The sequence below is a fragment of the Paroedura picta genome, chromosome 1 (genome assembly GCF_049243985.1).
Source record: "Paroedura picta isolate Pp20150507F chromosome 1, Ppicta_v3.0, whole genome shotgun sequence".
Taxonomy (NCBI): domain Eukaryota; kingdom Metazoa; phylum Chordata; class Lepidosauria; order Squamata; family Gekkonidae; genus Paroedura; species Paroedura picta.
The window spans coordinates 137423959-137496047 of NC_135369.1; the positions used below are offsets into that span (position 1 = coordinate 137423959).

Below are 72089 nucleotides of genomic sequence, written 5' to 3' on the forward strand. Positions count from 1 at the left end.
TCTACCTCTGCGAGGTAGGTGGGGCTGAGAGAGGTCTGTGAGAACAGCTCTGAGAGAACTGCGACTATCCTAGGGTCACCCAGATGGCTGCAAGTGGATGAATGGGGAATCAAACCTGGTTCTTCAGATTACCGTTTGCTGCTCTTGCCAACTATACCACGCTGGGGGGGGGCGGGGGGGGTAGAGACCAACATGGCTAGATCTCCACAGTGAAGACTTCCAAGGAAAACTGCAGAGGATGATGCCCCCCCCCCGGCTCTGACGCTCCCTCGCCTTGGAAGCCCTGGCTGGGGCTGCGCTAAGTCAGTCACCACCGGCCATCTCTTTACACTCACGTTCTCTCAAGGGTCCGAAAGAATCCCCGAGTTTACAGTGAACTTGGAATTTCCCCCAACAGCCACCCCTGCAAGGCAGCTTCTGCCGAGGGAGGCCCTGGGAACTCTTTGGGGCTCCGGTTGAGTAGGAGCAAGCTCGGCGAGAACGGATCAGGTCAGGCTGGGCAGCAAAAGGCACATTGGATCCCCTAGCTGAGTTTCTGACAGCAGAATCTCAGCCGGGCTGAAAGGAATACCTTCGGGGCAGCCTCGGGAATAATCAACTCTTGTTACCATCAGAATAGATCAGACTACAGGACGCGCAAAGACAACGCTCTCAGGCGGCTTTCTACAAACAACTGGACTCGGACCCGCACAGGAATCCAAAAATGAACTAGATAAAATAATTCAGGAAGAAATCCTTTCAGACACACCAGGGGCACCTCGACTGGGTATCTTATATCTGCTCCCCCAATTCCAGAAACCCGGCAGCACATCGCCTCAGGCCTAGGCACTATCACGTGGGCTACTGGTTCTTCAACTCTGTTCTGGGGCTCTATGCCGGCTTTTCTCAAGTTTTTAACCACTGAGAACCCCCTAAAACATTCTTCAGGTTCTGAGAAACCTCAGTAGTGCTGCTATTGTGCAGAATAGGATTGGGAAGCAAAACTGTGTCTATGCCCACCCGGAGTCCCTCCTCTTCCAACCCCCTCCAGGCCCATCATTGGCCATTTTGGAAGGGGTGGGTGGGTTGACACAACCATATATGGTCATATCACCTGATAAATGTTTAAGAAATTTTGAAAATATATAGAAAATTAATTATCTTCCACCCATTCAGGAAACTGTTCCAGAGCCTTCAAGAATTGCGAAACTCTGGTTGAGAAAGCCTGCTCTATGCCATAAATGCTCCCAGTTAGGTTTGTGAGACCACAGACTTTCAGGGGAAAATACCATTTTTGGACAGCCTTCCAGAGAACACTATTTTGGCGACCAGGGATATGAAATCCCAACATCCCACACAAAGATGGATTACAAGCCATAAGGAGTATGATTTCTGACCACTACAACTGACTCTGTCACCAAATGGTGCCATTTTGTCCTTACTCACAAACACTTCAGATGTGGGGTCAATTTGTTCCTTCAGATCAATGGTATAGCCATGGGCACCCACATGGCCCCACACTATGCAGACGTCTTTATGGCTGATTTAGAGCAAAGCATCCAAAACCCTCACCCACTCACACCTCTCTTATACCTGCAATATCTTGAAGACATTTTTATTGTCTTCTGGACACATTCCACCAGGCATTTAATGACATTCACCCCACCATCAATGCACTAATCAATGCAAGAAATACATTTTCTGGACAAAACTGTAAAAATACACAATGGACGCATAGACACCACCTTATTCTGGAAACCTACTGATCAACAAACATGCCTACATATTTCCAGGTACCATCCTAAATGTACCAAATTATCCATTGTATACAGCCAGGCTCTGCATTACAACCACATCTGCCCCAACCCTACAGACAGTTATCCTCACCTGAGGAACCTACAACAAACCTTTTTGAAATGAAAGTATCCGCTTGAAGTCAAGAAACAGGTTAACAAAACCAGAATGGTACCCAGGGAAAGCCTGTTGCAAGACAGGCTCAAAAGAAACAATAGAAAAGCAGAAAGGGAGATAGTGATGAAAAAAAGACCATAACAGAACACCCCTGGTGGTTACATACAGCTCTCAGCTCAAAACAGTTCAGCATTTCATCAGTGACTTGAAGAAGAAGAAGTAGAAGTAGAAGTAGAAGAAGAAGAAGAAGAAGAAGAAGAAGAAGAAGAAGAAGAAGAAGAAGAAGAAGAAGAAGAAGAAGAGTTGGTTCTTATATGCAGCTTTCTCTATCCGAAGGAGTCTCAAAGTGGCTTACAGTTGCCTTCCCTTTCCTCTCCCCAATACAGACACCCTGTGAGGTGGGTGAGGCTGAGAGAGCCATGATACCACTGCTTGTCAGAACAGTTTTATCAGTGCCATGGCGAGCCCAAGGTCACCCAGCTGGCTGCATGTGGGGGGAGTGCAGAATCGAACCCGGCAAGCCAGATTAGAAGCCCGCACTCCTAACCACTACACCAAACTGGCTCTTACAACCTCTACTGGATAATGACAGTTCTCTTTCACAAGTATTGGGGACACATACTTTTTTCATGTTCAGATAGCTCCCCAATCTCAAACAACTCCTCACCCACAATATTATAACATCTAATTTGAATATGGACACTGGTACTGGAGCTTGCAATAAACCCATATTCCAACTTTGCTGTCACATACTCCCAGACAACACAATCGCTGGGCCTAACAATATCAGCTACTCTTATCTCAGACACATTCACATGCTCATCTAGCATTGCATATGCCATTAAATGCCAACCATGCCTTTCTGTTCTTTACATAGGGCAAATAGGTCAAATCACTGACAAAGAATAAATGGACACAAATGTGACATCAGGAATCAGAAGACTGAGAGACTTGTAAGAGAACACTTCAGCCTTGCAGGAAATTCAATGGGTGACCTCAAAGTAGCAATTTTATTGCAAAGGAACATCAGGAATAAATTGGAAAGGGAAATTACTGAGTTACAATTTATTACAGAACTCAAAACAATGGAATCCCCAGGACTTAACACGGACATTGGCTTCTTAGTACATATATGAATCTCATTCAGACCTTACACATGTATTCTCACCAATCCCTCAGAAGAGCCATATATCCTCCTTATTTTATTTCTTATTTGTAATAGTAGATTGTAATAGAATGCAATTTTGAATGATAGACTAGAACTTATCTCTCTGGTCCGAGGGCAGGGGACATAACTCTACACAGCCAATCACCACACTTCAGAGAAGATGATGCTGTAAAGCTACCACCCTGTTTGAGAGGAGCGGGATGGAGCATAATGGCGGGGTCTTATTCATTAATTACTCTCAGCATTCCACAATTAAGGATACATCTGCCCATCAGTGTCCAGTTTTGACACATTTATTTCCTTCACTGTGTTCTCCCCTGGAATTTAACCGAAACGAATAATAACCGCATATTTATTCATTTTATTTATGTATAATTTGATTTATATCCCACTACTCCTGGCTTAACTGGCTCCTGGCAAGTAGCAAAGTTAAAAACCCTACAATAAAATCCCACACCTGACAGCGGAATAATACCTCTCTGTCCCCGCTCGCTCGACTACTCTGTTCCCTTTGGTCCTTGAATCTGTTAAACATCTTCATTGTGATGGATACCCTTTCTCTCTATGTATGGATTGATAACTCCCATTTCATTGTGTCTGATGAAGCTGGCCTGCACACGAAAGCTAATATACCTTGAACAAATCTCTGTTGGTCTTAAAGGTGCCACTGAACTCTAAATTGGAAGGAAGGAAGGAAGGAAGGAAGGAAGGAAGGAAGGAAGGAAGGAAGGAAGGAAGGAAGGAAGGAAGGAAGGAAGAATAGTCTCCAGTGACTGTGTGCTGGATGCACATTGACTCCCCCACCCAACACCAGGAATTAATATGGGGATTGTCAGGGTTTTTTTGTTTGTTTGTTTGTTTTTGACAGTCTCTATTAGTGTTATGTGGCAGGGCTCATCTTGGGAGCTGGGCATGTGCAGGCTGTATACCTCTCCCTGTTCAATAAGCAATTTCTCTGCTTTTCCAATAAGTAGCAAGCTCTGTGGGCATGGATAGGGGTGGCTGTGTGCTGAGAAATTGGGGCAGTGGAGAGGCTCAATAGAAAAGGGCGCAGCATCTCTCTCTCTCTCTCCCTTCCTATGGCGATAATTAAGACAATTCGCATTCCAGTTCCTTTCATTTCCATAAGCGAAACCAACGCTTCACATCCTCCCTCATCCTAAGCGGCCTTTTCTGGCAGGAAATCCCCATGAGCAGACGCGAATTGGATGCCGAGAAGATCCACTCAGGACTGGCGTCTATCAGTTGTGGCCACACCGGCGGTGCCCCGGAGCCTAAAGCCTCGAGTTGCCCCCCAGAGCGTCCCTTGGGCATCCCTTGTTGCGAGCAAACGGCCCGTCCTTGTCTCCTGGGTCCTGGCATCAGGCCGCGGGCAGATCCGCATCTCTTAGGTTGACTCCCCTCCTCTGCGCTTCCTTCTCCCCTCCTCCTGCTCGAGTCTCCCTTCCTGAAAGACCCCCACGGTTTTGGTCTGGATTCGAGAGAGCCCTCTGAGGGCTCAACCCGCACGCCCCCAGCCACTGCCGGATCTCTGGAGGGCTTGAGATGCGAGAGGGACAGGCGCAAAATGGGTCTCCCGGCACCTGCCGTGGGAGGATGGGCGTCCAAAGCGCTTCCCTCTGGCGCGGGACACGGAGCGCCGCAGATCCCCCTGCAGGCGTCCCCTTCCGCATTCGGCGGCACGACGCCAGGGAAAAGGGGTCGTGAGAAGCGCTGAGCGCCTCCAGGGCTGCCGCATGCTTTGCAGCTCAGCAGCAAGGCTTCTCTGGGGCGCTCCGGAAGTCGAGTCGATGTGAGTGTGTGTGTGTGGGGGGGGGGGGGTCGCCACCCAGGGGTGTACGTGGAGACAATCTCGGCCAATGCCCTGCTTCTTCCGCGAGATCCTAAGCAGGCATCCCTCGGAAGAATGGCAAAAGCGCGCCACTGCTTTCCCATCCTCAAGGAGCCGAGGGTCCCCTGGGCTCCGGCGCTACTGCAATCCCTGTGCGATGGCCGGGCGGGCAAAGAACTGCCGCTGCAAGTTGATGTGCCCTAAGCCGATCGGGTCCAGGCAGCCGCGGAGACCGCTGAGCGGGCGTGACCCCCACCCTTCCCTGCCTCCCGCGGAGCCCGGCTCGCCTTCAACGGGGCCAGCCTCCGGCTGCCAGCCTCCCAGGGGAACCCTCGCCTGGCCAGTCCGTGGGCCAGGCGTGCAAAGCCCCGGGCGCCCCCGTCGAGTCCAGGCGGAGCCACGGATACCTCAGCGGCCCTTGGCGGCTCGGGCCCAGGGGGGGGCGTCGGGGCCTCCGGCAACGCTCGAGTCAGAGGCAGGAGGAGGCCTTCTCGGCGGAAAAGCTTGCCTGCTTGCCTTATGTATTATTGACATTCCCTTAGCGTCTGGTATATATATATATGTTAGATTTCTGAAACCTTTGATTTAATGAATAAACGAAAATCCTTTTAAAGAAATGTTCTCGAGCTTAATGTTGGGGTGGCGCTTCTTCGTGAGAGCAGCCGGAGCTGGCTCAGCGGTCCGGATGCTGACGGTCAACGGAAGGGACCGAGATGGAACCTCTGGCGGCGCTCTGAAGCGCATTCGGAATGGAAGTCTCCGGACTGGGGCCGATTCCCAGCCTGGGTCGCCAGAGGTCTGCAACAAAAGTGCACCCAGGACAGGAGTCCTGTTGGAGGAGGAGGAGGGACCCAGAGGGAACCCATTCCCCACCCACTTTCCCCTAGGCGCCGGCGGCGGCAGGGCGGCGGATCAAGGGCGGCGAAGCCACGGACACCGGCAGAGCGGCTGGGAGACTTTTTGCTCCTTTTTGGCCAGGCGACTGCCGAAGGGCGACGAACCATCTTTGGGGGGCTGCCCAGGAGGCAAGCTGATCTGTTCAGAAGCTGCAAGCCCGTGGACTGCCGCGGCCCGCCCCAACGCAGCCCCCGGGGCCAATGGCTGGGAAGGGGAGTCGTCACTCCGTATTCCGTCGCTCCTGCCCACACCTCCGGGGAATCCCGAGCAAATCACTTCCAAAAGGCGTGCGGAAGAAATAGCCCCTTAGTGCACCCTTTCTCAGTCGTGGGTTTCCTTGGGAGTAAATGTGGCTGATTTCAGAGTCGGCCGGGAGGCCCATGGACACGGAAGGGACCCGCCTTTCCCCTCCCCCCCCCTCCAGGGCGTCCCTGACAGCTGCAGGATGCTCACCTCGGGCAAAGATTGGGGAGGGGGGACACTCCTGCAGGCAGCGGCACGGACTCCTGAGGAAGCTTGGTCCACTGCGGGCCGCACCAGAAAGCAAGAAATGATGCCGGCGCCCGCCTCGCAGACGGGAGTCGAAGGGTCCTATCGCTTTCCCGGGAGACGAGGAGGGTTTTTCGGCCGAAGTCGTCCTTCCAGGGTGAAAGGCTCCCTCTCCCCAGCAGCCCCGCGACGGAGAAGCCTTTCTTTGATGAAAGAAGGGGGGGGGGAGGGGGGAGAGAAGTCGCGGGGAGCCCTGCCCAACAAGTCCATTATGGAACCCCCAGTTTTCTTGCAGGGAAAGGTTTTTAGAGGGGCCATCGGAAGATTCAACGCACCAAGCCTAAACTCCACGCTGCGCTCCTTGTGCCCCCTTTCTGGGTGGGATCCTGCGGGAGGGGGGACACCTTCAGGCTGCTTAGAAGGGGGATGGAGGGCGCAGGAGCAGCCAAGGAAGACTTCATGGGGGGGGGGGAGACGGGCTGAGGCAGAGAGTTCTTTCGCTCCTGTGCCCCGCCCGCTCCCCTTGCGAGGCGCGCTCTGATCTTCCTGAGTCGCCCACACGACCTTTGGGGAGTGCGCAGGTTTTGACAGCTGCGGGAGGCGGGAGCAGGACAGGCGCCGGGGAGAAGGAAAGGAGATCAGGGTTCTGCAAGATGCTTTCGGGAAGAGCCATAAAGCATCGCCTCCTTAGAGCAAGCGCTGCCTGTGCGCCTCGGGGCTTCTGAGAGCGAGCTGGCTGGGGCTAAGGCAGCCCCCTCCCCCCTCCCCAATCATTTCGACTGGGTGGAACTATTGAGCCCGGGGAACACAACAAAGACTTGGGATCTTGGCTCCTTTTGAAAAAGGGGGTATCTTTATTTTATCACTTGGGAGGAGATAAGCTCTGGTTTCAAGTAAATGGAATGCCCGTGGCATAGACACATTGGTTTGAAAGAGGGTCCCACTGAAATGAAGGAAGGCGGATAGAAAATCAGTATGCAACACAGATGGAGTTCGGTCAGATTCCGAAACTGTCTGCAAGCAAATGATATTTACTGTCAGCATAAGGTCGGTCCCGCCATATCCCAAACTCATTTATTTGGGAACCTTTCTTTGATCTAGGATGAACTTACTTCAATTGGACTTATTTACCATGGTCTTTAATTAGAGAACTGCGGTACAAATACATACATTCACGTGGCTGGCCCTGGATCTGAGGCAGCAGAAGAAAACCGGAACCCGGTGGCACCTTTAAGACCAACAAGCTATAAGCTGAATGACATGAAAGCCGTTAGTCTTAAAGCAGATAGACAGACATAGACAGGATATTCAGTGGTCTTTAGGATCACGATCAGATCGTATAAGGAAACTGTCGTCCACCAAGACCAAAGGGCGATCCTTCGGGTTCTGCGCTTCAAAGATTTAGTGGAAATCTCAGGAAATCCAGTCCTTCAGCTGAAATCCTTGTCTTCTTGAGGCTTTCGGTCCCCGAGATTTCCCGACTTCACTGGGTTGCCCTCCTTAGGAAAAGGGCGAGCATCAGGTCACCCTGTCTGAAATCTCTTCCGGTTCAACAAGTTTGATCTGCTTAACAGGCAGAATAGAGGCTGGAACTAACCAACCAAGTTCATGCAAATATCTCCTTTTTCTTTCCCTCTCTTGTCCAGCAGTTTCCCACATAACTTCGCAAGCGGTCTTTCTGGTTTCTGAACCCACCTATTCCTTGAGGATGCAGAACAGACCTACACGCTTCAAAATCCTGCCCCCCGGAAAAAAAACATGCTTTCAAAAGTTGCTGGATAACATTGCATTCACTCACGTTCCCCAAGGAAGGTGGGGATCACCTTGGACATCCTTTCTGTGTATTTGTAAGAAAACGGTATGTATCAAGACTTCCCGGAGCCCGCATGGTGAGTTCGCCTGGGAAGTTCACTTGGACAGGAACTAGCCCACCGCACAGGGCTGTTGTTCTGAGTATAAAATACAGGACAGGAAAGAATGCCAGCAGCTTTCGGTGTCCCTTGGGGAGAAAGGAGGTTTAAATAAACAAAGAAAAGCTCATGCAAGAACTTTGGGTCCTTAAAAAATGTAGTTCGCAAATCTCAGATCCTGTCTTTATGCTCTCATAAAGGCCACCGAGGCAGCTAACAAACAGCAAAATCACATCTTTAAAACCATTGAAGCCAACCCCAAACAGCTGGCTCAACCAATTCAAGAGCTAAAATGGACATGACAATATAAACAGCAATGGAAACATCAGGCAGGAAGGAAAGATCACCAAGGGGACAGTCGAGGAGACAAAAACCGTCTTCATTGTCTGGCAACGGAGGGGAGCTGCCTGCGCCGGGGGAGACAATTCCACAGAGAAGGCAAACTGAGCCTGGCTTGTCGGTCCTAGACTCTGTTCTGCCGATGCAAATCGAACCTGGAAAGAGGGCAAAGGCAACTGAAGCGGGGCCTCAGAAGATGCTGGGCTGGGAGCGAAGTGAGGGACAGGGGATACGGGGTAGGTGAATAAGGCGGGGGAGGCGGCCCTTCACTTTGGCTGATCCCAAACCATAAAGAGCAACAGCAGCACCATGAGTTGGGCCTTGAGACACACTGGGAGGCCACGCAGATGCGCCAACTTTGAATAGTAGCTCAAAGAGCCAGATATTGGGGTGATTCCGGGAAGTCTCTGATGAAAGCAGTCTCCCCTGGGCTTGGTCCCCATTAAGTGAGAGGAGAGTTGCAGCCACAACCACTTCCCCACCGGGTGACCCGGGCCCCTGGCAAGCTGGGTGCAGCCTTTGTCAGCAATTGCGCGAATCCTCTCATGCCCCCCCCCTCCAGCATCGCCCTGGCAGTCCGCGCGACCCCAGAGGACTCCTCCTTCCACTTCAGAGTAAGCCCGGTGGCCCCAAATGGGGGAAGGCAGAGCCTGAAATGCGGATCCTGCCAAAGCGGAGGCCCCGCAGGCAACTCGGACCGCCGACCTGCTCAGCGGAACTCCCTCGCCGAAGTGAAATCCAGACGCTTCTTCGGTTGCATTCCGTTGCGCCCCCGCCCTCCAAGGCTCTGATCCCAGGAGGCAGAGGAAAGGGGGCCGGTAGCCCGTCCCTCGGTTCGAAGGAGGAGGCCTCACTCAGGAGAACGCAGGCTGCGATGCTTGCCGTCCCTCACCCCCTCCCCAATTTCTAGCCCACGCGGGGACAGAGGGCTTGATTCTGGTGCTCTGGGCCAGGAGGAGGAGGAGGAGGGGAAGCCGCGGGGCTGCGCGCCTGCCGCCTGGGGAGGAGGCCCGGCCAGGAACGTGTGGCCAGCCCCAGTTGGCCAGCCCGAGGGACTGGGGCGGCTGACTCCTGTCAAAGAGAGGCCCTCAGTCGCTGGAGGTGCCGGAGGGGTGGGGGTGGGCAGGGGGTGGGGGGGATCCCTGGCTTCTGGACGACTGGCCCAGGGCGCAGGCTGGTTTGAGCCGCCGAGGTGGGGGGAACCAACGGCGGCGGCGTCCTTCCAAGCAGGGGTCCTGACCCCGGAGCACGCGTGGCTTGCGGCTCAAGGGCCTGCGAGGAACCAGCAAGGCGGCTGGGAAAGGAAGGCAGCAGGCGAGCGACGCTTTGGCTTGCCCAAATGGCCTCACTTAGAGGTACGTTAAACCCCAGCCTCGGACCCCGCCTAAGCCCGAGGCGGCGCAGTGTCCGAAGAGGCACCGCTTTTGCCAGACTCCAAAACAAAATACACACACGCACACATGACAAAACAAAACCACCCTTGGCGGCTCCTTCACCTTTTGCTGTCAGAAGGAACCGCCGTGGGAGACGGAGCCTCTGCTGTGGGCTACAAGGCCCACCGGACCATCTGCAGAGGAAAAGGAAGCGGTCCTGAGGGCCCGCGGCTCCCGCTTGCCAAAGAGAACGGGGAAACCGGAGAAGATTCACGGCTCCCCTTCCCCCCTTTCTCCCCGGCAGGCGTGAAAGCCAGGCACTCAGGACCGGCGCCCAAAGATTCGCTTCCTGCCAGTCCGTGGCGCTTCTGCTTTCGCCGGGCCGGGACCGCCGGAGACCACGGAGCCTAACCCTCCACGTGGCTCCCCCCCCCCCCCCCCCCGCGGCTCTCCGGGATGCGGCTTGCTCATGTTCCTGGGAGGCAAAGCCCTCGGTCTCCGGCTCGGCGTCCGGGAATCGCGTCCCTCCAAGGGAGCCTCGTCAAAAGCCACGAGGACCGGCTGACCGACAGTGCCTCTGGCAGCGGAGAAGATCCGCTTCCACATCAGCCACAGGATGCCGAGTTCAGGGGGAGAGGACATGACAGAAACAACCACACGGGATGACCTGAACACGCTTATCGCTTATTATTGAGATAAGGTTAGCGGCGCTCTCATTGGATGCCTTGCTATTTGGTTGCTGTGCTATTACGATCATCCCCGAGGAGAGGGGATTTTGATCAGTCAGATTTACTTTCAAATATTGTTGAGGCTGTAGGTTCCGAAGAACGGGTGACTGTCACAGACTTTAAAGCACCGGAGTGGCTTATATTTTCCTGAATGCACGACAAGCATTTCGTTGCGGTTTGATGTCCCACTTTCCTGAAGAGAAATCCTTCCTAGTCTATCCAGCCATTGGCATTGCTCCCCTCCCCCCTTTTTTTTGGAAAGACAGATACATTAATTAGTGAAAATAAAATTGCAGTCACTCGGTAAAGACGGTGCATGCAAAGACCAGACAAATACAAACAGGGGCACCACTCTGCTTTGGCAAAATATTTCCTTCAGATGATTTAAAAGCGCCCACAAGTAAAGGCGCCTCTGGATCATTCACAACAATCCTGTCAGATTAGGAACAGATTCAGATGGAACATTCTCCATCCTCTGTATACCTGGAGTCCCTAGGCTGACTGGAGAACTGGACCGTGACAGTGTTCAGTCCGCCAGTGCTTTAAGGGGGGGGAGCATTGTGCCTATGCTGACTTTCGGGCATCCAGACCCTCAACACAGAAAGGATGCTTCGCAGGTCTACTCAGTCCAGGCAGGTTTTTCCCAAAGCAGGCAGGAGTTGGTAGGACTGCACTTGATAAACTGAAGGAGTAAGACGCGCGGTGGGGGCGATGTGGAGCCCGGAAGTGCTCCTGCACAAGCCCCCTGCTCAAAAGAAAGAAAGAAAGAAAGCAACGTCCGGCTAAGCACTTTGGCTCAGGAGCGCTCCTTTGGTACTATTGTCATTCTTATCGTTACATTTGTATACCGCCCTCCCTTGCAGACTCAAGGCGGTGGGGGCCATAAGAACGAATCATGAAACCATGAAAAGCTTTAAAACCACATCTTCCCTTCCAAGTTCCCTTCTGCCGGGTCAGGGCGGCGAGCGCGCACGAGAATTTCCTCGACCATTAGAAGCTGTGCTTTAGGGAGCTGTATGCTGTTTGAAACATAAGGCAAGTTCTGCCCCAGCTGACTGTTTAATATGCCTCTTATTCTTTTTGGGTTTTGATTTTAAAAAATTGTATCCTGCAATCCATGGCTAGTTCACTGTCCTGAGAGGATTTGGGTCTCTTTCTGCTCCACGAACAAAGAAAACAAATCTTTATCTATATCTTTATTTGATTTTTTGTTGGGGTGAGGAGAGGAAGACAACGAACAATTAGTCCATCGCCCGGCAAGGCTATACGTTCAGGGTGCTTGCAGTGGCCCTGAGAGGGTGGTCAGGTCCCCGCTACTCCCATTTTACAGATGCTAACTATCTTGGGGTGGGGCAGGCAGGACAGGGGCTCTGGGATGCCCCAGCAAGAGAGGGCGGTCCCCTCGGGCTCCCTCTCCCCTTCCCACGCACTCTGGTAACCTTCTAAAGAAGCAGCACCCAGCCAGGGGAGGGGGGGCGAGAAATCCTGAACTTCGGATTGGCCGAGGTCCCGTCTTGATTGACAGCCGCTCTCCCCCGCCGGGCTCCGCCCCGTCCAGTCACTCTCTTGACACTAATGAGCCCGTTCTTCCCCCGGTCTCCTGCCTGGAAGTGCTGACAGATCAAGGCAACAAATTTCAATTACAAGCCCTAATTTGTGTCCGCAGAGCGCTCGCTCCCCATGTCAGAGCCGCTCGGCCCCTCAGACGAGGCAGAGCTCACTGGCGGCGGGGGAGCGGAGGAGCGCCTCCGGGGCGGGAAGGCGCCGCGGCGGAGCGCGCGCGGGAGAGACCCGGGCAGAAAGCCGCCCGCCAGCCTCGGCCGCCCCGCTGCCCCGTGGATGTAAGCACCGGCGGCCGGGAAGGCGCAGAGCGAGAGGCGACGAGGGCGCCATGGCCGAGAAGAGGAGAGCGTCGCCTTGCCCCATGCTGAGCCTCAAGGCTCACGCCTTCTCCGTGGAGGCGCTCATCGGAGCCGAGAAGCAGCAGCAGCAGCAGCAGCAGCAGCCGCCGGCCCAGCCACAGCAGAAGCGGCGCAAGCTGGCCGGGCCGGGCGGCGAAGAGGCTCCGGCCGACGCGGGCGGCAGCGGCTGCTGCGACAAAGGCTCCGGCCAAAGCACGCACAACGAAGGAGCAGCCTTGCAGCCTGGCCCTGGCGCTGGCCCTGGCGCGGCCGACGGTGAGGGGAGCTGTGGCGCCCGGGCGCTGCCGGTCGGTGAGTGACTCGCCTTTGCCAGCCCAGCCAAGTTTGCCCGCAGGCGGCTCCGGCCTGCCTTGCCCTCCTCCCCTCCTCCCCCCTCCCCGGGCCCCGCTCGCCCAGGCCCCCAGCCCCCCCAGCCCCGAGGCCGCCGTCCTCGCCTGCGCAGCGGCTGCTCCTTTGGCCCGTGCCCCGCTGCCCTCCCGGGTGGCGCGGAAGACAATCTTCGGGCAGTCGGGAGGACCTCTGCGGGGGCCAGGCTACCCCAGGGCCGGGGTGGGGGGTGGGGGTGGGAAAGCCTCTCAGCTGCCTGGCCTCTTTCCCCGCCTGGTTCCGCCACCCGCGTCTTGCTTGGCCAGAGCCCATCCCCAAAATCAGCCCCTACGAGGCTAGCCTGACTCTCGGGACAGTCCTGTGAGGTTGTGCCAAACAGGCCGCGTGGCCCTAACTCCGAGCCGACCGCGGAGAAGAGAGCAGCGCTTGCACCCTAGGAACCCTCCTCGCTCCGGAGGGCTTTGCCCCTCAACCATGGCACGGATGGCGCCAAGTGGGCTCAAGCCGCACTTCCCTGGCGTTTCAAGTTCTTGGGCCTGACATATACCCTTATTTCAAATCCCCGAGCTGTAATATCAACACTTCTTTTAAAATGTGTGGGTGGGTGGGAGGACCTCTCTCCCCATACCAGTTTTATTTACATTAATAATTAAAGTGGATACTAGAGGGAGCACATTTGGAGAATGGTTCCATGAAGAGGGGATTCCTTCCTTCCCCCAGTTAGGTGACAAATTGAATTAAGACAATGAATAATATGATTCCCCCATGTTTATATATATATATTTAAATATGTCCTTTAGTTTTGCTTGAAATACATTGTTACTGAATCCCCATAAAATTCTGTAACGCTGTCATGTAAATATATTCCTTCTGGACTAGTTTTATGCCGATCCCTCACCCCATAAAATGAAGAATAAGCGACTGGTCATAGTTTAGGGATAAAAAATTGACAAAAATGGGAATTTGTTTATTCATTCATTCAATTTATATACCGCCCTTCACTGTGACGCCTAGACTTTGTTTTTTTTTAAAGACAAAAATAGCCGCAGTTTCGTACCAGTTAAGCCCCAGTTTTATACCAGTTAAGCCCCTGTGAAGTTGTTGATGTTTGTTTCTTAACAGGTCTTGGAATCCCTAAACCTATAAATACTTTTATCAGTTTATTAGTCAGCCCACCCACAGAAAGAAGATGAAAGACGCCTAAAGGCCACCAATGAATACACCACCTCATGCATAGATCGTGTTGATTCTCATAGGACGTAGGCGCCCGTCGCCTTTTTTGGATCGCACCTCATCATCAGTGATCGAACCAGTCCAAAAGAGGCCCACATAGGCATGGCGAAACTTGCTTGTTTAAAAGACTAGCTTGCAAAGGAAGGGCTTTTCCCCCACGGGGCTGAGATACTGTGGAAATCTGGGGCCCGCATTTGATCTCATGGAATGGACTTCCGCCCAGGAAGCGACCTGCTAAGCGAGCAGGATTTCCACGGAAAGCCATAAGGCCTCTTTGAAGCCAGGCGCGTTTGCTCGCAGGCCTGCGCGCCCGAGGGTCCCCGGTTTTTTTCCAGGCCTCCCTTGTCGAGTGCGCGCGCCGGGGAGGGGGGTGGTGGTGCTGGTGGTTTTTCTTAGCAAGCCCCCGCCCTATCTCCTCACGGCCGGGCTTGGGGCTCTCGAGCGGCCTTCTCCTTGGGGCCCCCAGTTCCCGCCATTTGGCCGCCAAACGGCCATCCCTTGCGGGAGACCTCTTTCGGCCCTTCAGCAAATGCACGTTCGCGCCCGTCTATCCGCCCGCTCGCTTGTTTGCTTTTGGCTTTTCCAGCGGAGGGAAGGGCCCGAGGGGCGCCAAAAGGAGCGGGGAAGGCGCAAAAGGCACGTGCCCCCCTCCCCGGAGCACACGTGCGCGCGGAGGGGAGGCCTCGCGCCTCTCACGGCTGGCCACAGGGCCCAAGACGGAGGCCGAGAGGGCAGGCGCGCCGCCTAACGCGGGCCTCGGGGGCTGCTCCGTCGCGTGACGGCCTCGCCCTTTCTCGCCTCCCTGCAGGCGGCGGCGGCGAAGAGAGTTTCCTGAGGACCGCCTCGCCCCCGCTGTCGCCCGGAGGCCCCGCCAAGGCCGCGGCTTCCAGGCCCGCGTCTCCTCTGCTCGCCCCGCAAGTGCCTCGGGTGGACCTGCAGGGCGCGGAGCTCTGGAAGCGCTTCCACGAGATCGGCACCGAGATGATTATCACCAAGGCGGGAAGGTAAAGCCCCGACACCCCCCCCCCCCCCCACACACGCACACGCAGGGGTCGGCCTCGCCTCACCTTGCTCGCCTTGCGTCAGTGGCCAGCACTGTCAACGCGGAAAGTGTAGCCCGGTGCCTTCCGAGTGGGAGGGGATGCACCGAAGCGGCAAGATGCCCAGATTTCGGCTTATCCGCGTTGGCATCATCACACTGTTAATAATATAGGCTTAGAAGTAAATCCTAGCCTATTCAGTTAATAATTTTGATTATCTCCAAGTGGCATTGTGAGCTGGGTGCAAATAAAGCCATGCGAGTTTGAGTATTTTATTTATTTATTTATTTATTATTTATATATACTGCCCTCCCCTGAGGAGGATCTGGTCATTATTCGACTGGATTTAAGGTATTTCAAAGTGCATAGCACGTATTTTAGCGGCGGTTTCCAAGAAAAAAGTATTTACACACTGAGGAGACTTGGAAATCTATTTACATTTTATTTGTTTCAAGGTAATGTGATGTGATCAGTGTAACTGATTTACATATTTAGATTAGCAGAGATCCTGGAGTGTAAACCTGCGTATTTCATTGTTAGTACACACACACACCCCACAGACATTTTTTGCATTTTTTTAAAAAGTACAGTTTCTACCCTTTTGGTATACTGCATGTCAATTTAAATGCTTTACAATGGTTTTTGCAGGACATTTTAACAAATCCATAACATCAGGGGAAACTACAGATGTCCTTTCATTTTGTGTTTCAGTTGTTCAGGTTGTCATTATCACATTGCCTTTGCTCCAGAAAGTTAATTAAATAGAAAGTTTTGCACTGCAGAAGTTGGAAGTTCAAATGGCTGTTAATGTTTAAATATGGCAGACAAAATCCCAAATTCACAAGAGCGTCACAATAAATAAAGTAAATTGATTTATAAGCCAGCTCAGCAACAGTAATTTTAGTTGATACAGAAATATGTGGAATTTTGGGTTTCCTGTTCATTAGAGTGAAGGGTATGAATGCTGCCTTCTTCTAAAAAGAACCTTTTTCTTCCCTTTCCAAGGAATACACATGGTAAAAACCTGTATAGTATAAAAGTATCTGAACTTATTAGAAATTACAGAAACATATTTTATTGAATCCATATGTTACCTTCTACATTTTCAGAGGGATTTATTAATGATTGAAGTGCAGTCTTAAACAGCACAGGGATACATTTGTCTTAAAAGTTGTCCTGTCAAAGGTTTTCTTTTCTTTTTTATCTACAGGTGCACTGAAATAGCAGCATGGACTAGCTGGCTCTTGTTTAGCCAATCATATTTAATTTTTTTCTAAAATCTAGCTTGATTTTATATATTTGGAACATCAAAATAGTTAACAAAATGGAAGTTGTATGTTTGCTTACACAAAAACCATATCTGTTATAAACTTCCCGCAAACTGAACCTTCAATAATTAGACAGGGTAACAGTTATACATAGATTTGTGTCATGTATCAAAATTATGTGTGCTCTATAATGATTCCAATCTGACCCTGGGAAATATAGCCATGTATCCCTGAAATCAGTGTTTTTTTTGTCTACAGTTTGTGAAACCTGTATGCGTTATACTTATTGTTTGATATTGATATAATTAACCAGTACGTCTTCTAATCTTTAGACTTTTATTTACTGTACATCCCTAACAATGTTCATAAGAAGTAAGTTCCATTGATTTTAGTAGGACTATTTGTAAATATCCATGTTTAGTATTCTAGTGGGATGGGGGGGAGGCAGACTGTGGATCCAGTTTTTCTGCTATGTGTATGCACCGTTGAATAAATTGATTAGTATTGTCAGCTCTGACAGGTTCAATCAGAGATGAGAGAAACTGATTTCAAATATCATATTCTGTCCTTCCCATGGCACTGCTGATAATCTTTTTGGCTGGAAAAAGAACACACCTTGTTCTAGATGGAAGGATTTCTTGATGAGGGCCTATGATTTGGAAACAAATTTCATCATAAATAATTAAATATTCTTAATTTTAGAGTGTTAACCTCTGAATGATCTATTTTGTGTGAGCAATAGCTCCTATCTCTGTAAATTTCCTGATATAAATCATGTGAAACTTATATTTATAAAACAGAAATTCAGAATGAAAAGGGTTTGCTGATCAGCAAACTACACTTGAATAATCTGTATTCTAAATAAATTTTTCAGGGGGGAAAAACATCTGCAGTCTGTTGAAACATATGTATAGAACTATTTTATTAATCATTGAGTTATAATGATAAAGATTCCTGCTGCTAATCTTAAATTTAAAAAATGCTGGAGCTGTTTTTGCAAACATGTCCCTGTTTCTGTACAAGTCTCCGTCTGTTTTCTATTAAAATGCTCTCTCTTTTTGTGTGTGTTCAGACGGATGTTTCCTGCAATGAGAGTGAAAATTTCAGGTCTGGATCCACATCAACAATATTATATTGCTATGGACATTGTCCCAGTGGATAACAAAAGATACAGGTATAGTAACAGCAATTTATAAAACTTGGAATATTGGGAACTAGAAAACAGTGTGGATAGTTTGGAAATTAACAGAAGGTTGTGCTTAACTCTTCCAAATTCCTATCTTCATCTCACTCTATAGAAAATAAATGGTCTTTGCCAAGCACGTGAGAACAATCAAGATTTCTTTTTTTACATTGAACTGCTTTGTACATTTGGCTCATTTTTTTAACACACTCTAGATGAGCTTTCAAACAGTTTTTTTCCTGTCACGTAAGCTGCAGTCCTCCAGCTCCTTTATTTTGCTATAGACTCGCCGAAGGCAGTAAAGTCAATTTGGACTGTCCACAGCCTGTGTAAAGCACTGTGCTAGCCCAGTCAAAGAGCAGCATTGTTGTGACTGGTCAGTTCTTCTCTGTATGAAAATTTCCCATGAATGAGCACATGCTACAATTGAACTTAATAACCAGGGCAATCCACATTTGTTCCTATTAGAACTCCTGGCAAGAATTTGTCGGGATGGGGGAGCACAGTTCAGTTTTCAGGAATTCAGATGGTTTACAACACAACCATATTTATTGTTCAGTTAAAGAAGTATTACCAAAGGGTTCAGTTGGAAAAAACTTATGCATACTGTGAATTTTATAACCTAAGCAACCCCATTCACTAAAAATCTTGTGTTATTTAATATATATGGAAGGCAATTTCCTTTTGCTTACTCTTGCAACACAAATCCTGTTTTTCTACTTTATATGCAGGCCTATTTCTGCATTTCATATGCAAAAAGCTTTTGTAATCTTTTTTATACTCTCTTAGCTTTTTTAAGGACCCCATACAATACAGTGGCTTAATTTCATTCTATTAATAGTTGCACAGTATCAAGATATTGCCCCAGTCCAGTTACTCTGGTATGAGAGCTAGGACTCTGATGTGCTTTGTTAGACAAAGGTGCTCCCGTTCTTTTCAAACAGCCCCTTTTAAACAGCCTTTGTAATCCATTTTAACTACCGGTAGCTAATGGTTTTTTGTGTCATTTCAGACACAACGATTTTGGCTCCTGGTTGCTAATGGCTTTTTTAACCTTTTCAAACAAAGCTGTTTGTGCCCCATCTGTAAAGTGGAGCTGAGATGTTTTGTTTTAACCCCGCGCGTTTCTTCTGTTGTCAGGTGTTCTTTGCAATTCTCAAACATTGTAGTGTAGTGTTTGAAATGCTTGCAAAGCTTCTGAAGATGCAACTTTCTCCTGCCTTTTTTTTTGCAAAGCATTCTATTTTGGCTTTCCCCCCTGAATGTGCTAACTATTGAGCTATAGCGCTAGACCAACACAGCACTTAAATGCTATATCGACAGCATTCAGATTGTAGCTGTTACTGAATTGCTATATGGGTATAGTGTTGTACTGCAGAACTTAGAACATTAAAATAGGGTAAAAGAGTGGTAAGAAATGGTCAGAATGCTTAAGATACAGCTCATAAATAGATATAAATATGTTGTCTGAAACTTCTGTTCCCATGTTGCATTGTAAGGAATCAGGCCAGCACCAGTTAAAACAGCAATATGAAAGGAACCGTTGTTATGGATTGCTTTGTACCATGTTGTTGAATTCATTATGTTTATGGGTATTCTTAAAGAGAATTAAGCTATCCTCAATTTGGAACTCTTAATTTCATAACAGTATGATACTGAAATATGTGGCATATTACTTGTCAGCATTTACAGATGTAGAGAAAATCTCAAATTTCAGTTAGTGTTCTGGTTCACTAATCAATGTAGGCAAAATACTTTAATTAGATATTAATTTTAATGTGTATTGAAATGGCTGTCTTCATTGTTAACACCAAAATGACATTGTATCCTAATATTTCATTATAGCTAGATTATGTTGCACTGCAGAAGCATAACACGGTACAGTTCTTTTTTATACTGATTTAATCATAGCATCTGCTGCAGAGATAAGAAAATATAATTTTTTTCTAAGTATGGATCCAAGAAAAGAGAACCCCCATGGACAGTTTGGTCCAGATTAAGCACTTTTAAGTCCTGTTTATTTTTGTGACTCATCTGTTTTCATTCAAATTGTTTTAGGTCAGTTCAAATAATATTTTTATGAGTTGCTTCAGTTATGAACTTAAATACATCTTCCACATTTGAACTGAACATTACTGAAGTTAGCAAGAACACATTAAGCATGATTTCCAAATTATGAGATCTTTTGAAATGGCTAAATGCCAGTTAATTTAGTGTGGATGACTCATGCAGATAACTTTTTATTAACACATATCTTTCAGTCTTTCTATAGTTCAGAAATGAATATCTTATTTGATTTTTTGCTTCACTTATATCATGAGTTTCTCTTGATTGGGATCCCAAAATGGCTGACATTCTTTCCCTCTCTTGCATTGTATCCTCACAGTAACCCCATGAAAGAGAGCTTGATTTGAGAGAGTGAGACTGGCCCAAGGTCACCTTGGCTTCCATGGAAGAGTGGGGAGCCCAATATGGTTCTCCCAGATCCTACCCACTGTACAGAGCTTGCTGTCTCTGCGTTGAGTGTCCTTCCCTTTATTATGCTTTCTTCTCTCTTCCCCCTGGAATTGAACTACCTTTCCCTTTTTTCCTTTTCTCATAAATGTTTTCTTATAAAGACTTATTTTTTCACTTCAGTTAGTACAGTTTATTTATGTGGGATATTTCTTCAAGGGTGCTACCGAGTTAATTATAAGGTGTTTTCTAGGGTCTCTAACATGTCACTTTGTTGTTATTCTAGTACTGAGTACTGTGCTAGAAGGGTGCCTTCTCAATGGGTTAGTCTAGATGTTCTCATGAGGTATTTAGTGTTGGTGGTGGGGTCACCAGTGTGTTTTCCAGGGTATTTAAGGGAATTTAGCAGCCAGAGAAGACACAATTTTCCACTTCCTACCATTCTTGTAGTTGAATAATCCTTACTCACTTCCTGAATTGTGGTATAACACTTCTCAAATTCTGAGCATAATTCCAGAAGCTTCTTTAAAATGAATATACCTTTTATAATAACAGAGTTTTGTGGATTTTGCCCAGTGATCCCAGTCTTACTTCTGTTAGCATGCAGGACATAATAATACTTCATCTCTTTTAATATATTATGGCAAAAATCATAAAGGGATTTAAAATATTTACAATGCATAAATAGATTCTACAAATAAAAATGATAAATAATTTAGAGTAGTTTAGACGGAATCACAGTTATGGCATTTAGGAAGATTCCCAGACTCCAGTGATTTAGTGCTGGTTCAGTGTCTTTGATGTAAAATGGAGCGCCTCTACCCTAAGGGTTATCACATTTACTTGAGTGGAGCTTGCAACTCAGAGCTCCGTGTTGGCAATGGAGAACACATTGGACTCTGAATTAAGGCATATATTTTTGGAAAACATAACAAGTCTGTTTTGATCAGGACAGTTTTGATTGCCTGTGCCAAACTCCAGCTGATACATCTCTAGGTAAACAAGGATATTTTAAGGGAATACACACTTATTTCATTTCAGTCCTTATGCTATCTAAAAACATGCTTATAAAAATTATGATGCATTTTATGGTAGATAAAAAGGACTACATAAACATGTTAAGTAGATCAGTGGATAGTTTTAAATGGAAGATGGTGTTATCTACAGTCAGAATATTGTTTTTATTGGATAAATGAAAGAACGGGAGTTTTAATCTGAATTTTAAAATAAATTTTTATAGAATGTTTCTTTTTACTGCAATAATCCCATTGTTGTATAAATATTAAAGTACATATTTCTGGGATTATTTCCAATGATTTTTGCAGCCTCATTTTAGATTTTTCAGCATTTAGTATAGTATAAAATGTAATAGGCTAAATGAAAATAGCTTGAGTCTAAATAGTTATTTGGAGTTGCAGTTTTCCCTCTAGTGTGCAGAGGAACAAGGTTTATATACATATATTTGATTCGTTAGTCAATTATTTTAAAACGTTATTAGAATAGCAAAATAACTTCATAATTATAAATTTTGATAGGTACACTAATTAAGAAATTATTATGGTGGGGCAATGGAATCAACTTTTAGAAATGCAGCAGATTATTTTTTGGTGTATGTTACAAAAGGCTGTTATAAATGTGAAAGTTATAATCAACACTTCTTGTCTGTCATTTTTTATTCCACAACATCAACCAGGTCAGCGTATAGTAACAGTCTGAAAAGAAACTAAGATAAATCAAATACAACAACAACAAAAACCAGCATTAAAAACAATATTCAGTTTTGGGCAACTTGTTCCCAAGATATGATAGTTTAGTGAAAATAAAAAGACATGCTGCCACTTGCACTGTGGAATTCTTGGCTTCTTTGAATACTTGACAGTATTTGACTGACTGTTGGCCCAGCATGTCAGTCAAACAGGAATCTTACTATGACCATTTACGCACTGGAGGTTTCATGCCGTGCTGCAGGCTGGATTTTTAGTCATGGCAGGTTACCCCACCTCTTCTTGCACCCACACGGGGAGTTTTTGGCCCAGTGTGCCTCATCCACCCACAATTTGTGCTCCTGCACAGGAGCTGGGGCAGTGAAGTTCCCAGTGTGTAAACAGTCTCATAGGTTTTTACCTAAACATTTATCATCCTAGGTATTCTTGTAGAAATGTTTTGCTGCAAAGTATAAAATGTTCCAGTGAATTATTTCTATTGTGCCTATCATAAACAGTGGGTTTCTTTCCTTAGGTACGTTTATCACAGCTCCAAATGGATGGTGGCTGGTAATGCTGACTCACCTGTGCCCCCTCGTGTATACATTCACCCGGATTCACCTGCCTCAGGGGAGACTTGGATGAGGCAAGTCATCAGCTTTGACAAACTGAAACTTACAAACAATGAACTGGATGACCAGGGCCATGTGAGTATGTTGTTTTCTATGATGGTACAAAATGCTGCATCTTCTAAAGAAAGAATCTCTGGTTTAACCTCACATTCCAAAACTGGATTTCCCATATAAATCTTAGATTGGGTTATGTGTGTGCATGCTTTTACATTTTGCTATGATGGTTAATTAGTAATTGGGTGCCATTTTACTTCCCAAGACTACATTATGCCTTGGAGAAATTGTTAATGAAATGAAAAGCGTAGAGCTAGCATTGCATTTTGTCAGTACATAGGTCGCTTGAATCTTCACTTCTTTATAGGAAACATGGTGAAAACAATATGTCTGTCTTAAATGTTTTCCACAAACAACAATTTTACTTGAGTAAAATAAAACGTATCTAATGATTTTTCTTAAAAAACCCACCTAAATAATTAGTGCAAAACTCCATGAGGTGTTAATAACGGTCCTCAAAAGGAACAACATGAGAGCTGTGTTCACTCTGATAATGATTTATTACCTACCTTATGGAGCAAGACCTGTTCACAGCTGAAGCTCATTACTTCTGCAAAACTGGCAGGGAATTGTTCAGTTTAAATGTTCTGTTCGCAAACTCCAGATTGTTTAGCTATGACACTACCTCATGTGACAGAATATATTGCAAGAATATTTCCTTTTCTGTTCAGAACAAGTGGGGGGGGGAGACTGATCCTTGTGTTTCAAGCAATCTCCACTGTACTCACATTTCAAAATTTTGGAAAATACTGTGGCCTCGAGCTTTGAAATGAGGTTTTTAAATAATACACTTTGAAAATCCAGTTATAAATTGCACATTAATTTCTTTGAATGAGTGTGCTTGTAGAAAACAATTCTAAGAACTGCAATATATAAGGGCTGTCCTAACATACTTGTAGACAAACAAGACATCGTCTTATATATTAAAAACTTTCCTGCTCCAATGGAGAACACAGATGAAACAATTACCAATTGTTATGTTTTTAAAGTTAGTTATGTGTGTTTTGAGACTGACAGCCTGAGACTGAATTTTTTGATCAAAATGCAGCACAAATCTAATCTGTTTATAAATGAAGGAACTATGGTTCAGGTAGAAGAAAATTAGTGGTCGTATACTGACAAAAACAGTTGTTTCTATCTGCTAGAAATGGTGACATTATGAAGTAAGCTGACAACCATTAGAGTATTTATAAGTAAAAGTAAAGTTTGGTAAAAACTACATGATCCTATGCCACACATACTCTGGTCATATTCCACTTAGTGTTTTTGCGGGGGTTTTGCCACCTGTTATTAGTAGTTTAGAGGTTCTGCTTGGTTTAATGTTTAAGCACAAATATAAGCAAGTAGTGGGAAATTCACACAGCTAATCACTTTAGAAATGTTGGCATGTTTTTTTTAATGAGAAATGCTTCTCACCAAGATGGTCAGGACCTAAGTAAATCTTGACACAGTTTGTCTTGCATTTCTGGATCTTGATTCTGCATTCTTTCAGGAAAGACAAGTGTTCATGTATGGGAAAATTTGTTTCTGTTTGGTATTTTCAAGGCTCTTGCCTGGCTGCAGTACTTGGGGAACTTGTGATGAAATTGAGCTTTACTCAGTGAAGGGTCTTGACTAGGGTTGGGCGTTTCGGCGTCTGAAGCGGCTGCTTGCGCCCGAAGCAGCCAACAATGATGCACGGGGAGGGGGAATAGCGCACATTCGGGGTGGAATGGCGGCGACTGAAATAACCGATAATGCACGGTGCCGGCTGCAACCGAAAAAGCCGCATCAGCGAAACACGGAAGAAAGCGCAGCTTCCGCGTCTTCCCCCTCCGCGTTTTCCATGTGACCCGAAATCGCCGTTTTGGCGGCCGTGCGTAATGGGCCAATGCGGCGCTGGCTGCTTCAGGCGTGAGTGGCTGCTTTGGACACCGAAGCACCCAACCCTCTGCATTTGGCAGTGGATGGATTGGTTGCTCATAAGTATTTCATTGGGTTCAACAGATAATTGAATGTCTTTTAGCTAGATAATCACAATTTACAGATATTAGGTGGGTTGAGAATAGCTTTTCAGATTGTATAACCATAAAGGTTTAACATTTCCCCTCTGAGTTAAAAACTACGTAGCTCTTGCCATAAAACTATTATTCATTGTGTGGAATACTTTAGGATTACTCAAGCATTCCTCCTTACTAAGTACTTACGTTTGGAAGAAAGTCAAGGAGCTTTTTCCTTGAGCAATTAAAAATACACATTGAACTTATTTAGGCCTAAAATATGCCTTGAAATTGGCATACAAATTTTGAAGACTAATACAGAATATTTCGTAATAAATTGGTCTTTCTAAAATTGGGAAGACTGCAAAGAATGTCATTTTTCATTATAGAAACAAACAAAAAAAACCAGAGAAATCTTTAGACATTATGACAGACAGAAGGAATGTTTTGAAGTTTTTGAATTATTGCACATGTAGAAAAGAAATCACAGTGGGAAATTTTCCTTATAAATGGGGAGATGGAGGTTCATTATAAATGAATAGATGGAGTCTGAAGGGAGCATGCTGTAAATTAGCATGCTGAAGTGCTTTATTAGAAATATATATATTGAGGAATTGTGTCTTATGCCTGAGTACTCTCAGTGCATGTTCTCAGATGAACCAATGTGTTTAAGGCTGTATCAGTAACCACAGGCTTTTTGTTTTGTGAATGATAGGTGGTAATATTGAGTCAACACAAATTATTTTCCCTGCATCATTACCAGGACAACCCTCCGACCTGTGTTACTTTAGTCTGTAGTTTAACACAGAGGCAGAAAAATCTGTTTAGTCCTTTGAATACAAATGCAGCATTTAGTTTTGCTTATTTTAGCCTTTCAGTTTCCCCTCTACTTTTGTTTAAATCTTGCCACCTAGCTTCCTTATTCGAATTCATAAAATGGATTGTGTTTTTTGTGTTAATTTACAATAATTGGCCTGCATGACATTCCAAGTTGAGTTAAAACCTGTCCCTGTGCATGTGCACTGGATTATTATGTCACCCTTACTGTACTTGCCCCAAGTACAGTACTTGCCCCACTGTACTTGCAGTGTGACAGCTGCAAGAATTTCAACAATCATTCTAGAAAAAACAATCCTCTTGCTGTTGAAGTTGTGAAGATACAATCAGAATGATAAGAAAGCAACCAGTAATCACTAGGCAATAAGTGAAACTGATTTGTTTGTTTTTTAATTTAGTGTTTGAAAAACCACCTTTTAAAAGGATCTAGCATCACAGTCCAACAACGCAAATATAGGAATGCTTAACTTGCTGATTTTTGTATGTTTAAGTGTTAAGATTGTGTTTTGGATTGCAGCTAGGGATGGCAGCCTCCAGGTGTGACTGGAATTACAGCTTATCTTCAGACCACAGAGATCAGTTCGCCTGGAGAAAATGGGTGCTTCAGATGGTGGACTCTATGATATTGTACCCCACTGAGGTCCCTGTTGTTCCCAAACTCCATCCCCAGATCTTCAGAAATTTCCAAACTTGAATCTAAGAACTCCCCCTCCCCATCCCCTGCCAGCTAGGGAGAACCTGGCAACCCTAAGTGTGGCCTCAGATTTCAAGAGACAGATTTGTAACTTTGATGATTGTTGTTGTTGTTGTTGTTATTATTATTATTATTATTAAATTTTTAGACTGCCCTGCTATGAATAGGTCCCATTGTTAGTTTGACTTTACTGTTTGGAAAATTAGGTGTATGTTCCAAATTCTATTGTTATTTAAATATGGAGCAACTATTAATGATGTACATTTTATGTTTGTGCAAGTTACAGCAAGAGGTGAGAAAGTGGGAGGGAAATTATATTAAGGGCTAAAGATCAACTTCTGTAGGGGCCTCTTGGGAAGAAGCTGCTGTAGCCTGTACACTCCTGGAGTATACAAAACTAAAAAACAAGTCATATCCATAGACCTCTTTCTTCTATGTCGACATAGAAACCCTGGCTCAAGTATTATAATTAAGAATTTTCGTACCAACTTTTAAAATCATCTGCTTGATTTAATTATAGTTTATGCTGTTTATATCTGATGGCTTATGTTCAATCGGCTGTCTTTAATATGGTGATGTTATTTTGATTGTAAGCCACCTCGAGCAGGACTCTGAAGAGATAGCATAGAAATAAAATACTTGCTCTTGCGTGTATAATCTGGATTATTTTAAAAGTGTCAAATGCAGTTGTAACATATCCATTTTCCACATTTAAATGTTGTGAACTACTTTCTCAGTTATTCAAACATGTGTACATATACATTTATACATAATCTAAGTAACCTACTTACTAGATTAGTTAGATTTTATCTACTTTGATTTTAAGGTGGTCTTTACAGTACAGCTTTCTGGTACATGTGACAAGGGCTTTGGAATTTAAAAAAAAAGGAGTGAGAGGTAAAGTGTGGTCCACTTTGTGATATGGAATTATCTGTGCATGGATTCCTTTTTCCTTGCTTAGTTTTTTGGATTTTTGGTAAGGAGATAAAACCCAGCAGTCTATCGAAGATTATGAATTACACTATTGTGTAATTATAACTATAAGGGCCAAGAAAAATGTTGGAGGTGGTACTTGATGTTATAAATATGCAGATGAAATCAATCCTTTTTTACAGGATATTTTACTACAGTTTATAAAAACTTGCCCTATTGAAGGAACCTCTATGCGGGTTTTGATTCATATTTCTCTTTGCTTTTCTTATTTTGTTTTATATCATTGATACCATATATCTCGGGGGGGGGAAATTAATGATTTCAGAGCACTTTAACAGTAAAATCTACATTAACATATGCACTGAAAGCTGTTGTGTTCCCCCTGCAGTTGATCATTAATTTCATGAGCTGTATCCACTCTTCCACTCTTCAGTAGAGCTTATTAAAAAAAAATTGCCCCCCTTCAGGGAAGTACAAGGCAGCAATCCCAACACATAGCCAAGATGTTATTTGCTTCTCTTGAACAGCAGTATTCCTTGACATAATGTTCTCTTGTCCTCAGCTTTTAAAAACTAAATTAGCAATATTGAGCCTCTGTTAGAAAAAAAGTAAACAGGATCATTTCTTAATATTGTCAGACATGCATCTAAAGAGTCAGAATAGAGCAGAGCCTGGTTATAGGCAGGGTTGTGAGTCCTGTCATATTTTTCCTTGTAATTTTTAACAAAGCAAAATGTGTACATGCACACTCACCCAGAAGTGAAAATGGCTAGAAATGTTGCTTGAACATTAAGTCCAGCTGTATTTTTTTCTGGCATTTTGCTCTGCATTAGGATGTAGAAATGGGAAAACTTGTATTATGGAAGAAATATATTTTCTGAGCATAATATTTGGTTGTTCCTGATGTGATTGTCAAAAGCCTGACTTCACTCTAGTGAAAGTTCAAGTATCCGGAAAGTTGCTTACTCAAAACAGTGTCATGTCTCCCAGTGAGAAATGAATTCATATGAAATCATCTCAACTAGCCAAGACCATATTTATTCAAATATTAAACTCTTCCTTTTAATTGGGCAAATTTAGTTTCATGGTATTTAGCATTAAAGTTGAGCCAAGAAAGAGGAGGTAGCGGGAAGGATGACATACAATGGTGATTTCATATTCTGTGGCCAATAATGAAACAGGAAATTAAAAATTTTCCTCCTTTTAATTAGATTTTCTATCGGCTAGTAGCCATGAAACCTTTATGGGTATTAATGGGCGTCCAAAAGTAATAATAACATTTTTGGTTTTGAACCATTAAAAGCAATTTCACATATGATATAAAATGAATATAAGTTTTTTCCAAGTCCTCTAGACCTTCCAAAGTACAGTCCTAGGAAGAGTTATATCCTTCTAAACCCACTGATTTCAGTATACTTTGACGGATATAGCTCTGCTTAGCACTGCCTTGCCAGAGTGCTAGAAAATTTTGATTTGGGTTTGGCTTATGAACTTGGTTTAACCATTTAACTAGTTTTCATTCTGTTCAGCCCTGATATTTAATACCCGTGTGCATATTTGTAGATGAAGCCACACATAAAAATGAACCATGGTCATTATTTATTTTCTGGATGGTTGGGAATCTTGGAGATTCATGTTAAGTTTTCCTAATCTCAGGTACAAATATTTTTAGAACCAGGATATCATCTTATGACAATAATAGTATAGCTTTCTAGAATAATTTTGCTTGCTTCTATAATACAGAAAAATCAGATATTACTGATATTCATTATGGCTTTTAAAAACTTAGCCTGCAAAGTGGTTGAAGTTTAATTTGTTCTTCAGGATGCCAGCTGCAGCCCAGTCTCTCTGAGGCACTGTGTTGAGCTGAACCCAGTCCAGTTTTGTGATACATCAAAATTATCATGGTATCCATAAAGATAAGCAAAACATTTTTATATACCCAGGGAGCCATTTCTAACAAATCTCTCTCTTTCATTGTTGTTGCTGTAGATTATCCTCCATTCTATGCACAAGTACCAGCCACGTGTCCATGTTATTCGGAAAGACTGTGGCGATGATCTTTCCCCAGTCAAACCCATTCCTTCGGGGGAGGGGGTGAAGGCATTCTCTTTTCCTGAGACGGTTTTCACAACTGTTACAGCATACCAGAACCAACAGGTAACTTTTATTTTAAGTTGTCACTGAATTCTAAACAAATGGGAGGAAAAAATGTCTTCTATGACTTTCAGTAAGGAAGATAGTTGTTTAATACGCTTTAGACTGTAGAATGTAGTCTGGTCCCTAGATAATAAATTGAGTTTTGGAAGCACAACACATAGGATAGGTATGTAGTGTTTTCTGCTTTTCAGAGCCTATAAAACTTTTTCAGAAGGAAGTCATCAGAAGCCTTGTTTCAGTTGTCAGGAAGGAAAAAAATAAGGAGATCTTTTTACTAGGATTACTCCTGAGCAATTTTGCATTTGTTACAGCGTGATGGGTATTTATGCCGTAATGGTTACACAATCTGTGGTACAACTGGTCGTCATCATGTTCAGCCTTTATTCATGCAGCCAGAGAACACCTGTGTATTTGGAACAACCATTCCTTGAAAATTAAGTGAGCTGTACTGTGATTACAACCAGATTAATTACTTTCAGAGGGTGGTTGTGTTGGTCTGCAGAATAGCTAGAACAATAGATATTAACTTTTGAAAGCTTATACCTCCAGAGTCTTGTTGTTCCTTAAGGTACTTGAATCTAGGTTGATTATTATAACACATTTTCTAGGGGTTGGCTTTTTGAAATCTGGCTGTACACTTCAGCTTGTTCAAAATATGGCAGCTAGGCTATTGCTCGGGGTCATATCACTCCTATGTTGAAAGATTTGCACTGACTGTCCATGTGTCCAGAATTAAAAGTGCTAGTTCTTATCGTGGATGTTCTAAATCAGTGGTCCCCAACCTTTTTTAGACTGGGGACCGGACCGGCAATGAGCGGGCGCGGCCCTGATTTCCTCTCCCCCACCTCCCGCAGTAAGAAGGTTCCCGGGCCACAAGCTTGCAGCCTGGCAAGTTTTTTACTGCGACGGGGGGGGCGGGGAGAGGGAACCGCGGCCCGGCGCCATGGCCTTTGCGGCCCGGCACCGGACTGCGGCCCGCAGGTTGGGGACCACAGTTCTAAATGGCTTGGGGCCAGGATACAGGAAATACCACCTATACCTGTGTTGTCTGAAGCTCTGCTCTCTGTGCCCTCACCTTCAGATGTGAAGTGGTGACCAGAAACAGGGATTTTTCTTCCTGTGATGATGCCTTGGTTATGGAATGCTGTTTTTTTTAATGTTTTGGTTGGGTTTCTTAATAGTTTAATTTTAACCATTTTTGTTTATGATTTATTCCTATTCTTCTTTGTAGGCTGACTTGATCAGGTACTCTGGAGAGGCTGAATGGATTTCTATTTTAAAAATTTATTTATTTGATTTTAATACCACCCATCCCAATAGACCAGCTCAGAGCAGTATAAAATATCATATATGCATATACAATGACTATAGAATTAAAATTTAAAAATTTAATTAAAACAAAATAACGGCCCCCAGTTTAAAAAACACCGATGTCAGCAGCTCAATTTTTTGACCCTCAAGTCAGACTTTGGTCTGGATCTCCTACACCCAATGGTACATAATAAGCAAGGTGGGGCCTAATAGAAGTTATGTAATTGTATGCAACTTAAAGCCTGATGAAAGAGCTCTGACTTGCAGGTCTTGCAGAACTGTGCTAACTCTGGCAGGGCCCAGACATGTTCCAGAAGCTCATTTGACCAGGTGGGGGCCAGGACGGAAAATGTCCTGGCCCTAGTTGAGGCCAGACAAATCTCCTTGGGTCAGGGGCCACCAGCTGCTTGGTGTTGGCAGAACATAATGGTCTTCATGGGGGTATAGACATAAAGACGGTTTTCTAAATAAGTAAACACATAATACATTCACCAAAAGTGTTTTTTGCATATGGAAATAGCTATAGCCCATTTAGAGAGACTGTAATACGTCTAAAATGGACTGAGTGTGGCTATATAACCTAGTCATGAATGCACTAACCAAGAGTAAAGTTCCCTCCTTTTTCTGTCCCTTTGATCAGAGCAGAGATACACATTTTGATTCAGCTAGAATTATGCATTACTAGTTTTTTACTACAAACCAGTGGTTTAAAATTGGGCATGCACATACTACCCACATCAAAAAGGACATCTAGCTAATTGAATGAGCTCTGGATACACATAACAAAGTGAACGTAGATGTGCCTCTCAAGTTCTGCTCAGGATCATCTGAGTATGCAGATGCTTCCTTTCACATTTGCACTTGCCGGATTAGTAAAGCACTGCTTAGGAGGTGGGGAAGGAGCACTGAAGTCTGCCTCCTTCCCTTTTTCTGCAGTCCCCCCTACTGCCATGATTGCTTCCTTACAATGGAAGATATTGTGAGAGATGTAGAAGGCAGAATGGAGACAAAATCAGGGAAATGCTTCCTGTTTTTCAGTGAAGGCTTTCTCACTCTTGTCAGGCCATTGTGAGGGATATCCCTGACCTAGAAAGCCCAGCCTAACCCCATCTTGTCAGGTCTCAGAAGCCAAGTAAGATTAGCCCTGGCTAGTATTTGGATGAGAGGCCTCCGAGGAGTACCAGAGGCATGACACAGAGGCCACCTCTGAACATCTCTTGCCTTGAAAACCTCTTGAGGTTGCCATAAGTCAGCTCTGACTTGATGGCACTTTCGATCACCGTCCTTGGAGGAATACAAAGCAATAGATGTTTTGCAGTTTTTCTCTGATTTCATGATTTAGTTCTCTTGTCTTGTATGGTGCATTATGAATATTTGCATCTGTTTCCTTGATGCTTGATTTTTTTTAGAAATTAAAACTATTTGTGAAGGAAAAATGTGTTCATAACTACTGCACTGTGGCTCTGATTCGAGGAACTGCTGCTCACACCAAAGGATACCCTGGGCTTGGGGGTTCAAGTGCTTTGTAAAGGGACCGTTCAAAAGTGATTGCATTGTTGCTATGCAGGGAGGAAATGTTTTTTAAAAATCCAAATAGGCATTCCAAAATAAGTTTTGGGCTTATGCTCTAGTTCTGGAATTGATGGCATATTTGGTGATAAGAGATAGATACAACTTGATTCAAGTTCCTAAATTTGTGAGATGTGTCTAAGAGTTAAGCACGAGAGTTGATTACTATAATCTAATGTTTTAAATTCTTTTTATGGCAGTTGAGTCAGCGAATACAGTGGTCCTACAATTAAGCTTCTTTCTATAAACATAGGAAACGTCTCCCTTACAACTTGGCTGTGAACTGCTTTTTAAAATGGAAGTCAAATTCTGATGGCTTCTTTGGGCCCAGACTGTGACCGTTATGCTTGTTCCATGCTAGAACAGTGGCATCTACATGTCAAGTGTTGTTGTTAGGTGCGAAGTCATGTCCGACCCATCACGACCCCATGGTCAATGATCCTCCAGGCCTTCCTGTCCTCTACCATTCCCTGGAGTCCATTTAAGTTTGCACCTACTGCTTTAGTGACTCCATCCAGCCACCTCATTCTCTGTCGTCCCCTTCTTCTTTTGCCCTCAATCGCTCCCAGCATTAGGCTCTTCTCCAGGGAGTCCTTCCTTCTCATGAGGTGGCCAAAGTATTTGAGTTTCATCTTCAGGATCTGGCCTTCTAAGGAGCAGGCAGGGCTGATCTCCTCTAGGACTGACCGGTTTGTTTGCCTTGCAGTCCAAGGGACTTCAAGGATCGCTGCCTTGCCGGGGCAAGGGGGCTTGTGTAGCTCAGTGAAGCTATGAGCTATGCCATGCAGAGCCACCCAAGATGGACAGTTCATAGAAGAGAGCTCTAACAAAAGGTGATCCACTGGAGAAGGAAATGGCAAACCTCTCCAGCATCTTTGCCATGAAAACCCAATGGACATGTCAATTACGGGTGTGCAATTAAAAAAAAACAACACAGTATTTTCCAGTTTGGGTCTATTGGACCCAAAAACATTTCATTATTTCGGAGAAATCCCAGATCCAATATACCCAAACTGTGCTTCTCCTATAACACAGTTTAAATAGTGCTACAGAAGGAGCTGGCCCCAGGATCTGCATGCAGCGGGGAAAACTCTTCTCACTGCACACAGACCTAGCTGGAAGCTCTCAGCTCCTGCTGCCTCAGCCAATCCGAGACTGGTTCCTCTTGCATCTTGGTTTAAACCAGCTCCAGCTGACGTGGTGCAGAGCTCTCAGTTCCCACCACCCCAGCTGATCTTCAGCTATTCCACTGGCCAATCAGACTCCCTAATCTGTATTTGGCTTAAATGATACCCCCAAAATACCAGTAAGATTTTGAGGGGGCTTGGTCTATGCTGAATGCAGGCCCCTAATGCCAACTCTGCGGCATAAAATAAATAATTTCATTATAGACTCTGTTAAAGGGTGAAGACAGGGGTTTCCAAGCAGGTTTTCAGTTGCCAAGCAACATTGGCCTTGAAGTTGACTTGACAAACGTGCATATCAGGAAATAGAATTCTGGCTGTGCTGTCAGTCATCTCCCAGTGCTTTAGGAAGGCTGCCACTCTTGGATATTTCCATCTGTTTATTACTGCTCCATTAGTACTGTTCCATGCTTCTCTGCCTGTGTAAAGTTAACAAAGAACAACCACAGAAACATGCCTCTTTTCATGAGCACTGATAGGCTGGGAAGAAGCTGTATCCAGTGCAATCCTAAGGATGTTAGTCTGGGAGTGAGCCCCATTGAGTAGACCTGAAAAGGACTCTGGATTTTATTCTGTTTCAGTACAGACAGCTATTCAGTGAACTAGAATTAGTATTCATTTAGTTGCAATGAAATGCCATGGAAATGTGTGTGACTTAGTTGTGGCAAATGTTCAGTAGATTGCATGCAATTGTTTTGATGAAGCCAAGTATTTATGTACTTAGTTTATACCTGACCTTTCTCTTCAATGTGGGTCTGAAGTGGCTTCCATCATTTTCCTCTCCTCCATTTTAACCTTACAACCACTCTGTGAGGTGGGTTAGAATCTCTGACTGTCCGAAGTCACCCAGCAAGGTTCCATGGCAGAGTGGAGATTTAAACCCAGGTCTCCCAGACCCTAGCCTGACACTGCAACCGCTATACCATGCTGGCTTGCTTATTAAAAAGCATGTACATACAAACATACCCTGTGCTTTCCTGAAATAAGTTAGCAGAGGATGATTGAGTTCTTGTATAATGGTGGTTACTTTATCCTTTATATTATATGCATTCTTTAATTTTTATAGGTTTATACTTTATAGGTTTCTATAGGCAAAATCCTACCTAAATAAAAAACACTTTAGTTTTGTAGCAGTTACAATTTCACTTTGCGGATATTCTTGGCCACAATCCAGTGAGCTGTATACTAATAGTTCCATGCTTCAAGCAAGATCCGGGCTTTGTAATTTTCAAGCTTTAGGCCATATCAAGACCCCCCACATTTGGCATTCCTAGATACAATGGTTGTGAACCACATTTTCTGTGATTATATCATGTTCTCTTGACAGATCACCCGACTCAAGATTGATAGGAATCCATTTGCCAAAGGATTTAGAGACTCTGGACGCAACAGGTGAAGTTTAAAGTATTTATTTAATTTTAATAGCAATTGTGAGACATTTATTACTAATAATACTAACAATAAGTTACAAACAACACTAAGATGGATGTGGGCTGGTAATTTTGTTGGAACTTCATGATTTCTCTGCACTCAGGCTAGAATTAAGGAAGTTGTTTTAGTTACATCTTACAAGTTACATACCTAAAGGTGGATAGCATAAGAGTGAACTGCATATTGTTCTTGTTTCATAAATAAGAGCTATGTATTGAACAATAGAGAATAAAATCAATGAAACAGTTGGAAATGTTTTCAGAATTTTTGGTCATATCTCTCAATAAACGTTTTATATATATATATATATATAAATATTAATATATTAAAAAAACATTAATTAACTCCCACCCGTTTGGGAAACTCCTCCAGGGCTGTCAAGAAAGCCCAGGGTTTCATGAAACCCTGGCTGAGAAAGCCTACCCTAGGGTATTGTACTCTACAAATGTAAATGTATATCATTTTAGACCAGTTAAACTATCGTGGCTTCTTTCCAAGAATAATGACAGCAGTACTATGATTAAATGTTGATAATTCTTTGTTAGAGATCTCTTGCTTGCCCACCCCATACTATTTGCAATTCTGGAGGAAAAGGAATAACTGTTGAACAAAGTTAGGTCAATTGTGTAGATTTGCTCTAAAATATGTTCACCTTGATTAGTTTATGAACAGCATTTCAGCGATGTTTCAGACCATGTGTTGTATGAGAAAATATTAAATGTGCTGGGGTTTTATTAGGAATATTTAAGTCAGTACTGGATTGAAGTGTGGAATGCAGGGAACTGTGGTGAATGAACATTGACCATTAGAAGCAATACTTGGAGAGGAGAGACTAGAAAAAATGACTGAAATGCATAAGGGCAGAACATTAAATCCTTGATAGTTACAGTTAAGGTATCTCAAGAAGCAGATGTTAGTCTGTGACCTACATCCTCTGGACAGCTGTTGCTGTTGGGGAGAGACGTCTGCTCTGCATGCAGAAGGTCCCAGGTTCAATCCAGTTAAAAGCATTAAGAGTATTTGATTTGAAAGACCTCTGCCAGGCATCCACTGCCAGTCTGAGTAGACTCTCCTGACCTTAATAGACCAGTGAGCTGGTAAATGTGTTGATGGAATACTAATCACAGTCCGCAGAACTAAGCCAGATGGATCCATGATTTGACTCTGTGTGCAGCAACTTCTTTACTTATAGCATCAAAGTAATTATGTACATGTTAGAACTAGGAATTTCTGCTTTAAAAAATCAAATTTTGTTTGGCTGTTGTAGCCTGTAGTTATTTGTCATAGGTGAGAGGCCGGGGGTGAGTACTAGAGTATCTGCTTAGCGTGCAGAAGGTCCAAGTCTCAGTCCCTAGAATCTCTGGTTTAAAAGATCAGGTAAGAGGTGGAGACCCTCGAGAGCCACTGCCAGTCAGAGCAGATAATACTGATTTGATGGGCCAGTGGTCTGATTCAGTATAAGACAGTTTTGTGTGTCTGTCTTCTAGCATTCTGAGAAGAGTTCAAGTATATGTTTGATAAAAATAGTTTCAGTAGAGCCTCAGTTTGAGAAGGTTTCTTTGAGTACCTTCTAACCCAGTACTTTGAAATACAGAGATTAGTAATCCATTTGTCTATTTTAATAGGGTTTTAATGGGGGTTTTAACTGGACTTCTGTAACCCGCCACGAGCCTACTTGGGAGTGGTGGGTAAATAACAATAACAATGCCACAATAACATTCCACTTGTATGTTCAGTGAGCTACTACATTGTGGCAGCAATCTTAAACAGGTCTATTTGAAGAAAGTCACATGTTAGTCAATGGGGTTTATCCCCAGAATAATATCTGTAGGATTACAACCTAAGTCATTTTAACATCGCTGTGGAAGATTCTCAGAATGTCTATAGCTTCAATAAAAGTAATAGATATTCCTTTACTCCAAACAGTAATCTGCCCCAGTACTTCTGTAATCCTAAATATAATTTGGAAATGAACCCCATAAAATCATTGGGGTATGTCCTCAGGTAAAGCAATTTAGGATTGCATGGATTTACTAGCCCTCCTCTTCTGCAGCAGCGTACAGGGTAGCACGAGGTGCTCCACATCCCAGGGAAGTGTTTTTGGTGCAGTTTGGATTCCAGACTGAATTCACTAATGTGAGTCCAGTTTCCCCAAAAAATGTTCAGCTTTCTGCAGTATTGCCTATTCAACAGTATCAACATGAAAATTGTTAACAGAGTATAGCTTGGTAGAACTGCTGTTTTATAGTCCTTTTTTAGGATGCTTTAGGAAATCACTTAACTAAGAAGTTTAATTTTTTTGTTCACATTATTTACAGTTTCAGAGACGGGTTTGAAAAAACTAATAGTTTTAACTTTTGAAAATACTATTTTTCTGATGAGTGTTTTGCAAAGTGAAATAAAATTTATATACTGAGAATAGTTAGATCTTTCATGTAGACCTTAGAAAATGATCCTATAAAAGCCTTTACTCAGGGAGGTATGAACATTTCTTTATTTAAGTACTTGGGGAGAAAAATATGGTGGTTTAGTTAAATAAAATTGGCCACTGGTAGTATAAATTAGGACGGTGGTAAACTGTGGAAATTGTTCGAAGGCATCTTGTATAAATTATCACCTTGGCTGGACTCCTCCAGGAGGTGGGCTTTTATCTCTGTTTTAACTAGGAATGAAAAGCCTCCATTACAACGAATTGGGGGGGGGCTATTTTTAAAATTCACATTTAGTGAATGTTTTACAATTCTTTCCTGCAACATTTCTGGAACTACTGAATTTAAAAAAGCAGTATCAGGAGAATACATTGGTTTATTCAAACTCTTATGCTGAAAAATAATTTTAGTTTGGATTATGTCCACAAAGTGAGTTCTGTAAGTTAATTTACACAGTGTGTGAAAGAGATTTTTTTTTCATTTGTCCTGAATAAGCAGATGGTCCATTTATTTGGGTGCCCCTTGATTCTTGTGCTGTGAAGGAAGGAGAAAATTTTATCTTAATTCACTTTTTCTACCATTCACAATCATATAGGCTTTATTGTGCAACTTTTTAATAAACTAAAATGCCCCAGACACTTTAGCCCTTTCTCACAGAGGAAAAAGATTCCCTGTTTCTGAGGGTTTTGATAGGCCTTCCCTGTTTTCCACTTCTAAGACATTAACACAGGGGCACACTTGTATTGACACGTGGCCTTAACTTTATAGCTTTCAAAACTCTTGGAAGAAGCACATGCAAGGCATGATAGAGTTGGTATCTAATTTCTAAAGAGTTATTACCATGCCTACCAATTTCAAAGAGAGACGTGTCCCAATCGTTTCTAGTACCATGTATTTTTAACATTGTAAAATGTCAGCCAAATGTATAGTGTAGTATCCACTGTTTTGCTTCTAAGCACAAGATGACATTCTGGCAATTTGAACAAGTGTTCACATGGAAAAGCAATATTAGGGAGGTATTTAATATATTTTTAGCCTTTAAAACATTTGATTTAGCAGCAGCCATGAAAAGAAAGCCTGCACCCTGTTTTTTTGGCTTTTGTGTTTCACAAGTCTGTAAAACCAGAGGGTGGCTACAGTTTGGTTTTAAATATTGTATATGAAAAAGTTAGTAGCATCATTGTAATAAAGTAAGCTATAATGTGTGTGTGTGTGTTTGTATATGGAAGAATGTGAATGAGATAGAAAAGATAATTGTGAAACATTATCACAGATTCTCACAAAATGTTGTTCTGTTTCCTAGGATGGGCTTGGAAGCTTTAGTGGAATCTTATGCATTCTGGAGACCCTCACTAAGGACCCTTACATTTGAAGATATACCTGGGATCGCAAAACAAGGTATCAGTGTTATTTAGGGACATAGTAAGCCCCAGATCGGTTACTGGGCATACATTATGTATCCTTCTTAAGACAACGGCAAATTTTACATTGATTTGAATAAATAGAAATTGAACCCTGTGTTTATAATAAAAACACAAGATGGCAAAATGATATCACAAGATGGCAAAATGATATTCAGCAATTTTAGCAAGTACTCATATGGAAGAGCAGTAATGATAATTAAATGTAATAATTATAATAGCCATTTCTCCATGTCACCAGTATATTTAAATATATATAATACTCTTACCCCACCAGACAGCTTCCAGACTTCTAAGGCTATGTCTGGTCTTACTGTTTGGGCTTTTCCTGGTATATGGTCTGGTGGGAGTCCTGTGACTGCTTCTGTCCTTTTAACTAGTTTGACAACCTTGACTGAATTTTGCTGTTTTCCTTTGTCTAACTTTGGGCAGCAGGCGTTTATGTGTTCCTCTTCCTGGCAGTTAAAAAAACCCATCCCTTTCTATTTGGCTCAGGAGTGTTCTGCCTTGCAGGGTTGGTTTTAGATGACTCAGTTTTCTATGAGGTGCCACAAACTTTATTTTTCTTGATGGGGTGGGATGGGAAAAGAGATCCTCCCAAGTCTCCTTCTATCTCTCATCTAATAAAGTAGCAATTTCATCTACAATTTTAAACTTTTTATCCCTTAGAAACTATGCTACTTTAGTTAATTCCCTGTTTGACTGGGTAGGAAAATTCTCCTCTTACTAGATCTATCCCCTTTCTATGTCTAACTACCCATTCATCCTTGCCAACTTTCCCCAATTTCTCCTATCTGTGTTAAACTGCATTCCAAAACTATCAGTACGACTCTTTTCAGCTACGGATGATATCAGATGGAGTTCTCCTCAGCATCCAGTTCAGAAGTCTTTCTCTGCTCAGTTGATACTAACTAATCAGATCTCTTGGAACAGCCACTCAATACATTCTGTTTTCATGAAGAATTAACCATTCACAGTCCTTTATCTATTTACATAGCACTTCTAACCTTTTAAAAGTGCAGGCTATCACACACCACTTGCCAAAAACATTGTTTAGGAAAGTTTAATGAAGCTAAACTGATTAGAACAAAATAGGAAGCAGGTCACAAAAAGTGAAAGGGCTGTCTGGTATGCTTCAGTGCATGCATTCTTGACTCCAGAGGTAGGATCCAGGCAAAGTTAAGCATTTTGGATTTCAATTGGGGTGTTAAGGATACATTTAAATATCTCCCATTGAAATCAATGTGACTTAAAACTGCGTAGCTTCATTTGGATGTGCCTCAGGCATTTTTGTCTACAGCTGTCACACCCAAGTTCATGCCAAGTTAAGTAATTTGTGGAGTAATTTTTAAAATAAACATCCCCTGTCCCTGTTAAAAATGCTGTTCTCACCAGTCTACAACCTAGCCAGACATCCAGATTTTTATTTTCTATGCTAAGTCATTTCAGTTGCTTAAAACAACAAAAGCTTAGAAAACCAACCAAGCAGTGACATTCCTTGTATTTGTTTCTTTTCTAAATAATAATATCTCCCCAAGATCCAGTTGTATTTGTTCCATAATTTCCAGAAAAATTATGTACTGGAAGAAAAGCACTTGTTAGCAAAAGTTCCAGGTTGGTTGCATTTGGCAAACTAAGGGGAAATATGTGTGTCAAGAAATATTTTTGGTGGAAAGTTAGCTTTGGATCTGACATCCATATTATAGAGATGCTAAAGAATGTTCCAGTCCCTTAAGCTCGTGCTTACTGTTTTTTCTTCCATATTAATTGCTGGGGTTAATGAGTATATAAAACGGATGTCCCTTAGTTTAAACAACAGTTTAGTGCTGAGAGCCCACGCTAATGAGCCGTCTCTCAAGCACTTCATCATATATATCTTTCAAGGATAAGGTTTTACCCCCCCCCCCCCAGGATGAGGTCACAAAAGTTGCAGAAATTATTGGTGTTAGCAGGTATGTGGCGTTAAAGAGGGATCTCAAGCAAAGTCTTCCACACTCTGGCCAATGTGTCAGAGTGATTAGAATGTTGGGCTAGGATCCAGGAGATCCAAGTTCAAATCCCTATCTTCTATGGAAGCTGGATAGGTAATCTGTCTTTCATGTAGCTCAAGGCAGCTTATGATTACAAAATAAGACCATACATAAAACTAGAAAATCCCATAAACACATAAGGCAGTGAATTAAGCCATACTGCAGGAAGGAGGGATCAATGAGGGAATGCTTAATGAACCAAAGTTTTCCCCCTGAAGGAAGATAATGACAGAAGGGGACAAATATCCCTGTGTAGAGAGAGTTCCACAGTTTCGTTGCCATGGCCAAAAAGGCCAAATGGATACCTGAAGCAGTGCCTTGGAAAATGATCATAATGTTCAGGTAGGTTTGTATGGGTATAGACGGACCTTCAGGTATACTGGCCCTGAATTTGTGATAGCTGTAGTGTGAATTTGGGCTGATCCTGCATTGAGCAGGGGGTTGGACTAGATGGCCTGTATGGCCCCTTCCAACTCTATGATTCTATTATTCTAATTGTGTGATCCCTGCTGTACCAGCTTCCTATTTGTATTTCCACCAGACAGATTCCCACCTGCCGCTTTTGGCTATTACACTGATGTCAGAGTTACTTTCAAAAAAATATTTTTAACCCCTAAAAAGAGGATGTATGTGGGATTTATACTAGTAGACCCTTCAAGGACTGTAATTTTCATATATGTGAGACTGTAGAGAAAAGGGAAGGATTCCCCTTCAACAGGAGCAAAGCTGTGGTATAGTGGATAGTGTAACACCTAGACTGTAGGTATCTAGGTTGACAGCCCTTGTTAGTCAAGTTAGTTGTTGGATTGATTTTGGTAAATCATTCTCTCAGCCCAAGGCACCTCAGCCGGTGTTCAAATTCAAGGGTGTAATCCCATCTAAGTGAGAGCAGGATACAAATGTGATAAGGAAACTGCTCCCCCTGACGCTGTCCTGATCCTGTCTTCCAGGAAATGCTGGCTCTTCCTCCTTGCTCCAGGGAACTGGTAATGGAGTACCAACCACTCATCCCCATCTCCTCCCTGGGTCTCCTTGCTCTTCTCCAGCGTTCCATCTCGGTCCCAACGCTAGCCAGCTCTGCAGCCTCACTCCAGCTGATTACACAGCTTGTGCCCGTTCAGGGCTAGCTCTTAACAGATACAGCACTTCCTTGGCTGAAACCTACAACAGGCTTACCAATCAAACCACTGAGACCTTTGCCACCCCAAGAACTCCCTCTTATGTCGGTGTATCAAGTAGTTCGAATGTGAACATGTCTGTGACGGGCAGTGACAGCGATGGCTTTAGCTGTCCACAGACAGGCTTGTCGATGCAGATTTCAGGAATGTCTCCGCAGCTTCAGTATATTATGCCTTCCCCATCGGGCAACACCTTTGCCACAAACCAAGCCCACCAGAGCTCCTACAACACTTTCAGACTGCACAGTCCATGTGCTCTCTATGGATACAACTTCTCCACATCCCCTAAACTGGCTGCTAGTCCTGAGAAAATTGTTTCTTCCCAAGGAAGTTTCTTAGGGTCGTCGCCAAGTGGAACCATGACTGATCGGCAGATGTTGCCCCCTGTGGAAGGAGTGCACTTACTCAGCAGTGGGGGGCAGCAGAATTTCTTTGACTCCAGGACCCTAGGAAGCTTAACACTGTCATCATCTCAAGTTTCTGCACACATGGTTTGATAAAGCCTTTTTTGAAAAAAGAAACAGCATAGAACATTAGCTTTTATAATGTACTCCTTTTGGGATTACACACAGATGAAGTACCTTATAAGGTGTTTCTGTAAAAAAACAATCAGCAGAGAAAATTTGTGTGTCCTTTGATTTGCCTATGGGCAGATATTTGGATATGCTTGAGGGTTCTGAGTTAAGCTGAGTTTGCAGAACAGCCCAATATAGTTTCTGGGTAGCATACTCTTCATTTTACAAAACACATTTGGCCATGTGCAACAAATTAAGCAAGACTTCCTCCAGCATTCTCTTTTCTACATCTTTTAAAGAACAAAATAGCACTCAGGTCTGATTTAGATGAAACACACAAATCTGTAGATGTACCATTTTATAACAGCTGTCCTTAAAGTGTTCTTACCACAGTGAGCTGATGCTGCAAGACATGTGTTATTTCTCTGTTATAGGAGGGATGATAACACGTGCACATAGATTAGGCTAAGTCTACAAGTCTAACTGTGATTTTTTTTTTAATGAAGGGACAGGGTAATTTTCCTTCTCAAGCTTTATGAAGTGTCTTGGATTTCCAGTGTGGAGCCCTTGCTGTTCGAAAGCAGAAGAACACCTACTGGCCTTGCATCATTTTCAGAGGATTGCAAAATGGCAGTGGTGACAATCTAAATGCAGCCATTGGAAGGACAGGTGGCTGGTTTTCTGTACAGAATCGTTTCAAGGGAAGTTTAATCCATGTGAAAGAGTATAGAGATTTCTATAGATTTTCTATTTTCTAATATTTTTAAATATTAAATATATGTCTATAAAAGTAAAAGACAGGGCAGGATTGCTAAATATTTCCATAAACATTGTGTCCAAAGAGTGTTTTTTTGTGGTGGTGGCTTTTGTTTCCAGAAGGCAAGGCATTTATTCCCATCCTGTCATTCATTATACAACAATACAAATATGTACTTCTGTCCAAAGTCTAGATAGGGCGTGGAATATTATTGCCAGCTTGTTTAGAGTCTTATCAAGGGCAGAAAGTAATTTGGGGACACTTGCAGTTTCCTCCTTCTACATCTAGTGTTCCACTCTGCCTTAAAATGTGATCCCAAATTTTGAAGGCATTTTGGCAGCTGAAGCAGGAGCTATAGAGGAGATGAAAAACAGAGGAGCTTGTGTATACATGCAAAAGCACCAGTGTAAAGCATACACATTTTAAGTCTCAGAGGGTTACCCTGTTGGTCTGTAGTAGAACGGTTGGATCTGTGTCCAGTAGCACCTTAGAGATAAAGGGAGCTTTGACTCTGGAAAGCTTATATCGCGAAGGTACTTCTGGACTCGGATCTAACTCTTTAAGGCTTAAGGTGCTCATGGGGCAGCTATCTGCACTGTATGCATTCTTCACTGCTCTATATTGCCCAAAAGCAAATGGTTCTTTTCTATTTGGGTGTTCATTGCCTCAAAATCCCTTTGTATAAAATAACCTTTTGCCTTTGAGCAATACACTCTGCCTTAATCTACAGATCTCCTATTCTGGGTCTTGGTGTATAAATCCTTAGCATCCCCCCCCTCCCCTCCCAATACTTGAAGATCCTTGATTGGAATTAGTGAGGGTATGTTATGAAAATAATATTTTGAATTTTTCATTCACCTACTTAGTTGTGCCCATATGTCAGAAAGGAAAACTCTGCTAGTATTGATAAAATAATTATACAGCAGTGTTGCATATAAAGTCCTTGAAGCTTCAATAACAAGATACAGACAGTCAAGCAGCAAAATGCCTAATAGCAATTGCTACATGGATTTCCATATGAGATAGTTTTGCTACTACAACAGCAAATACAGCTGTTTTGTTGTATTACTATCAGCTACCAATAATCACGCCTTACTGTAAACTGTATTTAATACTAGGTTCCTTTTAGTGAAAGCAGACAGGAATATCCCTCTAACATAGTGTCTCTGGACATTTCTTCTTTGGCCCTTTAAAACTGCAGATGAGAGAGTAGATTCATTATTATTATTAACTATTTAATAAATTCCAACCAGTTCTATTGATACTGATTTTTAGAATAAGCATTGACTGGCTACTGTCTAACCTTTCCTGTTTTGGCAGTAAAATTTAAGCAGGTCTCAATCCAGCATACAGGTTCTGATGTCAAATCCTTGAGTACAACAGGAGGCATTGTCTCCAGCAGCACTGAATCTTCAGCTGTGTTAGACAGAGAAAAGAGTGACTAGTGACTGAACGGTCTCTGAAAAGGTACATAAGTAGGGAAACCTGACTGATTCAAGGTTCAAAACCTTACAGGGTCACCATGTGTTGTCTGTGATTTGACAGCAAAACACACACATTCACACACACACTTACTAAATACACAAAGTGAACTTTCCTGCCTCCCCTCCCATTGCAACAAGCTGTGCTCCTGCAATTGTTCTCCTGAGAGTCAGTGTCTACTGTCTACCTTGGAACATTGTACACAGCAAACGGTGTCCTCCATGTGAGAGGACAGTTAAGAAAAATCTCTCAGTAGACACCATGGTAAGGATCTACCCCAATGTCTGACTTGCCGCCCTGAATTCTTTTACTGTAGTGCTGAATGCTTATAATGTTAGCGGGATTCTTCTGGAGCAAGAAAATAAGGATTGTATTCCTAATGTTAGCTTGGCAGAAATGTCTGTACTATGATTGGAAGCAAACACAGCAGACCAAAAGTTGCGCATCTTTTGTACTACAACGTTGTGATCTGTTGGGCTCCTTTAGAATTTCAGTGCTTTCAGTTGTTCATCATCCCTGTTTCTAATCAAAGGTTTGTATCTCAAAACAATTGCCTTGACAGCTCAGACAATATTGTTTTTGTTACACAGATGCTACTATATTCTCAAACGTTTCAAAAATACGTTGGAGAAAATATTAACACAAAATTTGTGATTATATTGGATCCTGCTGTAATGAAATGGAGTCTGTTACATAAAGCTTGAAATACATGTAATTATATATTTATCTGGTCCTGGACTGACAAATGGTTTTAATTTGTATGTTGCCATCTTAAGGAAAGGTGATGGAAGTCACTGCTTTGCAGCACACCTGAACCCACTGGTTATATGCACACAAGTTGTAACTGTATCTGCATTGTAACTTCTATTGGATTTCCATTATCTTGCCTTTCTGCAATACGTTTATCATATCTTAAAAAGCCATAGTATTGTTTAAGACATATTCCAGCATCTTACCTATTGTAAATATAGTGTGATTTCAGAATTCAGCTTTTCATGGAATATAATGAATGCCAAATATACAGTATATCCATAATTATATATAGCTGTATTTTGTTTTTTAAAGCCACAGAAATGATATTAAAGTGTGTATCTAAAAACACTTTTATTAAAATTTGAAAATAAAATTGCTTTAAATAATTAAATATACAACACCCTCTTCAGAGATGTGTCATAGGTCTTGTTTACACAATACATTTATCTTTAGGGAAATTTTACTAAGTATCTGCCTATGGTTGCGTTTAGACTGGGAAAATTGCATTTTAGATGCCAGCCAGGGCAATCCCTGAACTTACCATTCTTTCACCCCAGTCTTACCCATGTTTTGCTCTGAAGCAAGTCTCACCAAGCTCCTTTGGCCTTTAGTCTCACGTAAGTGTGCATGTAGGGTTATAGTCTTTGTCTTCAACCAAGAATGTCTTGAAGGATGTCAAACTCACATTTCTAGCATTTGTGCCTTGGGACTATGACGAGAGAGAATTCAAAATAGCAATACTATAGAAAGAAATTGTGGACAGACTTTATAACCTATGCTTGGACCATGGAAAGGACAGAAACAAAAACCTCTGACAGGCCATGCAGGAGAAGAAATGCAAAAATCTATCTGGTTTCAATGTGCTTCTAAAATTAGTATATAAATGTGACCAGCTGGAAGTTCCTGGGCATTGGCAGTCCCATAAGGCAGGATAGCAGGCTGTCAAGCTAGGGTTGCTGCTGATGCCACAATTGCTCTAAAAGGTCTCAAGTATTCCTGGTCCATTTTTAACCTAAATGCCTGTGGTCCCAAGTGTAAAAGAGGAGGAAATAATGAAGTACTGTTTGTGTGTGATTTGTAATATTCAATAACAAGTAGAAGAAAGGTACAAGAAATAATTAAACTTGTTGCTGTCTGTCCTCTCTGTCATTTGAAGGTGAAGGTCATGATAAATGTAGACCATATGATGATTCTAATACTGACAGCCAACCAGCAAGGATTTTATTTTGGAACACAGGAATGAATGGCTTGCAGAGCTGACTAGCCCTAGAGAGTCCCCTGCTATTTACTGCTGCATGTCTCAACTCATTCCAAAAGACATGATGTTGGTTTGAAAAACTCAGCTAAATCTAGCAAATAACACTTCTGTGCAGATTTTAATCAGACTTCAGCCCCCCCTCTCTAAAATGGTGCTTAAATACATGTATTCACTAATACAGCAAAAGAACTGAATAATTGTAGACTAAGCTGAACTTGCGAGATTGAATGCTCATATATTCCATACACACAGAAATTGTGTCAGGCCGCACCCTAGTTACTAGTTAATTGCACCCTTGGCCGGGAAGTCAAGACCAAATCGATAGACAAGCTCAGAGTTAAAGTCCAGTCCAAAGAGTTAAGCCGAGGGAGACAGTTCACCAAGGAGGGTAGGGCGGGAAGCATAGTCAAAGCCAACTGATGTTGGTTGCCAGAGAATGTGCCAAAGCCATACCGTGGTTGAGTAGCCGGGAGCAGAGCAAGAGCCAGAAGTGGAGTCAAGGAACAAACTGAGGTCAGGAGCCAGGAATGAAGTCAAGCCAAAGTCAGGAATCAGGAGTCAATCAAGCAGAGCTTCACTGTAGCAAACCAGAACACTGAGAATCTGGGAAGAAAGGCAGGAAGTGCATGCATGGCACCCACAGAGTACCTTGCCTCAAGGTTCTCCCTAAAGCAAGGGTAGTCAACCTGTGGTCCTCCAGATGTTCATGGACTACAATTCCCATGACCTCATGGGAATTGTAGTCTATGAACATCTGGAGGACCACAGGTTGACTACCCCTGCCCTAAAGTACACACAGGCTGGGTGGAGTAGCCTTCAGCCAGAGGACTTGCAGCCGGGCCTAATGCTCATCTGAGGAAGGAGACAGGAGTGGGTATAGAACAGGACTTGATACTGATGGCACTATATGGAAACAACCACCTCATTCTTTAGCTTTCATGGTTGCACGGTAGATCTTGGAAAATGTGTCCTGTCTGTATCCCTCTGCTGTTTAATATCCCATGTATAAGGAAGATCCCAATTTTCATAAGAGAATACTCCATTAATGTTAGGTTTTGAGGAAGCAGAAGTTGAATGTGAATGTATCTGGTGCAAAACTCAACTTGTTTTTCTTCTACACAATCAGTAATGGATAATACACAGACAAAGCTACAAAGCTTCTATAGTACAATTTCTTTGTCCCTCTTTCAATAAACTACATTTAGTTGTATTCTGGATATTTTAGCTATCTCTGAAACTTGGCTCAAAAGGGGCAACTGTAGTTATAGCCTTCTATAGTTCTAGTTCTGGAACCATGTGAGCTGTAAACCTAAAATGCAATTAGATCCCATTTTCTGTATATGATTTTCCCATCTGGAGAGGAGAAAGCCACACTTGTTATACAGGCTTACTCAGCCATCTTTTGGAGTCATGCAACAGGCATAGCAGCTCAGTAAGGAAATGTCTCATGTTGCCATATATTGACACATTAAGTCTGTCCCAGTTTTATATTTGCACTGTGATCATGGAGGTGCTATAAATCACATTTTGTGTAAACAACGGGTGGTCATTCAGTCACTAGAATAAGCTGCCCATCCATCCCGAAAATCCCGGGACACTTCCGCTTCCCTGGTCTTTGTCCTGGATCCCGCCGGGGCCTGGAATGTCCCACCAGCCAGAGCCAACGCCGTGCAGGTGCACAGGACGGGAGGGGCGCACGGGAAGCAAGGTGAGGCCAGTCGGAGGGAGGCCGCCGCTGCACTGCGCAGCTGCTTCCGTCACCACTACCTCCTCTGCGCCGCTGCTGCACTGGCGGCAGCGGCAGCTGCGCGTCCCGCCTTATGGCCCCTAAATTCTGGTCACTCTACACTAGAATGACAACTAAACCAGGATTTCCTGTTTTCATCATATTTCTTTTTTGGCCCGTATGGTAGAGTGGAGACTTTGTTTTTCCTTTAGATAGTTTTCTGTCACTTTTACACTAGGTTTTCCTATCATTTCCTTTTCTTTTTTTTAAACTTGTGTTTTGGTGTACAGTCAAGATTGCTCAAGCACCTGCCAGTATGACTCATGTTCTACTCACTAGTTAAGAGCAGTAAGCTGATTTTTGGTCTGTCAGTTTGGCTGTTCATGAGCACCAGGTTACTTTTTGTGCATTCAATTAGTACAGAATTTCACACATGCATATTATCACACATAGATGGGATCAGCCCACCCTGAACAGATGTCACTGCTTTGCTGCCAGTTGAGTGAGCAGCAAATGAGTGAGAAACACTGTTGGTTATTTTTGTTATGGTTATTCACTTAAAAAACACTGAAGAAAAGGTTTGGTTGTCTGTGTTCATGTTCTCAGCATTATTTCATTTATCCATGTTTTCATACAGCTTTATAGAAGTCCAGTCCTTCATTTAATGATTCACACTAAGCATCCATGACCGTGGGGAAGAATCCATGTCACTTGCAGGCGCAAGGCATCCACAGGCCAGGAGGAAATGAAACTCCACCTGCACAGCTTCTACACAACTGTAAAGCTGTTCACTGTGGAGTTTGGGTCAAACAATGTCAAGACGAGGAGAGCCAAGACTCAGCTCAAGGGACTAGAGCTGTCCAAAACGGCATGTTCTCCTGTTGAATTTCCCACTCTCCCTAGTGCCCACTTTTACATTTCTTTTACCCTTTTATCCTTTTACATTTTATTCTTTTACATTTCTTAATAACTGGTGTGGTTTCTGAAGAGGCTGCATGACTTGTCTTTTTCTTATCAATGTTAGTGTTTCCATTAATTGACTTGCCTTGTTATTAATAAGACCATTTCAGATTATAGATGAGAAGTGATATTTTTAATGTATTTAATTGTATTTTAAAATTTCCCATACTCCAGAGGTTCCTTCATTTGAGTGGTCTGCATTAACTGTGTGAAAACATGTACAGAAGAACCATGAGTTCCATACATTATAGAAACAGAAAGCTGTCTCCAAAGGTTGTACAACATGCTGAAGCCTTTACTGTTTACCTTTCCTGGCTCAAAGAACAAAATGTTGAAAAAGAGCTTGTTGGTGGGTCCAGTAGAGACATTTCCCTATAAAGGAAGACTTTAGCATTCTAGCTGGTGGACAGGTCACAACTGAGGCGAAAACCATAAGGAAGAGGTCAGGACAACCAGTGGTTCTTGAGGAAACACTTTCCAAGGCAGTAGAAGCAAGTGACACATATCAGGGGAATCTACTTCAGCCTTGCTGTTTCTGACAAGGCTTGGCCAGTTTGTTCCCTGCCTCTGAGGTTGAATGTCTGGCCTTTCAGTGGATCGTAGGAGCATCAACATGCAGCATAGTGGATGAGGTAATACAAAGTACATTTTGTTAGATTATTTGCTTGTGCTTGGATGGTGTGCTTTTGTTCTTAATACCCCAGTTTAATTTGTTAATCTAATTGTTTCCAACACCTGGGCAATCAGAGATCCTTTAAATGAACTGAACACGAGACCTTCTGCATGCAGAACCCATGCTCAGCCACTCCTTGAGGGTGATAATGTCCACACAGTTTCCCAAGGCTGCTGTGCTGCTAACTACTGAATAGATATGGGTGCGGCAGGAGGGAGACCTGTAGTCAATGGTGGACAACTTTCTTGACCTGTTAATGGTTGGCAAAGTATTTGATGACAGTCGCAAGAATCTGATGCACAGCAGTATCCTTTACAGCAGTTTAATCTTTGTCATCAAATCCTCCGGCAGCCGTGATTAATAGTGGCACTTGAGCCTGTTTTGAGAGTTGTATATTTGGTAGCTATGAACTTTGATCTATGGTTTCACTTTAAAGAATCACTATGCCACAAGCGTCTCCTGGAGATCCTTCCATCTAATTAAACCACACACAAATACAACATAGAGAAATTTGATGCTATTGATACAAGCTCTGTGTTTATTACGATATTTTAGGCATTTTATTAAAACTGGACTGTTGTTCCCAGCAAGATAGTAGATAAGCTACCTAAGAACAATAATGTCATCCCAGAATCACAATGAATTAGAATTTCCCAAGACCAGAGCGGGCTAGAAATGTACTTTGTTGGTTTACCCAGCACCCCAGTTTCAGTTAAGGGTGAGACATTTTAACCCACGCTAAAATTAATTTAGTGAATCCAGCCTTAGTCTGTTTTTTCCCACAAACTATTTGTCTTTCCACAATGTATGCAATGGATTTTACAGTCCAGCATTATATGTTTAAAACCTGATTAATAAAACTGAAATTTATTTGAAAGATTTATAAAGGTTCTTCAAAAGTATTATTTTCTAGTATATCCATCCAAGAATGTATAATTAACAAACATAGATACGGGGTTATTTGGGTTTTTTAAAAAATGTCAAACAAACATCTAAACTTCAAGTGTGAAATAACTTGCAAAACAGCTATTAAAACATAACACTGGGGATGAAGTAAAAAATGACATCTTCAACCTGCAGCCTAAGAAGAAGAAGAGTTGGTTATGATATGCCGCTTTTTTCTACCCGAAGGAGGCTCAAAGTGGCTTCCAATCGCCTTCCCTTTCCTCTCCCCACAACAGACACCCTGTGAGGTGGGTGAGGCTGAGAGAGCCCTGATATCACTGCTCGGTCAGAACAGCTTTATCAGCTGTGGCGAGCCCAAGGTCACCCAGCTGGCTGCTTGTGGGGGAGCGCAGAATCAAACCCAGCATGCCAGACTAGAAGTCCGCACTCCTAACCACTACACCAAACTGGCTCTCTATAATGGTGTAGTCCAGTGGTTCTCAAACTAGGTTTGCAACTTCCATTTGCTTCATTTCTACATCATGTTTATCCTCAATGGGGCCCTGAAGCTGCTTACATTGTTCTTGTCTCCTGTTTTATCCTCACAACAACCCTGTGAGGAAAGGTTGGTTGATAAAATGTGACTGACCTAAGTTCAACAGCTTGGTGTAGTGGTTAGGAGTGTGCACTTCTAATCTGGTGCGCCGGATTTGATTCTGCAACCAGCTGGCTCGCCACAGCACTGATAAAGCTGTTCTGACTGAGCAGTAAAATCAGGGCTCTCTCAGCCTCACCTACCTCACAGGGTGTCTGTTGTAGGGAGAGGAAAGGGAAGGCGAATATAAGCCCCTTTGAGACTCCTTGGGTAGTGAAAAGCAACATATAAGAACCAACTCTTCTCCTGCTTCTAATGAGTTCCCATGGCAGAATGGGGATTCTAGTCTGGGTCTTCAGATCCTACACACTAGCCACTACTCAATCATGACTAATGTTGCCTTACTCATTTCTGTTAGGGCTTTCACTTTCTACTGAAGTCTATCATCTTGTTAAATTTAATAATGGGGAAATGTGGACCGAGGCACAAATGGATTCTTGCAATTAAAAGGACATCCAAGAGTTTTTCAGTTGCTATCTTCAATGAATTCAGTAGGGAAAGGAAGTGAGCTTTGATCAGTAGGTATGGAAGAAGTGCAGGGTGATTAACAAAAGATCACGCCTCCCTAAATGCCACAGAAATAGGTTGCTAGAAAAATAATTAATTGGCTGACTAGTTGCCCCTGCCCCGCATCATAAGAAATGTGCATAATTTAAAAACAAAGAAACCATATAAACAATGGAAGATTTTTAATACTTTTGTTCTATTTGGGAATATGTTTTATTATGATGTTTAAAGACCAGGAAAACATTCCTGGCCCTTAACAGGCTGTCTAAAAAGAAGAGATGTGTGCCTCTTTCTTCAAGAAGTTTATAACAGACTAGCCTTAGTACCACAACTGAAAAATTCATGGGTATTCGAATTCAGCTCAGGACCTTATTTACTGATGTTAATAAATGATACGCACATTTACTGAGATATATGGATGAGATTTAGGGTTGCTAGTTTTGGGTTGGAAAATGCCTAGAGATTGGTACCTTTTCTGCATGGGAAATTCTGGCCAGGCTGGCGCTCTTCTGGCTGCGTGGCTAATCTATGCTTCCAGAGGATGTCAGCACCAGCCTGGGGCTGGCCCAACTTAGTCCCTTGGTCCCCATGTCCCCCTCCTTGCCGTGGGTGTCATTGGGGCCAATGTGGGCCAGGCCCATCTGGTAGGGAAGAGTTGGGCCATCCAAGCCTGGTTCCTCCCCTGATATATGGCATCCCAGAAGGGACAAAAAATGCCCCAGTTGGCTGTGTAGTACTGTAGAGTTGACCGGAGCATTTTTTTTTCATTTTTAAGAAGGTAGGATTGTGTTGTAACGCAATCCCTCCTTCTTAAAAATAGGAACAAATGCCAAACACTGCCACAGAGTATGGCAGAAACTTGCTGCCCTGGCTGCTTCATCTAGAGGCAGAAATCCGGGGTGGACAGGGTGCACCAGGCAAACCAGTTCCCTGTGAGGATGTGGGAAGAAGTGGGGAAAACTGCCTTATTGCAAACACATGGTGAGAAAAGGTCTGTGGGAGTGTGACTGTGGAGGGTGAGATTTGGAGGGGGAGGGATCCTTTATAGATATAATGCCATCACTTCTACCCTCCAAAACAGCCATTTTCTCCAAAAGAACTGATCTCTGTTGTCTGAAGTAATTATTCTAGGAGATCTCCAGGCCCCACTGGGAGATTAAGTATGTGTTGAAACCATGTACATATGTTTTAAAACTAGGGTTTTGAACTAGACCTGGAAACTGTCTCCGCTGCAACACTGGTTCTTTGTGTGTGGACACTTTCCCACAACTGCTTGAACAATTCAGAACAGCTATTTAAAACAGTTTCACACAAGAAAAATTGCTAAAAATACATTGTGGCCATTAAACCTGAAAGAGCAATGCCACCAAAAATAAAGACATATTTCAATGTCCATCAAACCAAAGCTTTCAAAAGAAGGTGTTCTATTCAGGTATCTGAAGGCCAGGAGAAAGAAATACTAATAGTACTCAGGTGGCTGGTCATTCCATAAGGAGAGTCCTACTTATTATGGAGATAGAAGATCAAGGCAGGTACTCGTGTTAGTCTGTCTATAGCAGAGGAAAAGAACAAGAGTCCAGTTGATCGAGAGAGGGCGGAGCTATGGCACTTAGATAGCTTGAATACTTCGAGCTCCTGTTCCACTGAGGGTCAATCGCTGCTGTGATTGACAGAATCGGGTTTTGGATACGCAAATCCACCTACCATCAACTCAGGAATTCCTTGTGAATCTCTGGGGCCTCTCTGTTCCGCAGGGAAATTAATATTCCCTGGAACGCAAGCTCAGTGTGCACAGGGTCCAGTAAGTGCCGTTCGCCATTTTAAAACTTTCATCTTTCCTTACAACTCTGCAATCTACACAGCTCTTACTCTAATCTTCAAAGCTAATTGGATTCCTCCTTGCAAGACTTTTGACTCATTACAACTCCGGAGTGAAAACAACTGGCAGACATCAGAACAAGCCTACAAACAGTGAGTGGGGGTTTCCCTCGGCACCTTCTCTTCTGGAACAAACTCTTGGCGTGCAAAGCTGCTTTCTTTAACTTAAGCAAGCTAGAGATACAGAAAGATATGTGAGAGAAGGTAAAGAAAGGAGTTAAGGTAGCCAGAATATCCCCTCGCCACTGCTTATAAATCGGAGATTGAAAAAATAGATACAAGAATCTCGCGAGAGCTGCTTGCCAGAACGAGAACTGGCTCGGAAAAGCTTCAACAGGTCATTAAAGCGACGGACGACAGCTGGTGAGACATTACTGTAATACCAAAACAGACTGTTGCTCTTCGTTTGGACACCGTAGGACCTCTACTGGTTATATGCAAAATTGCCTACAAAATGTCCATGCTAAAGAGATTTGCTTATCTACTGGAACTACAGACAGAAGACCTGAAAGCACATATAGATGGCTTGCTTAAAGATATGCTCAAGGAGTTCAAGGGTGGTAAGGAAGAAGTCTCTAACAGGAATGATAAATCAATAACAGTGGCTGATGACAGCTCTAAACAAGGTGAAGATATGCTCAAGGAGCTCAAGGGCGGCAAGGAAGAAGTCTCCAACAGGAATGATGAATCAATAACAGTGGCTGATGATAGCTCTAAACAAGGTGGAAAATTACCAGTAGAAGAGAAATTGGAAATTATGGAGATGGAAAAGGGGATGCTGGAGCTTTGCAGCCTAGATAAGGACTCCCTACCCAAGAAGACATACAGCCACTCCAAAACAACAGTATACAAGAACCAATCAAAAGATATATGGATCTGCTGTGAAAGTAATCGACTGAAAGGAGCTTCTTGGAAAAAAAACTGTACTGATATTGGAGCCCAGGAGGTACAACTGTTTCAAGATTCACCGATGTATACACCGAGGGAAAGACTACAACTCCACTCGAACATGGGTCAGTGGGAACAACAAGATGCGGCAGGCCTCGATATGAGACCCCCCTAAGCCTCCTCCTGCTTTCTTCAGTAGCCATATAGGCAAGCTGAATTTGAATTAACATATCTCTGTAGTGACTCTCAGCTTAAACTTAAAGCATAACTAACAGGAGGCAGCTAACTGAGGAGGTGTAAATGTAACTAACGAAGACCTTACTTTACAAACTAATGAAGACTCTATCTAATCATTTTTTGTATTTAATACTGTACACTTATATAGCTTACAACCTTAACAACCTATACATATATATATATTTCTTTTTCCATACAATTAAGTAGGCTTTTATTCTTTTGTTTTCTTTTCCCTAGTGGAAATGAGGATGGCTCTGAGACCACGTTAAGTACAAATTGTTTATGATTGTTAAAAGTGTTAAAAACTATGCAAACAAATGTTGAAACTTCTCTTTTTAAATGTGGTGGAAAGGTGAAAAACTTTATAAGCTCTGGGTAAAAGTCTATAATATTGTAGCCATGTGGAGTCTTATAATTTAAATGAAGAGAAGAGGCTTTTCAAGAACAATGGGGCTCTTATCTGATCTACCTAAGAAAATAAGTCAAAAGGGGATTGAAACGGGGTATCAAGTGTATCAATCGAAGAACATAATCTTTTTCTTTCTGTATCAATAATGTAGATTATTTGCATTGTATTATCTTTAAATATTACAAAAGGGGATTGAAACGGGGGACTAAATGTATCAAATGAAGAGCATAACCTTTCTTTTTCTGTATTAACAATGTAGATTGTCTGTACTTTATTATCCTTAATCTTGGAAAACAAAAATAAAAATCTTATTTAAAAAAAAAAAAAAAGAGTCCAGTTGATCTTAAAGACTAACAAAACCCGTGGTAGGGCATGGGCATTTGTGAGTCACTGCTCATATCTTCAGATACTTGTTTCTACTGCTACTTCTTATTGTTGATGATTGATGCTAAAAGTATAATGCTGGGAGCAGGGATATCAAATATGATCTTAAAAGGCACCCCTACATGCAGAAGGTCTCAAATTCAATCCCTGGCATCCCTAGGAAAAATTATGGTGGGCAGCCAGTGTCAGGAAAGAAAATTCTGTGCTTCCATTTAAATGAATGTGCATGGGAAGAGCAGAAGAGGGCCCTGGACTGTGACAGCTGGTAAGAATACACAGCACTGACATGGTCAATAGACCAATAGACTGTCTTGGCCTCTTTGTACGTTCATGACCATTATTCTGCCTCTGAGAGAGGGAGAGATATGCTTGCCTGATGTCCCTGTGTGAAACATAAGCCCTAGAAATGTACCACTCCACCTACCTTTTAGAGTTTAGAACTTTGATAGGCTACCGAGTGGTCCCCAGAATTCTGTCTTCTTGACATTTTGTTTTTATTTATAGATTCATTTAAAATGTTAGAGTGTTAACCTATGTCAAACATCAGAACATTTCAAAATGCCATGTTGGCATTTAAAAGAATGGGATGATACAATGGATTGTTTTTTTTTTAACAAAGAGGAAAATCCACCAGTCGTGAAGTAATAAAACTGAAAAACAATATGATGAATATCTAACATGCTAGACCTGAGTTGGAAGCTCTAAGCACATAACCTATACAGTCCCTCAGTCCAAGTTTAAAATATTACATTCAAAACGTTAAAACCATCAAGATCTATGCAGATGTATCTAAAATTGCACCAAGATAAAAAAGATGGGCTTTGAGTCATTTCCTGAAAAGATCCTTGCAGGCATAGCAGAACTTTAGCCAGATTGTATTACAGCCTCAGAGACAAAAATATCTAAAACAAAACATGATTAACTCTGTTATGATTAACAAAATGAAGGCAGGAATCTGACCAGCTGTGAGTTATTGAAAGAATGAATTCCATAACCTGTTCACCAACCAAATGACAAACAGGGTGGATTTATGTTAGACACAGTCCGAAGCTGCTTCTACTGAAGACGGTTCACAAGGGAACAGCATTGGGGTTACAGCTAAATAGCAGCTCTTGAAAATGTTTTTGTAAGAGGACTTCAGATTACAACAAGATCTATTGCAACCATCACAGTCACTACCACCACTACTGACAACTGATTAGCTAATTAATACTATCCATTTTAATCTTGAAGTTTTTGTAACAGCTTGGTGTAGCAGTTAGGAGTGCGGACTTCTAATCTGGCAAGATGGGTTTGATTCCTTGCTCCCACACGTACAGCCAGCTGGGTGACTTTGGGCTTGCCACAGCACTGATAAAGCTGCTCTGACCGAGCAGTGATATCAGGGCTCTCTCAACCTCACCCACCTCACAGGGTGTCTGTTGTGAGGAGAGGAAAGGGAAGGTGATTGCAAGCTGCTTTGAGACTCCTTTGGGGACTCCGTTAAAAGCGGGGTTTAAAAACCAACTCTTCTTCTTCGACTGTAAGCTGCTTTGAGACTTCTTTGGGTAGAGAAAAGTGGCAAAGAAGAACCAACGCTTCTTCTTCTTCTTCTTCTTCTTCTTCTTCTTCTTCTTCTTCTTCTTCTTCTTCTTCTTCTTCTTCTTCTAATCTGTGAATGGGTTTAAGGGTCTTGGTTGAGGGTACAGCATTTTCAGAAGTGGAGATTTGTACATTGCGTTTCTTTTCCAAGCCAAAGCATTACCAGTTGGAAGGATGCCTGTCTGAACATGCCTACATAAAGGGTGTTAATTGAAATGGTTGGAAGCCCACAGAATATAGGAGTTGTGCTTAGTGGGGGGGAAATTGCTTTCAGAAACAGAACTTTGTGTTCCATGTGAAAATGTTCCTTTGTATTGTGTAACCTTTCCTCAATAGTGCAAATTCCACATAGGTTAGGGAACAAAGGATTCAGAACACAGTATCCCCCAAATACTGTTTCTGTAAAACTCACATTATTTTGAGTGGAACTTCCAAAGAGTGATTGCTTTTTTTGTAGACTATACCCTGATTTATATCACTGCCTAATGTAATGGTGGTTTTGCATTAGGAGCAAATAACAGGTTACGTGCAAATCTTTAAATAGTCAGTTTTTTGGGGGAAATTTTTTGTTAATGGAGATGTTTTAGAAATTAAAAACAATCTTTGGGAAGCTGTGATTTGGAATGAAAGAGAGGTAAAGAAGTCTCTCTCCTGGCCTGTTTTCTGTTCAAAGTAATCTCCCCAGCTGATTGCCCTCCCTGCAGCTAAACTCCAGATATGCATTTAGAAGAATTGTTTTGTTTGATACATCTTCTACGGTGAGCTCAAAAGGGGTTAGGAAGCAGCCAAGAGTATGTCTGTAAGCAGAAAACCAGGCTGCAGAGGAAAGGACGCGCAGTAATGGGTTTAAACTACAAGCACAAAGATATAGGCTAGATATCAGGAAAAAAATTCACAGTCAGAGTAGTTCAGCAGTGGAATTGGCTGTCTAAGGAGGTGGTGAGCTCCCCCTCACTGGCAGTCTTCAAGCCAAGGTTGGATACACACTTTTCTTGGATGCTTTATGATGCTTAGGGCTGATCCTGCGTTGAGCAGGGGGTTGGACTAGATGGCCTGTATGGCCCCTTCCAACTCTATGATTCTGTGATTCTGTGAAAGGCTTGCAGACTCCTCCCCTGCACAGCTCCTTCATGCTTCTGTACATGCATTTGTATGTAATGCATAGATTCCCATTTACTGTCTGCAGTGATCTACTGTCAATGAAGGGCACACAGGATAATATTATAACTGATCAAACAGGTTTCTGACCAGCTGATATGGCCTCCAAAATAATAATGGTCATTCACATAGTCTGGAAGTATTTCAATATTTCAAACCCACAACTCTCATTAATGTTATCTAATTGCATGAATAACCCAAACGATTTCATTTTGCATTGTCCAGAGTGAGGGTTGGAGATCTCCTGTGATTTCAACGGATCTCCAGGTGACAGAGATCAGTTCTCCTGGAGAAAATAGCTGCTTTGGAAGGTGGACTTTATGGCATCCCAACCCACTGAGGTCTCTTGCTTCCACAAACCCCATCCTCCCCAGACTCTACCCCCAAAATCTCCAGGAATTTCCTAACCCAAGGCTGGCAACCCCAAATTGATTGCATAGCCTCAGCGTGATGCAGATATAATATTGTCACACATGGCAGATCACATGACTCTAGGTTTCCTGCCATGAAAATAAACCCAAAGCCATTTCCTGAAAGTCTTCACAACGAACTGCTGGCAGACTTACCACCGTGTACCTACAACACTCAAGAGTTCAGCCTTGATCATTTGAACAGTAGTGCTGATGAGATTAGAAAATGGGTGTGAATTGCTCCATTTAATCAGGTTTCAAGGGTAAATCCAAGAGTGAGTCATCACAGCAAAATTTTAATAGGAGAGATGAATAAGAGGCCAAGGTTTGAGTCCAGTGGCACCTTTAAAACTTACACCCAGAATTAAACTTTGTTGGTCTTAAAGGTGTGCTGGACTCAAACTGTTCAGTTGCTTCAGACCAACACGGCTACCTACCTGAATCAATAATAGGCCAGTTTAATAGGCCACTTTAAGCTTATTGCATGCCACTTTCTATTTAAACCAATTTAAGATGTTCAAGGTCACACACCAGTGCTCCCTGGATCATTTATTTTATTTATTTATTTATTTATATTTATATTTTTATACCGCCCTTCCCTACGGCTCTGGGCGGTTTACATAAAACATTTTTCAACATTCACATAGAACACTATCAAAATCAATATCAAAATCAATATAACAATATAACAATATAACAATAACAACAACATATAAACTGAAACAATTAGAACGGCACTTCGACAATAACTTAACAATCCCTCATGCCAATGGTCTTCTGAAAGACAGGTACAAAGTGAATTATTGGCCTTCCTGTTATGTAGCAGAGTAGCAGAAACCCCTGTAGTCTTACAATTTAGGCTAGAAGAACCCCTGGAATTATAGCTCATCTCCAGGTGACACAAGTCAGAGTCCCTGGAGAAAATGGCTGGTTTGGAGGGCAGACTCCATAGCAATATACTCTATTGAGTTTCCTCCCCACCCAGAATCCTGCCCACTCCTGCCCCCCCCCCCCACCAGTTTCCAGGAATTTTCCATCCCAGAACTGGCGCTCCTCAGGCTGCAGTAGCACCAGGGCAAGGTTTCAATTCCTCAGCCAAGGAGGGATGAGTAAGCTCCTTGCACTGGTACTTGGGAGTTCTCCCGCCCGGACTTGTGTCCCACTGTACCAGCATGATGATAAACTAAGGTGACCAGATTTCAACATTGGTAAAGCGGGACACCATGGAATGCAAAAATAGTATTGTAATATATATTTTTAATAATTTCAACATAAGTACAATTTGCCAGGTGCTCCAGATGTCCCTCCAAAAGTGGGACAATCTGGTCACCTTATGATAAACAGGCCTGCATTTCTAGAGAACACAATCAAAATAAGAATGGCTTGGCCCTCTTCCAGAGTTTACAACAAAAGGGAATGACAACAACATAGCATCATGTGTGACAGAAGAAAGCGGAGCTGTTGAAATGACAGACATGACTGCTGAAGTCCGTGAAAGAGGCAACAGCACTTCCACAGGAGGAAGACGGCTGAGAAGAGAAAGGGGAGGGGGAGGAGCGGCTGCTAGGTGCAACAAGATCTTTGGCAGAGGTAAAGGATTTCTCAGCAGGCAGATAATTAGACAGAATCCAAACACTTCTTTGGACTCCAAGCCACGCCACATTGTACATGGAGCAAAGTAATGAGCACTCAGGCCCAGTCTGTTTGGAAATGGAAAGATTTATTTCAATGAAGTGCAAGGACATAAGAAGAGTTCTGCTGGCTTAGTCTATCTAGTCCAGCATCCTCTTCTATTTCAGTGGCCAGCCAGTTGCCCTAGAAGGGCTACAAGAGGGGTACAAAAACTAAGGCCCTGGTTCTGCCTCTTAACATCTCTGTGCAAAGCTCTCACTATATCCACTGGCAGCAAATTCCACAATTTAATTACACGCTGAGTAAAGAAGTATTTCTTTTTATCTGCCCAGTATCTATTGCCCATCAAGTTCATCAGATTCCCCTGAGTTCTAGTATTATGGACAAGAATAGAAATCCCATTATTGACTTACTTTACCCTATGCATTCCCCTTTGCCATCTTTTCCCCTAAAAATCCCAATCTTCCCTTATAGAAAAAGTGTTCCAACCGCCTTATTAACTTGATGGTTCTCTTCTATACTTTCTCCAACTCTGTAATATCCAGTTTTGACAACTGGATTGATATGGATGACTAGGCTAGGTTGGTATTGATGGTCCAAGGATCCAGGTACAGGCTTCCTCTCCCCCTGCTGGCCAACACACCCAAAGGGTTAAAATGTTAATAAAGCTGTGGCCTGCCAAATTAAATATGTGATGTACAAAGCATGCTCACTATGGTTGTGTGTTCATGTACTGGAATCAGTTTTTCATTGTGCTTATGACCTTGTGCAAGATTGATGCTGAATACACAAGGATGTGCTGTGGCTCGCTGCATAATTATCCTTCGTTCCATTGCACTAATGTGGCCTCCAGAATCCAAAGATCTTGTGTGTGTTTTCCCTTCCTTGTGGTACTCATTTATTACGGGAAGCGCAATTTCTCAAAAGCTATGCCTTTCAAAAACTGCCAGACTTTTAAAACATGGGTAGGAGGAGAGACTGGAACATTGGAAACATATTTTCTTACCATCTTAGATCTTAAGTCCACTTGCTGGGAAAGGAGTCCCTCTGAAACCAGTGGCAAGTGGCTTCCGTGTATGATTGAGATGGACCTGTCATTCGGGCATCTAAATGACCTTCTTTATTGTTCCTGGAAAGTCCCTTTCTTCTATAACACGTGTCTGCTGAGCAACAAATGTACTTGCCAGTGACATCTCATCAAGATAGAAGAGAGATCATGTTCATATTGAGATTGGGATGCACTGTGCCTGCCTGGAATGTCACTTGATAGGTCACACCAATGTTGTTCCCTGCCATACTTCAAGCACTTTGACATTTGCTGATGACTCTGTGGATAACTGGCATGATTTGCGATGTGCTTTTTAACAAGCTGAGCTGCAGAGTTCACTAGCTTGGAGGAGCTGGTCGCCAGAATTAGAAACCTCGGCAGACAGCACTGTTTTTTTTTTTTTTTTTTTGCCACAGGTCTTCCCCCCTTGCCTTCAGTGCGTGTGGAATGAATTCATATAGATATTCTGGACTGTGTGGAAAACCCATTTTAAACATTCAGCAGTCTGGCTTAGAGCAACATCTAGCATTTGTTCTCAGAAGCATGTTTGTAAAGCAGCATATTTTAAGAGGCGGGTATATTTTGTCACACAAATTGCCACGATATTCTTTCCTGAAATCTTTTGCCAGCTTTAAACGGACACACCTCTGAAGAACCATAATGTATGGCAATGGTGGCCAAACTGGGGCTCTCCAGATGTCCATGGACTACAATTCCCATGGACATTTGGAGAGCCCCAGTTTGGCCATCCCTGGTTTATAGCTTTATCAGAGTGGCTAAAGAAAAACATGGGTGGATCTGCCTTGCTCTGTTGCTGTTTCTAGGTTTTGTGCAAAACGTGTGCAGTGTGTGTGTGTGGGGGGAGATGCACACGTCTCCCATGACATGACATATATTATTCTGGTGTGTCAACAGACCCACAGCTATGTGGGAGATCTGGCTGGAGGCAGCAAATCACTCAAGGGTCTACCATTACTACCCTGGTAGAATGTCCAAAGCCACATGCCAGAAGCATGAATTAAAAGACAGGATCCAAAAGAGCTCTGAGTGTGAAGCCAAGCAGGTCCATTTCAAGATAAGAAATAGCAACTGAATCATTGAAAAGTATAAATTCCTGTGAGGTAACTGTGCTAGTTGGTTGCAACGGGGGGGGGGGGGGAATCTTACTTCCCCCATAAAGAGTAACATTTACTGAACCATAAGTTTTCATCAGCTAATAATTCATGAACTAGATTCTCAGTCAGGGGGCCAGCAAAATAGATGCAGGGACAGGGAACAAAGAATTTGTGAAATGTGGATAATGACATTTCTATGAAAAACGGCAAAGCATGCAAGTACCTTGAATGTTGCTGATAATAATGAATTAACCTGATTTATCTTAGGTAATTTAACATTTTTAGTGTATTTAGGTGCGGTTACATTAGTATACAGGTTGTGGAATGTTATGGTATAATCTGTTCTCATCACTGCTTGGATGAGGGACCACCAGGGAAGATTCTGCAGGGAAAGGCAATGGCAAACCACCTCTGTTTCTCACTTGTCTGGAAAGCCTCTTGCTGGGGTCACCATAGGTAAGTAGTGGCTTGGCAGCACATACATACGTATGTTAGTACACATTTGTTTCCTTTTTCTCTGCCTATGCATGCTCTGTTGTACATCTGAAGAAGTGAGCCCCACCTCCTGAAAGCCTATCCCCCAGTAAAGCTACTAGTCTAGAAGGTATCACAAAACTCCTTGTGGTTCTTTAAAAGGGGGTTTTTTAATCGATTTGAGAATTACAGACCTCAGTTTACAGGATTTTAAAAACTGCCAAATGACAGGGCATGAGCCATTAACACTTGGGAACTGGGGCCCTTTCAAGTGTTATAGGCTACAAGCCAGCTCCATCAGGTAAGGAGAGCTGCCCACAAAGGTGTGAAAAGTCTTAGCAGACTGGCACAGACGGCTTTTCCAGTCAGTGTCCAACACTAGCAGAACTTTAAGACCTTCTCTTCCTGTTGGGCCTTAAAATGTGGATGCCATACATCCTGCAGAGTTGCTTAATGTATCTTTTTAGTGGGAAAGGTCAAAGCTCGGTCGGACACATCAGATCAGAGCATGAAAGGTACAGAAATCCCTCACCGTATGGGCACTCGCACAGAGAGACAACTAATTTTAGCCTTGGGATGATGTGAAGAGTGATTAAGAGCGGCACTTGTCCAAAGCACAGCAAGAGTCTAGCAGTCCTATAGCCAACAACTGCACAAATATGCGGCAGGCCAAGGCTGGGAGAAGAATGGCCACAGATTATTTGAAGTGTGAGGCTACCTCGTCTCTATATTTATTATTGCAGTGCTTTGGCCTGACACCCTCGAAATGTACTGTTTACCTTAAGTTCTTTCCATTCTAGAAGCCCTTTTTTACAAGTAGGACTGACTTTTTGTTCTCTTAATTTAATGTCAAAATAAAATGGATACCACACAACTTTTCACATTATTGTTTTGCTGCAATATACTCAAAGTGGCTCTTTCTGGAGCTGACAAAGGATGACTCCTTAAGCATGACAAAGGTGCCACAAAGTCTTCAGCAGTGTCCTTGGTCAGATGATTTGTTATTCACTTATTTAGAAAATGCATATGCGCCTCTCCAGACACACTCCAGATGGCTCACAAGTAAAAACAATGCAATAATCTCATAAGAACATGCAAATTATCAATACTGAAAACAAGATGAATAGAATAGAATACCTTTATTGGCATAAAGAAAACAAGATGTAACTGGCTGGTTGGTTCCATGGGTCTTGATTGGCAGCCAGAGGCTTCTTATGGCTTGGCCAAAAAAAAAGATGACCAATCCAGGAGAGGCACACAGCCACCAATGGAAGAGCAGGGCCAGGCCCTATAGTTAGGGCATTGAAAAACTGAAATGGAGATTGGCAGGGTGGAGGAAGAAACTGCAGCTGGAAAGGCTGAGGTGTCAGCTGGTAACAGGAGTTTTGGGAGCAGAGGAGAACACTGCTGCTGGGATGAAGAGGGTGGAGATCCAGGAGATCCAGGTGGTGATTAGGGTGAGCTGCAAGGATGGCACCAACAGCCAAGATACCTGGGTCACAGAAGAGGAGGAGGAGGAGGAGGAGACAACACCCATGTATTCCAGGCCAGCAAAGGTGGGGGTAAGACTCGGAGTGGACAAGGCACTGGGCAAGAGGGTAGGGTGCTGATCAACACAGGCTCCAGAGGCTCACTGAGGGACTCAGCTGGAGAATTGAGGGATCAGAAACACTGGGTCAAGCAGGGCCAGATGGGTGCAATAGAACTCAAGGGACTGTTGATAAGCCAAAGGAGTTGAACAGGACTATGGGCTGGGAAAAGTACACAGTGAGGAAAGAAGATACTGCCATCTCAGTGGGACTGGGGAAAGTAGTACTGGTGTTTGTCTGTATGTTTAGAACATCAGGTGGCCAAGGGAGGGTATCCCCTACACAAGAGCGGAGTGAGCCCCTGGTCTGCCATAGGAGGACACGACACAAACCAATAAAAACAACCCATTTATTTAAAAAGGTAGAAGTATGACAACAGAATAAACAAAGATCAGCCTAAAATGGTATCAGTGAAACAGTCCTTAGACTAACCACAGATTACAAAAACAATAGAGCTCACCAGTTAAAATAGAGCACACCTGGGCAGAAATAAATGATTTGGCCAGCCATCTAAAAAGCTGTAAGGTAGACAACAGATTTAATGGGTGGGCATTTCAAAGGCATAGTGTCACCAATGAATGTTACCCTATCCAAGGGTGTTACCTTACCTCAAAGGAGATCACCAAGTTCTGCCTGCATCTTTCTCACATTTTGACTCTATCCTGAAGCTCAAAGGGGGATATTTTTTAAATGAGGAACCATTAATTTTAAAGGATTTGGAATCCAGATATCTTTCTCTTTTTCATCTGACTACCATTCTCTCTGACTACCATTCTCCCTAACAGAAGGGTGAATTTCTCTAATAACACAAGATAACTATTGTTACAGTGGTTGCTGTTGCATACCATATAAACCCATGTTGAAGTGGGTTAATCCAGGGAAAATTGTACATGTGTAAATGGGTTCTCCTGCTCATGGATAAGAGGCCTCTCCATGCTGCAATGGCAGCTCCTGCCACCATCAGATAGGCGAATGGACAGTGGGTGGGGGAGGGTGGCAGGCAGGGAAGTGTTATCAAAATCAAGAAATTAGTAATCTCTATCTCAAAGGTAGCTGAATGTTATGAGCGGTTAAGATTCATAAAGCAAGTTGGATAAAGACATTTTGTAGTACCACCACAAAGATACTAAAATATCTAAACTAACCAAAATTCTAAACTAACTTTTTGTTTGCCTTGTTGGCTTTTTATGTGGCACTTTAGACATCCATTGTCTGCAATCTGAAGTGGGACAGTTTAGGTTAAAGGTGCCCCCATATGATTCTGCATTTTGTGTAGAACAGCTATGAGAATACTTCTCATGGGTCAGCCAGAAGTGGTGTGCACAGGGGAAAATATTCAGGAGTTTTCAGATTCATCAGAATCAATTTGGCTGAATCTGAGCCAGTGATTAGTGATTCCAGTGGTTCAGATTTGACCAAATAGATTTGGGCTGAATCCGAAAAGTATGGAATTTTTTTTCTGTGCTTGTGCCTAGTTGGAATATTTAAATAAATGTGTTGACACTGTTGGCAACATTCATGTTCACTTGGACTTTATATATTTGTTGCATATTGTTGTATATACTTCATTAGATCTGCATTAGCTGACTGAAGTCATGGAGAATATTTTCCTGTGATATATAAAACTTCTGTAAATATTGAGACAATTCATGTACAATTCAATTAGACAATTCAATTAGACAATTCAATTAGGCTGGGATACTACCATCTTTTCTACTGGTTGAAAAATGGGGAGAAATCATGGGAGGAAAGCTACATTAGGTTGGGTCTGTAACAAGGACAGAAATTAGAGAAGAGGGCAAAAGTTATTAAGATCCAGTCTTAATTTTCACCACTCAAGGAATGCCACAGCTGTCAATGAAAAGTCATGGTAAGTTGTCTCTAAGCAGTGTAATATCCACATGCCCCAGAGTGACCCACAGACAGATCGTTAAGACTATTGCAACCCACTTCCATTGCTGGAATTTTGCCTGTAGTCCAATGTAGATAGAATAACTGCTGATCCATGCACAATATACTCTGGATAAGATTTAACCCGGATAATATTTTATCCCCTTGCTTAAAATGCTGGACAGAAAGCTGAAAGCATATGAAATCCAAAAATTATTTAGGGCTCTCAGTAGGTTTTTCTCATCATATTTGGCACACATGAAGTTTGGGAAAGAAGCCTAAAAGCAGCACAATGGACGGTTTTGTCTGACAATCCCTTTGTGAAAGATTACAGGTTTAAGTGCTTACTTTCATTTCGTGCTGTACTGGCAACAGATGGAGATATACAAAGAAACCAATTTAGGCTTACTTGCTCCGATTATTTGGATCTCTTCCCAGCTCCCTGTGCGGATCTGCAGGACAGTGGAAAGGAAACGCAAAGATATTACTGGTTTGTCATCCCTACGCACTCCCTTGGATCTTAGCAACCCAAACCTGATGGTCAAGATAAGCCCTAAACAATTAATTGACACTGGGAGCCACACGTTTAATTTAAAAACTAGCAGCTGAATGAGTATATTACATCATCTGTTAGTATCAGTTCAAAGTTACCCGGCTCACCTGACATATAAACCCAAATAGTGCATCCATCCTTTTGCCCCCCCCCCTGTCCCGTTCCAGGATTCTAATGAAAAAGAGTGCAAGAAAATATCGTCTTTTTAAAAAAGTGGTAAATGATATAGGACAATATTTTGTAATGACTGAGGGAGCCATTCCAAGGCAGCATTGTGTGTGTGCTAGAAATAGTGTGTATCAGTTTCATGCACAGCAGGAAATCTGGATTCAAGCTGTTACTGGGAAAGGAAAAGCTCTTGAGTGTAATTATAGCTAGGCAGAAGAAAAATATATTACAGTTTTCAACAGGAAGCCCTCTGGAGGTAAAGAGTGTGGAGAGTTCCCATCAAATAATTCAGAGTTGGGCTCATGGTGCACGTGTGCACACGTGTACACACACACACACACAAACCTCCTCTACACAGTCAAAACCTGGCCAGCAAAAAGCAAATGTAAGATTTTTTTAAACTTCAGCTTTCATTGTTGTCAACTGTGTTTCTGGCATTCACGATGACAGAATCACAGTTGGAAGGAGTTTTATAGGCCAGCAGTTCTAAGAGTTTTGTATCTTCTGTCATTCCATCAAAGAACCTGGGTCCTACCACGAAGCCCATTTTTTTTCTGAGGACAATTGCATGTTTATAGGCATTTTGTTGTTATAGTTCTCATTTATGATAAGTTTTCAGGACATAAAATTGCAGTACTATTATTGGGAATAAATATTATTGCTTTGACTAACAGAAAGGGATTGAGGGAGAGTGAATTCTTAGTCATTTGGTAAGAAAACCTTGCACCCCTCCTAGACTTCTGTGTTCACTGACTTCCAGGTAATTAGGGGAGGTGTCCACAAAATGCAGAAAGCTGATGGGCAGTAGGTTCAGGATAAAGGGAAATACTACTTTACACAGAGACTGATTGAAATGTAGAATTTACTGCCAGAGGATGTAGTGATGGCCACAGGAGTAAGCAGCTTTAAAAGAGATTCATGGAGGATAAGTGAGGAAAGGGCTGTGCACAAATGACTCAAAATGGTGGGTGTGGGAAGAAATCTAAATGTATACATTTCCCCAAGGGGCAGCCCCAAATTAAATTCCGCCTTGGCAAATGAAATTGCTGTAACCAGGAATTTCCAAAACACTGGTAAGTCAAAGGGCAATTTTGGACTGCACCCAGTAAGATGGATTTTAATGTGGACATGTTAGAAAAATTTGCCCTTTAAAAATGCAAATCTGACAATATTGTTAGTGCAGAAACTGTCAGTGAATGGCTAAGATGAATTTCTCAGTGGGTATGCAATCAAATCTAATATAGAACACTATCTCTGTAAGCAGACAGTGTCCTCAAAACTTTTACATATCTTAAATAAATTTGACAGTCACAGTTTCCACAATATTTTGCATGCTGTGTGATCACAGCAAGATGTTCATTTTTAGCATGAAGCTGTTACCAGTGTGAAAATGGAGTATTACTTCCAGTGAACATGCTGACAGGCCATGGATTGAGTACTTAGCAAATTCCAAAGAGCCTTTTTAGCCTGCATTTAAATTGGTTTCAGAACATTCCAAAGATGAGAAAAATGTGCACAGAACCAAACCCCCAGCTTGAGAAGGTTATGTCTCTGTGTGTGTGTGCGTGCATGCATGTGTGTGTGATCATGCTTCTCTGCTTTGGAAAGGAGTTTAAATTTCATTTTGAGAAGTGGAGCATTCTGCTTGATGGGGGATTCTTCCTGTTGGATCTGGGCAGATTCTGCACTTACTTTTTTTATTCCATTGTCAATCCTGTTGAATTCAGATCGATTTGAACTCGAGTTTTCCTCTCCCCCCTCCCCATTGAAACAGGAAAGTGTTCTGCACGTGGTTAGGGAGGCTCAGAAGAGGGGGGGGAGGCAAATGGAGACTCTTTCTTTGTTTTCTTGAAGGGGGGGAGGATCGAAGAAGTCAGAGGAGGGAGGAAAAAATCCTTTCTTTTCTTGAAGGGGGGGGAGGATCGAAGAAGGAAGAAAAATATCCAAGACCAACAGAAGTTGAGAGAAATTAGAGGCTTCTTCTTTAAGGCACGTTTGTCATATGACCACCTGTGGCCAATCATGGTTTTTCTACCATGGAGGAGAGCCCAGATTCAAAACAATGCGATTTTATAATATATTGAGGAATAAAAACACTCTAAGGTATCGCACAATAAAGGTAGGGTCACTCCGGATCAATCTTTCTTGCTGCAGAAGGAAAATTTAAATCACCCCAAATCAAAATGGAAATCACATTTTGTGTAGACGGCAGGGACTGAATCGACCTGGGATTGGAATAAAAGCTCCGTGCAGTTTACACCCTGGAGTCAGGGATAATTTCCCAAGTCTTGTCTCCACTGGTAGGAGAGCACCTATGTTCAGCTTGTTTCTTGCTGTGGAATAGAAAGCAGGGAGCATGTTGTGATCTGTGTTGGCAGCACTCTTGGCTTAGATCCACTTACAAATTTTCATTTTTGTAACTTCCATAATCTCTCCCAGCTTTCCCCATATTTCCCTGTTCGGATTTTTTTAAAAATCCACATGCCTGTTTAGATGACCCTCAGCCAAGGCTATGTGTACATAAAGATCTCGGGATGGGTCTCCTAACACAAGGGTAGTCAACCTGTGGTCCTTCAGATATCCATGGACTACAATTTGCTGGCAGGGGGTCATGGGAGTTGTAGTCCATGGACATCTGGAGGACCACAGGTCAAGTCTATTAGGACCCTGTCCTAACTGTCAAGTCTGTTAGGACCCAGTTAGGACTTGACAGTTCCCTTGAGAGTCCTTCCTCAGACAGTCAGCTTGCTAATCAGCACTGGGTAGCTGAGGCAGGGACCACAAACAGAGCCTTTCTCAAGAATCAGATCAGTACTTCTCTGTGGTTGAAGACATTTTTAGCACCCAGTCTAACTCTGCAGGAGAAACCCAATCAAAATGATAAATGGGAGAATATCCTGGCTTCCTGGAAAGGAGTAGCATGGATTCCACTAGTGCCCCTGTCCGAAATGTTGGCAGAGTCCTCAGGTGCTCTAGTGGTCCAGGAGTGGAATAGACAGTGGCACTGGAGACTGGCAAAGGTTCACCTAAAAAGCAACCATTTGCTCAGCACTGTGAGGGAGTGTTGCCAGAAGGGAGAGTTGCTGATTTCCTCCACAGAGAAAGGATGGCAGTGGGGTGCCTCTTTACTCTGGCACCTCGCATCCTTTCTGGGGTGAAAAGCCCTGTTGCCTTTTCTACTGCAATGAGTCAAAGATGCTAAACCATTTAAGTACTATTCCAAAGAGTAGTGATTATCTCCATATGCAGAGGGATATCACCTTGATCTCTTTCTTTTGGAAGTTGGGCCTAGCTTACAATGAGGACTCAGAACAGAGACCAGACAAAGCCTCTGGCAGGAACCAAGCTGCACTCCTATCACTTTGGTACGTCTCCTGAAAATCAGGAGATTAACTCTTAGGTTACCACATTTCTACCATCCAAGTTATAAATGAGTCAAACAACTTCAACAAACAGAAAGAAGAACTAACTGGAAAGATATTGTAGACAGCCTGATCTTAGCAGGCAACAGGAGATGGGATTATTCTTCCCAAGCTTCTCTCAGGTCACTTCCTGAATCTTGTTGATCTGCAAGGTGAGACAAGTCTAGAACAGTTACAGGATCAGGATACTCGGGAGCATCACATGGACCCATTATGCACAAGCCAGAATGCCTGAAGTGGCGACAACAAGGCTTCAGGGAAAATCCCCGATTATGCCCAACGTCACTGCCATCCAGAGGCCAGCCCAGGGCCACGGAAGGCCCACGTTATAGAAACGCGGGAACTTCCACAGCTTCCTGGATGCTGCGGGTGCCAGCAGGGGCTGCGGCGGGCTGGCGCTGTGCATAATTGCCAGTCTGGGCCTTTCGGCCTGCCTGGCCTGACCTACGGTGTCTTTGTAGGGATACTGCACACCCCTGGGGGCTCCACGGAGTCACGGAGCCGGCAGGGGCATCTGCCTGCCCCCGCCAAAGTGTGTGGAGGGGGCCTGGCCCCCCACTCCCCCGGCCCCTCCCCATCTCCCTCCCCCCCCACTGGCCACTGCCGCTTACCCTGTTGGCACCGAAGCAAAGTTCGTGTGCGCGTGCTATGCCGGGGCAGCCCCGCACGCCCCGCCCCTGTGCATTCACGGGGAAAGGCGGGGCATCTTGTTCCGCTGCAACAGCTCGGTGGCAGCGTGGAGTAGCTGCCGCCATGCATAAAGGGTCATGGAGAATTGACAGCCTCATCCTAGGTTTCTGGTACTTTTGAGGTTATAATGACTTTGGGAAAATTTGCCTCAGGTACATCATTTCCTCCACTAGACACCTTAGCATTCAGATTTTCAGACTGTCCTGGCAGAGCTTCAGAAGTAAGGCTTCTTGACTCCCTGTGTGAGACAGGAGACAGTGTACATGGCATCTTATACCCATCCCATCCACCTTGACCCACACAGTGTGACCTGGACAGATGGCCTCTGTGGGATGGCTGCTATCATGATTTACTTTCATGGATTGCTATTTCTGGAGGACTCAACTGTGTATATTGGGTTTTAGCAAGTCCCATCAGATACAAATAGGTCTACCAAACATTATTTCAGCTGAGGTTCTTCCAGTAGTAGTATGTGGCGTCATCCAATATACAACATGAAAATGTGAGAGTTTTGTCATAAGATATGGTCTGCAACCTTCTTTAGTGCACTTTTCACATTCTGCCCTTTCTATTAATGCATTTGTAGATGAATGGTACAGTGCTGAAGTGATATGTTTGATCCCATTGAGGCACTGTCTGTGGAAAGAGTATGAGGAAGTCCGTGGATACTGAGGCCATTTCCACATGAGGAAAATGTTCCTGAACAGATATCCCATGTTAGCAGCATATACTGCCCCCTCCGCATGACATCGTCAACATCCCGAGGCTGTCCAGTAGCCAGGTCGTGATTTGGCC

The 72089-nt window shown here is 43.2% G+C and overlaps 1 protein-coding gene across 1 annotated transcript; it reads left to right on the forward strand.

The window, feature by feature from the left end:
• The first annotated feature begins 12100 nt into the window (after window positions 1-12100).
• Window positions 12101-45391, forward strand: TBX18 (T-box transcription factor 18). Its single transcript, XM_077305280.1, has 8 exons — window positions 12101-12838; window positions 14916-15111; window positions 17488-17589; window positions 22291-22462; window positions 28877-29044; window positions 34436-34500; window positions 38272-38366; window positions 41370-45391. Exons 1-8 carry the CDS (start codon window positions 12517-12519, stop codon window positions 42092-42094), a joined length of 1845 nt encoding a protein of 614 aa, XP_077161395.1. The 5' UTR covers window positions 12101-12516; the 3' UTR covers window positions 42095-45391.
• The last annotated feature ends 26698 nt before the right edge of the window (window positions 45392-72089 follow it).

Coding starts and splice junctions, on each gene's coding strand:
- TBX18 (XM_077305280.1), top strand. CDS start 12,517: ATGGCCGAGAAGAGGAGAGCGTCGCCTTGCCCCATGCTGAGCCTCAAG. Junction 17,590..22,290: donor GTGGATAACAAAAGATACAG/GTATAGTAACAG, acceptor TTCTTTCCTTAG/GTACGTTTATCACAGCTCCA. Junction 29,045..34,435: donor CAGCATACCAGAACCAACAG/GTAACTTTTATT, acceptor TTCTCTTGACAG/ATCACCCGACTCAAGATTGA.